Genomic DNA, 72,089 nt, shown 5'->3' with positions numbered 1-72,089 from the left:
AGATTATTAGGTTTAGCTGAGGCCATAAAAGTTGGGTCCTTATGATGTGATGGTGCCCTTAGAAGAAGAGACCAAAGAGCCTGTTCTCTTCTCACTATGTCAGAACACAGCAAAAAGATGTCTTGTCTTCTGTAAGGCAAGAATAGATCCATTTTTTTAATGTTTATTTATTTATTTTGAGAGAGAGAGAGAGAGAGACAGACAGACAGAGAGAGAGAGAGCATGATAAGGGGAGAGGCAGAGATAGAGGGAAGAGAGAATCTCCAGCAGGCTCCACGGACAGCCCAGAGCCTGACGTGGGGCTCCATTTCATGACCCTGAGATCATGACCTGAGCCGAAATCAAGAGTCAGATGCCTAGCTGACTGAGCCACCCAGGCGCCCTCACCTCCTCACTGCTCACCCACTTTTTTTTAATGTGGAAAAGAGAGCTCTCACCAGGAACCTGACCATACTGGTATCTTGATCTTGGACTTCCCAGCCTTCAGAACTGTGAGAAATAAATGTCTTAAGCCACCCAGTCTATGGAGTTATGTTATAGCATTTTGAACAGACTAAGACAGTATATTCCTTATGTTTTCAATACCATTTATTCCTTATGTACACCATCCAATTTTTCCTACAGTGTTACCTCCATTAGGATGCCCAGAATTTTGTCATCATGATTTACATCTTGACAACTTTCTGTCCATGAAAAGTTTTCATAATTTTCAAAATTCAATTATGATTTTTGATGGTAGAGATGAAAAATTAAAAGTCATTCTGTGCCATTTTGGGTGAAGTCTCTGATTGAGTAAACACAGTTTTCAACATCTCATGGCAAGTTCAAAATCCAACAGGACTGCACAGAAATGTGTTAGAATTTTTCTCTGAAATTGTTGGGTTTTCCAGTTTGTTTTTAAACTTTGTTTCCTTTGAAATAATGTCCAAGCTTTTTTTTTTTTTTAAAGGTACTTAACATATGGCTAGTTGACATAGTTATTTCAAGTCAGCTACCTATACTTCTATTGAAAATTTTTATATGATGATCTTTAGAATTAGTCACTTTCTTTGCTTTTAAAATTATAAAGTATTCTGAATCCTGTTTCTATGTTATTCCATGTACTTGTAGAGTTGACATTCTTTCCAGATGAAATAGGTTTCAGTAACTAAAAAGCAAAACCAAAAGAACATTTCAGATCTGAAGGAAAAACATTTTGAATCATCATGGAGACATGTAGCTATCTTGGCACTACCAGACTCTGAGACGGCAACACCTCAAATAAATTTATACTTTTAATGTCCTCATTTAGAAAAGTTGTCCCGCTATGATACAGAATGAGCTAACATCAGAAATTCCTATAACTTTTAATAAAGGTAAAAAATACCTATTAGGAAACTTCAGCCATATTTAAACAGTAATTTGAAACTATTTAAACTACTCTGTACACAGATCAAAATTATCTTACAGTTCTGGCTGAATAATATCAATGACAGGGAAGAAGGAAAAATTCCACCAGCTTGAATTCCTTGCCATTCATATAACCTGTTTGAACCTAAATATTGAAGAAATGTCTGAATCTTTAAAAAGTATTAAAATTTTACTCTTTTGTTTTAGTAAAAATCATATCAAAAATATCCACAATTTAGTTTTCAAAAATTAATTTTCCACTGTTATTTTAATAAACTTTAGGGTTAAAATTATTCAAAATGATTATATTCTAAAAATGCCCACCTCAAATATCTGGAACCTTTTATATAAAACCTAGATGATGTTCTTTGTATATGAATGGAATCTGAGTAATTCCTTTCTACAAGGGATGTCCTGGCCCAAGGGTGCTGCTATGCTCCATCCTAGGAAATGGTCTTCAGTGCTGCTCTTCCCTTCCTACAACTGGCCTCAGTCCCCAGATGACTCTAACTTGATTCACAGTGTTCTGGGCCCAGTTTCACGAGAGGCTCTAGAGTTTGGTTTTGGACACATTGAATTTGAGCTGACTACAGTCTATCCAACTGAAAATGTCCAGAAGACTGTGCCAGACTAGGTCCTCTGACAAACAGTCACCAAGATAGAATTTGAAATATTAAGAGATTAGGAAAATACCTGTGAGAAATAAATAGGGGGGCATCAGGAGTCCACAAAGAGTCTGTAGATGCAGGCATGACACATGCAAAAGAGAGGGGGAAAGGAGGAGGGTTGGATAGGAATTGCTTCAGACTACCGTGAAATTCAGAGCAAGTTTTGGCCAGGCCAGTGGGAGTAGAGCAGAGACTATCCCTCAGGGTACTGTATTCCCAGTTCCAGTGTGCCTTCTATGTTTGGTTATTGACAGGGAACAGCCAGCAAGACAAAGCCTCAGTGTGGGTGTGAATGCTGATCCTGAAGGTAGAGGTTGTCTTGAAATCAAATATAATCGGGAGAATGGAAGCCTGGGAGTTGGCAGGAATCTTAGGGAAGGTCTTGAAAGTGGGATTTGAGCAAATCTTACTGAATTGCAGGAGGCTTGACTCCAGCTGACTTCTGACTTATGGCAAAGTTAGAGATTTAATTTTTTGAGATACCCCTTATAGAGATAATGAATAGTAGAGGAACTCTTGGAGGGAAAATACCAGAGGAAAAAAAGTCTGTACTTTAGTAATTATTCCAGATAGAAGAAAGAAATGGTAGATTTAGTAATGATAGTGAAAGACTTTAATGATAGATACGAACCAATACCATCTGTAGCGATAGTCTACTGGTTTCCCACCCACATCCAAATTTCTGTTTCTTACTTACAACCCCTAATTTTTATTGCATGGATAAAATATTGTATTTCCTATTCTCCCTGTGTAGCAAGGCTTGACTCAGTTCTTGGCAAGGAGATATGTGTAGAAGAAGTTGGATGGAAGTTGTTGACAGAATGAGAAGGTGCTTTAAAAGCATACAGGCAGCTGGGATGAGTCCTTTTTGTTTACCCTTTCCTCTTTTCTGTCTTCATGAAGTTGGAAATGCTGTGATGGCTGAAGCTTCAGCAGTCATTTTGGACCATTAAATGCCCTTGAGGGTGGGCAATAATTGCTAGGATGTTGGAACAAAAAATAGTAAGAGTCCTGGGTTTCTTATCTCCAGACTTCTTTTATGTGAAAGAAAAATAAATGATTTTTTTCTTACTTAAGCCACAGCTAATTTTGGTTTTCTCTTTATGGCAATATAACTGCCATGTAATAATGGCACTCGCTATTTATTGAGCCCTATTATATCTCAGGAATGGTGCTAAGAACTTTATATTATTAGCCCAATTAATCGTCACAGTAATCCTGTGACATAGGTGCTTTTATTTTCAATGATTTAACAGATGAGGAAAATGAAACAGAGAAGGGTCATGTAAATTGCCCAAGATCACCTAGCTAGTGTGTAGTTTCAAACTTATTTGTTTGATTTTAAAGCTTGTGTATTATCTACTCCAACATGCTGTCAGTTGGGGATACAACTTAATTGAGGTTCTGAGAGTCTTATTTGAAGCTACTGTGTTTCTCTAAACTTAACACTTTATCATCGACCAACTGCACTTCTTGGCCTGTCTTCTTTCATACGTGGTTTTGACAAATCCCCATCCCACCTAAGACCTTATTCCACTGCAGCTATGCTATAGCCCAGCATGATGTTTAAATCCTGCCAGAATCCGCTTTGTACAGTTCTCTATGATAGCAATCCCGAGGCAGGGCGAGAGCTGTGCTCTCAGAGGGTGTTTCTTTGTTCAAAATCGAAAGGAGGTAGCAGCTGGCCTAAAATTATGACTGGCAACTGGTCTCAGACTTATTATGGTTGCCCTGATGCTTTCTCAGATTCACTGAAATGTTTTTCCTCTGAGAACAAAGCTTCCAGAAACTCAAAACACCTGTATTAACTGGTGACCTAAAAGGAGCACTTACCTGCTAACTTCCTGGCTGATTTTCAAGTAGGTTGGCAGAGCCTTCCTGCTGTTACTAGGCTTCTATAAAGAATTAATTATTCTGGATAGCTAGGCCTATTTCAACAGAAACTGCCTCATTTTAAAAGTCTGTCTTTTGAAATTTTCTAATAACCATTAAGAGCCTATTAGCAAAATTGTCAGGAAAATAAGAAAGACTAGTAAAGGCATTATCCCTATCATCCCTACTGAAGACACAGCAGCATATATTAGTTTATATGGATGTTTTTGTTTTATAATTATTCTAGATGACGGAGATGAAAGAGCTTAAAACCTTTTTATTTATGTGTGCGATTGAGAGTGGAGTATGAGAGAGTAGGGGTGACTGGAAAGGATCATTTAAATATTTTATTCAAAATTACATGAATAGATACCATTTACTGAATGCCTGTTAGGTGTCAGATGCCACAGGAGGTACTTTACTTCTCTCATTTAATGCAATCTTTTCACCAGTCCCTATGAGGTAGAGCACAGTTTGTAAATATAATGATGTTCAGAGATATTGATTGAATTGCCCAAGGTCACACAGTGGGAATTTACATAGAGATCTGTCTGTCTCCAAAGTACATGTTTTTTCCATTTTATTGTTCTATGACAAAAAGCATTCAGTGTTACGGGATATTTTAAACAGAGATTCACTTTCTAGAACTTCAGCAATACTGAAAACTTCAGTGCCACTGGTAAACAGCTTCGGATCACTGATTATGGTCTAGTTTGAAGTTTTTAGATCCTACCTTCTTTTCTTTCCTGCAGCTACCCTTTGACCATGGTATGTATACTAGAAGAAAGAATGAAGTTAATTAATTCTGTTCAGTATTAACTGCCTTGGCAAAAGTTTTGATGAAGAAGGAAATGGAAATTACTGATGAGAATGAACTTTGTTTATTATTTTTCAGTTTCATTTAATGGTACATTACCATTCTTCATTCCCATGATCTCTTGAATTGACTTTAGGTTTTTAAAAAAATCTCAAAATTGCTCTCTCATTTAGCAAGTGAATACAGTATTGCTATTACAAATAAGAAAACTAAATTATATTTGCTTATAATAGTTTATAATTACCCTAATAGTCACATAAAGAAATTATGTAAATCCTTAAAGCAACCAGTTTCATTTGTTACTTTGAGGAAGGTCAACACCCACAAAATAGTTCTGTGAGAGCTTAGTGTGGTAGGGTCTCAGTTGAGTGGCGTATTGGTGCACTTGATAGACTACCTGGCCATGTATACAGTTGATGCTTAAAATCTTTAGCAGTAGCTGTAAGATTTTATGACCATTAGTAGTAACCAACATCATTCAGTGTACCATAAAGTTTCTGCTTAAAGGAAATTTATCATTTGCTAAGTTTTACATGAAGGCAGTGCAACATAGACTATTTTAGTAGCCAATGAAATACATAATAAATACTCTTTATCAGCTATCCTCTATGGAAATTTTGAATCCCAAATGAATATTATTATTTAATTTTCATTTTGTATGTCTTTCTAGCTAATGAAGTTTCAAGAAAGTAATCATGAAGTTATTGAGTTTTTCTCTCTTTACATTACAATAAGTCAAATATTTTTCAGATTCCTTTATGGGTTGGATATTGACTACAAGTTATCACTGACTTAGGAAATTATGCAATAAATTGATTGTTCAATGTGTGTAGAACACTTGCTTCTTTGTAAACATAAAAAGAGAGAACATATATAAATATTTACAAAGTGTTTGACAAATTTAAATAATCTTACTATTAACTTGGTGCTGATAATATTTATGGGTGAATATAGGAAAAGGAGAGTTTATCTACAGACCTAGACTCTGGCTTGTCTGTTTTCATCCTGTCCAATAGCTTTCCTAGAGAGGAGGGATAACCAGGAATCATGTACTTCCATTACAAAAGGCAAATTTGTTTGAGGGTGTAATTTTGCCTGGATTTGGTTTGTTTTAGGATTGCTTGCTTGGGTGTCTTGGTTATACAAGTTTAGGGAACATTTCCAGTCCTTGTTCTAGGAGTAGGTTGCGGCGAATTCTTCAGGGAACCCATCAAGATGCTTTTCCTTATAATCCCAGGTTTGAGAAGGATGGTCCTGGGGCAGAAGGAGGATTAATTTGCATTAGGAACTTTCCTCATTCCTTTTTCCCAGGATTTAGAACGGGAGACTACCAGGGTAGCTTCAGTCAAGTTCCAGTGACAAGGACAGGAAACAAAATGAAGCAATACAATGGCCTTGAGCAGATAGAGTCCTAGTCAGGCAGGCCTAACACAAAGGACTAAATGTCTGTGAAAGATGACTGTTTTTCATCGTGTGTGTGTGTGTGTGTGTGTGTGTGTCCAAAACCAGTTACTCTAGCATGGTAGTTCTCAAACTTTGACAGGCATGAGAATCTCCTGGAAGGATGGTAAATACAGATATTTGGGGCCCACATCCAGAGTTTCAATAACCCTAGGGTGATGTGTGAGAGTTTTTATTTTCAACCAGTTCCTGGGTGATACTGCTGCTATTGGTTCAAAGACTGCGCTTTGAAATTCATTGCCCCCACCACACAGGCAAGCTTTATGTAAGGGGTTCCTGTGAACCCAGAGGGCTGTGACTATGTGGGGAATTATGGGGCTTTGGCAAGAATCCAGCCCAGAAAGGGCAATGCTGGAACAGTGCATAGCTTCCTTTGTCCTTGTCCTGATATCTTTTGTAGGTGTTTTATGAGGCAGTGAAAAGCAATGGTGGTGAACTTGTACCTTTTAATCTCTCGCTACCTAAAATATGGAAGCAGGACTGACTAGCCATACTATTCTGAATCTTTATTCTTGGAATTTTTGAATATTCTCATTGCCCAACTTATAATATATGTTTTAGATAATGCACCTGCTTTTGTTTCTATTATCTTAGTTTATAAAGGTGAACTTATGGAATATATCTGTATATTTTCATTAGTACTAAAATCTTTTTACTTTATTATTCACCTATACAAAACAATATTTCCATACTATTTCTAAACCATAGTGATTGTAAAACTTATTGACTAGGAAATGAGGATGTTCTGAGAAGTTGAAGGTTTTTCACCTAACCCCTGCTCCATCCTGAAATGGACTTTATCTGCATTTTGCATCTGGGAGATGACAAGAAGTTTAATGTTTCAAGTTTCCAAAAAGTAATGTTAAGTAAGCAGTCAATAGAGAAGGGGCAATGAGGCAAAGCAGAGTGCCCCCAGATGCTAACTTGCTATTTGTTTTTTTCTTTTCATTTTTCTGCCTTTTTAATTAAAGAAAAAAGTCTTGTGGGCATGGAGTGTGAGTGTACATGCCAGGGCTGGGAAGGCTGGTAGCAGGAGCAGATCAGGCATTGTACCCACTCATTTATCCTTTATGTATGTCACAGCTGGTACCATATGTTTAGAGCCAATCAATTTATGCATATGGAAATTCTTTCCTTGGTTTATACATTTAGCTAAATAAAAATGTAAGGTAATGTTTATTTAATTGAATAAAAATTGCTACATTCAGACTTCAACTTTTTTTCCCTTCCTCTTTATTTGCTGAACCAGTTTACTCTTCCCATTATTTTCTCTCTTATATTGGCTTTGTTTTATAGTAAGATATTCGCTCATGTAACAGGATGGTACCTTTCTTATATATATTTTTGTCCACCTATACCTATCTACTATCTACACCTGAATTAGAGAAAGTAAACACAGAAAACTCTAGAAAACTGATTTCTTCTCTTTAACTTTCACATGGCTTTAATTTTATCCACTTATTCTTAGTTTCTGTGGGCTTTATCTCATGACAGGACAACTTGGAAACATTTTTGGCATAGTTTTATTCACTGGTAAAACATAGTATGATCAATAGTGTAGACAATATAAAAAAGTGTTGGTTCAGCATTTAGTAAATTGACTCCGTTTTAGTAACTACAAGCAAAAGTTTTACACAACTACATAATTTTATTTTATTTATAATTTTTATAATGTTTATTTACGTTTGGGGGGGAGGGGAAGAGAGAAAGAGGGGGACAGAGAATCCAAAGCAGGCTCCAGACTCTGAGCTGTTTGCACAGAGCCTGACACGGGTCTCGAACTCACAAACCGCAAGATCATAACCTGAGCCATGTTTCACCTACTGAGCCATCCAGGCACCCTCAAAACTACATAATTTTAACAACTTGTTGGAATGGAAATCTTTGAAAATGATGATCTTATCAAAGTCCTTATGAGATTACAGAAACTTTACAAAAGGGGATGACATATTAAAGTATCAACAAAGATTTTGTCCTAACATGTTTCTAAAAACATTTTTAGGCTTCAGATCTGCCCATATTCATATTCTGAAGGGAACAGAATCAGGCAAGGATCTATTCTAATGACTCTTTATTTGGGTTAAACTACCACAAAGGAAGAATACTTTTGTGGATCTGTGAAATGTTAATTTTTCCAATTAATGCATTTTATGAAAGACCAGAGAGTTTAAAAAGAGGAAAACAATTGATTTGAGTTTCTGAGTTAGGTTAGTTCACACTAGCTGTGGTCTTTGGAAATTTAGAAAAAATTAATTAGTTTATAATTCTTATGAGACAACATTGAGATACTACTACTCAGATTTTTCACTAATTTCTCTGTAACTCAAGTTTACACTGACAAGAAGTCCTGGGTAGCTATACAGCCCTGTAGGGCCATCCCTTCCATATTTCATATCCCTTCCTGATATTGTGGGATTGCTTGTCTGTGCCTGGTAGGAAGTATTTCAAGCTGGACCTCCAGATGGAAAACTCCAACAGGGTTTAATTATACAGGTAAACTGATTTGCTTGGTCATGCACCTGGAAAATCTAAGATGAAGAATAACTTAAAAGTGAATTAAATGTAGGACAGGTGCATTATCATTTCCCACCACTTTACAAACATGAGATAGAGAACAGTCTCTTAGCTCCTTTACATCACTGAATGAGGTCAGAAAATCATTTGAATTGAAGCCCTAAAAAGGCCTTTCTGCAGGAAAAGGTGATTACACACAATGGGTAAATTCTGCTCCTATTTATGCTAATTTATTTTATAATCTTAGACTTCTTATGGGAAAATACAGTTCAAAGAACAAAGGAAATATAGAGGAAGAGGTAATTGCAGCTAAAGAAGAAGGGATAAGGCAACTTTTGTTCAGGCCATGACATCAACGCTGGGTCTTGAAGAATAAGTTCTTCAGTAGAGAAAATGTTTCAGGCAGAGGGCACAGCTTGCACAAAGGCAGAAATCAACATGGTAATGTAGTGACTGGTATGTATGTATGTGCACACATGTGTACCTAGGGAATAAGAGGTGGAGCTGGAAAGGTAGGCAGGGAATGGAATAAGAAAGGACTTTTATATGTGCAGGGCAACATGGACACTGATCTAGTCCTATGATTACAGACAGTGCTCCAAGAGCAATTTCTGGTGGTGCCAGTAAAGAGGGCTTTGGGACTCATCTTCATTTCAGCCAGGGTCAATTTACATGTTGTATAAATTTGAGTTCTACCTGGTCTCTATATTACACAAAGTATTCTACAGCTTTCATATTCACCCTAGATAGTTATATCTTTCTTGCCATTTTTGGCATATAGCCTTTAAAACTATAGGCAGTTATATTACCTAGTCTATGAATTGCACGGAGCATAATATTTCTTTATTTTGCTTACTTTACTCTCTTCTTTTCTCATGAAGATAATTTGTGATTTAATAATGAAAATTATGTCATGTGGAGGCACTAGATCTTTTGACCTATTTTCCCTTTTAGGATTACATGACTTAGAACTTTGCATTTTTCTCCGAACTTTCAAAGTCTTGTCTTACTATATTTTAGACTTCTATAAAGCCATCTAACTCAACTTTTTTTTGTTGTTGTTGTTGGGTATTGTAAGGCTCCTGAATCCTAAGATTCCTATTACTTTGCTTCCTTAACGAATTCTTTTTTGGTCTTAAGTCCCAAACTGTTTCTTTGACCTTTTTTTTATGTCCAAATTATGAAGACCCATCATATGCTTTGTTTGAACTAAATGACAGAGAAGACCTAATTGAGGTCCTCATTATGACCGTGTCCATTTTGTGACCTGTTTTAGTAGCACATTCTAGAACTGACTCAGGAATGTTGCAATATCATAATACCTTTCATTTCTTTCCTCCCACAAATTTCTACCAAATTTTTTTTTTCCAGTGCTGAATGAAGAAGAGGGTTTATAACCCTACAAAGTCTGGTGACAAAATATTTAGTGATTAAAGGGTTGCCTTGTCCAATGCCTTCCATGCTACAATAGTGCTTTTATTATTTCAGTACTTTTTTTCTTGTTAACTACGGTTATAGAGATGAGATATTGACTTTCTTATTTTGAGGGATAAGAGAATGTTATTGTATTAGAGGTGGAATTGAAACATGGTTACTTTAGCTGCGGAATTTATAGTGTATATTTCCCCTGGATTATAGGCGGTCAAAAGGTGATCTGTTAAAACTTTTTAAAATTATAGATAGTTTGACTGGAAGTAAATTAATGTGTTTTTCTGGTAAGTGGTATATAGAACCCAGAATTTGAGTACCTGAAGCTTGGAAAAGGAAGGAAAAATACAGGCAAAAAGAAGACTAAAAGTCTATGTTGTGCATACCAGAAATCAAATGTAAATTTAGAACAAACTTACATAATAAAAAATCTCTTTTAAAAAATAGTTATAAAACAAATGATGTTTTCTCAAATCCCTTATTTTGTGATATTTCAGTCTAATAAATCTACATTGAAACTTCTAAAAAGATTCAGTTTGCATGGACAAGATCATAAACACTCTTCAGGCTAGCATAGGAAAGAGTTTCCATCTACTTCCCAGGTTTTGTTTATATCTCTTAAATCATATTCCAGGGACCTTTGAACACTAGAATTTCTCTAGTTGAACCTTTCTATGTTTTTTTATACTTTTCCAGCACCTTCTTCGTTCACTGAGGAGAATGGATGGAAACTTTCCATAAGAGGTGAGCCCTGTAATGTTTGTCATCAGGTGAAAGCATGGCAAAGCTTTCTGATGAGAATAAAGAAAAATACATGAAGAAAAACACAACTGCTGCTTGTACTTTTCCTGCAGATGGCACTGGTGTTACTTAGATAAAAAGACATTTTTGTGCTCAGCAGCTTTTAGTTCATTGTGCACACTGGAAAGGCTCATATGTACTAGGAAATAAGTAGATGTCTTGCAGTAAGTAGTCACTTATCTGTGCATGATTGAACCCCAGCATGGTTCAACCAGTCTTTTTGGAGGTCTGCTTTTCAATTAATGCATTCACATGGACAATAAAATCTGATGAGGTACTCTTTTTGACCAGGGGAGAGGCCTACTACAAAAAGCACACTACAGACTGAAGGCCCATCCTCCCAGTTGCATCTACATGAAAAATCCAGCCCTGTCTGAAAATGCATAAATGTCACAGGAGTATAGAGGGAGGTAATATGATTGTTTTTAAGTAAAAACTCCTAGGAGATTTATTCTGATAGTGTTAAAAAGGACTTCAACGAAGACTTATTGAATACTTATTTGAGGCAATGCATAGTGCCAGATTATTATGGACAGTTCAAGGACTAAAAACAAAACCCAAACATAATAAACATCTTCTCAGATGTCTCAAGCTAATTGCAAAAATAGATATATGCATAAATATGTGAGATATAAGTGTCTAAGTCCATTAAGGCTATTATAATAAAATACCACTGATGGGTAGCTTACAAACAACAGAAATTTATTTCTCATAGTTTGGAGGCTGAAAGTTTGAGGTCATGTTGTCATTATGGTGGGGTGAAGGCTTTCTTCTAGGTCACAGACTTCTCATTGTATCCTCACATGGTGGAAAGGTCTCAGGGTCTCTCTCAGGAGCATCTTTTATAAGGCACAAATTTTAGTCTTGAGGGCTCCACTCTCATGACTTAAGCATGCCCCAAAGACCCCACTTCTAATACCTTCATCTTTAAGGGTTAGGATTTCAACATGTAAACTTTGGAGGGACACAAACTTTCAGGCCATAGCATACAAATTAGTTTCATAAATGATAAACAGATTACCAATAGGAATAGGGAAGGAAGGAGTAAAGAAGGAATGTTGAAGTGGGCTTGAGAGGGAGAGTGAAAGGAGGGCCAGTCTTCAGCTGAATATGAAGTGGGAGGAGACAAAATAGAATTTCCAATAAGAGAATTGTAAAAACACAGTGGTCAGCAAAGCAGTGTATAGAGAATGGTTGTTCTCTTCAGATTTAATGATTTATTCAGGGACTGATATATTTTGTGTTTTCTGTTAGGTGCTCTAAAACCTGACTGTATTTCACTTTTGTCTCAGTTCAGGCGTCTGTAACAAATATACCATAGACTGGGTAAGAATAAGTATTTATATATCATAGTTCTGGAGGCTAGGAAGTCCAAGATCAAAGTACTGACAGATCCAGTGTCTGGTGAGAACCTACCTGCTGGTTTGCAGATGGCCATCTTCTCATTGTATCCTTATATAGTGGAGATCAGAGAGAGAAGAAGCAAGTTCTTTTATATCTCTTCTTATGAGGACACTACTTCTATTGATGAGGGCTTCACCTCATGACCTAATTATCTCTCCAAAGGCCTACCTCTAAATACTATCACATTGGGGATTAGGCTTCACTGAATTCTTGGGGAACACATTCAGTCCATAGAGACATTTCAATTCTGTGCTCTTGGGTTATTTAAACTCTTTGTGCCTTTGTTTCCTCATCACTAAAATGAGGTAAGAGTATTTACCTCAAAGGGTTTCTGAGGAGATTAAATGAGCAAACATACGTATAGTACCTGGCCATAGTAATAAATATTACTGTAATCATAAAATAATTAGATGTTATTATGCACATTTGTGTTTTATGCTAATCAGTATATAAGGAGAGTTCTAATTCTATCAGAAGACTAAGAATTAGGTATCCCTACAATTTTACTTATAAGAAAATTTAGGCTTAGAAAAATTAACTACTTGCTAAAGATAATACAGGCTATGTTATTTATTTATTTATTTATTTATCTTTTTTTAAGTCTTCCTTTAAAAAAAGTTTATTTATTTATTTTTGACAGAGAGAATTAGTTAGAGAAAGAGCACATGAGCAGGGGAGGAGCAGAGAGAGAGAGAGGGAGAGAGAGAATCCCAAGTAGGCTCCAGGCTATCTGTGTAGAGCCTGATGCAGGCTCTCAATCCCATGAATGATAAGATCATGACCTGAGCTGAAATCAAGAGCCAAATTATTGACTGAGCCACCCAGGCACCTCTAGGCTACATTTTTTATATTGAAGTATAACTGGCAGTTTAAAATTTTATGTTTAAGGTGTACAATTTGATGATTTAATATACATATGCATTGTGAAGTAGTCACCATAATCAAACAAATGAATATATCCATTGATACAACCTGCATTTGCACCAAGGCTAAACCCACCCATTTTTCTTCTTCACCATTGACTTCTTAATAATTAAGTTTATTGTAATCAGTCTCTGTTGTGAGTGGGTGGCAAGAAGCTACAGTAGGATGTAAAAAAGGTAGGGGCCTAAAGTGGAAGGCTTCTAATGCTTGGCCAAGCATTTAAAATACTAAATGTCTAACATCCATTCCTTCATCAATTGGTGTTCTGGTCTAAGGTAATGATATGAGGCTGGTCTTATCCAGGGAGATAGTCAAGAGATGTGAACACAGGAGAACATTTAACTTTTAGATAAATACTGAGGAAAAAGATTAATCTGAGTAGTTAGGGGAGAACCAGGAGATATTTCGAGTGTCATGGATTCAGTTGGTAGGAAAGTTTCATGAAAGAACAAAGTGTTGACTGCTTGTAAGCAGTTAAACAAGCAAAAGACTCAAAATTATTGGACTTCCTGGTTAGATGAACATCTGTAACAGCTAGCAGAATAGATTCAGTCCAGTGTGGGGGTTTCTAATTTAAGGGTGAAGTAAAGGGAGATTGAGAACAATAAGTGGGGACAAGTATAGATTAGCCTGGCTAGAACAAAGCTTGGAAATACTACTTTGTATCAGAGAGGTATTTGTAACTTAAGGAAGAGACTTTAGTACCCAAGGGGAAGCATTATAACTGAGGATTTTCTTTTAGTATAAAGAGAGAACAGTAGTAGTTCAGGGGACTAAAGTAGCAAAAGAGATTAAAAAGGGACAGCTGAAGAAGAAGAGCAAATAATGGGATATTTTTGGATAAGCCTAGACATAATGGTCACGAGAGTATCAGAGGAGTGATCAGTAATGTCAGGTGCAGAAGAGGAATCAACTAAGGTTTCATTGGGGGAGTGAGAACAGAGGCTGTGTGGAGAAACTTCTGTTGAAGAGCTTGAGGTGCTTGGTTATGAAAAAAAGAGATGGGAGGAAGCCCCAGAGGTGGTGGCTTTTTTGTTTGTTTTTATTTTTTATTGTTAAAGATAGGCCTGTATTTATGTTTTTGAGGAAGATGCCAATAAAGCTGAAGCCAGAGAAAGATATTAAATGACAAAGTAAAGCCAGAGAGATGATAGTAGAGAATCAGGGAAGGATTTAGTCATTTAGTGCAATGAAGATTGGAAAAGAGAAGAGTTACATGGATATAAGTTTGTGAATGAAGGTGGAATATTGAAGGAGCTTCTTTTTGCCTCACAGAGGAAGTAGAGTGGACAGGGGCTACTACACACATTCGAATTCTCATATATGACACGTAAAACCTTTGACTAATTCCCTAGTTTTCATCTTCTGCTCCTCTGGATGCAACACAACACCGTCTAGAACTCTTACCATGCTATTCATATGCTGTACTTTTGCATGTGATGCTCCCTCTATAAGAAAGTTCTTTCTTAAGATACCTCTGCTGTTGAAGCAGAGTTTAATGTCTCTCCTGTGTCTTGAACTATAGAGCTCTCCCAAACAGACTTTATTAGATTGACAGCACCTTAGAAACAGGGACCATTTTTCATTTACCTTAAGTTACTAGTTCCTGGCACATAGTAGTTGCTTGATAAATATTTATTGAATTTATTTATTTTCCAAAACAACGCTTTTGTGTGCCTTAATTTAAAAGTTCTTTTAGCAATTAGAGATTATTCCAATTTTTGTTCTTTCTCTTTCTTTCTTTCTTTCTTTCTTTCTTTCTTTCTTTCTTTCTTTCTTTCTTTCTGAGAGAGAGAAGGGGAGGGGCATAAGGAGAAAGAGGGAGAGAGTCCCAAGCAGGCTCCATGTCTAGTGAGGAGCCTGATACAAGGCTCAATCCCACTACTGTGATATCATGACCTGAGCCGAAATCAAGAGTTGGATGTTCAGCTGACTGAGCCACCCAGGTAACCCTGTACTTTCAATTTATAAAGCTAAATTAGAGACAGATTTGATTTTAAAATTGGTGGAAATGCTAACTTATTGGCTAAATCACTCTTAAGTACACACTGTCTTTGATTCATGTGTAGCTGGCTATCTTTGTGTGGATCAGGGAACACTAACCAGTGCTAAATCTCTCAAGGGCAGAGTGTTTGTTTTAATTTCTGAATCTACAACATACAGTTGCCACAACCATGCTTAATAGATGCCCAACAAACAACTAGTAGATTTTATTAAATAAGTAGACTTACGTACTATTTATGGGTACAGTGTCATTTTGGGGAAGTTATTTTACATCCCTGTGTCTTAGCTATTTGTCTCTCTGTGAAGTGGTCCCATCTATTAACTTCTTTTCAACAATTATAGTTCAGAATTGATCAGATTACATTTGATTAGTAATTTTTTACTTATAGAAGAAAAGCACTATTTAAATAGTTATTCAATCAGGGGAAAAGTTCTTAATCATGTGCTGGCCTTTCTAGTGGGAGACTATACATAGATAATATCTGCAACAATCATCTTTTTATGCAGTCCTTTAATAAATAATATAATGTTACTTTTGTTTTTATTTAAATTAACACGAATATATTGCCTCTGTTCCTTAAATGATCAGTTCTCTTATTTATATTTCTTTATATTTTCATCTCCCTTCTTCCATGGTTTGCTATACTTCTCATCTCAGTTCAGGATTTTACTTCCTGATCTATGTATTTCCGTCTTCAGCTCATAGAGTTTCTCACCACCTGGAGTGCAAACACTGTCAACATGTATTGATGGCTTTCATATTATATGTTGACAGTGCTACTACTCAGGAGTGGGGATGTGGTCAAAAAGGCAGATATGACTGTTCATCTTTTCCAGAGAATATTGCTGTGATAAGAAACATTCACAGGAGGCTTTTCTGTTTTTATTCTCAAGGTAACTTTGGTATGTACACCTTACTTTTTATTTCTCAAACCTATAATATTGCTAAATTTAGGCTGTAGGCTTTGCTTGACATCATATCCTAGTGTTTTGCTTCTGTGAGTTTTACTTAGCAGGCATGCAAAGAAATAGTGGTGTTGACATTCTCTATCTTATTTAGAATATTTTATCCAGGGCCCAATGTACTGTGTAATTTAATTTGAAATAATAAATTGAATACAAATGGAAATGGTGTGCTGTCTTCCAAAACACATTTCCTAGAGCCCTTTTCTTGAGATTGCTGTGGCTATCAAAGGACACCATTACAGAAACATAACCTTATGTACCGTTCCATGTTTGAATGTGCATTGGGAGGGCAAAACCCAAGATAAAAGGCAGTCACATTGTATTTTAAGTTTCTTTTTTTTTTTTTTAAATTTTTATTTATTTATTTTTTTTATTTATATATGAAATTTATTGTCAAATTGGTTTCCATACAACACCCAGTGCTCATCCCAAAAGGTGCCCTCCTCAATACCCATCACCCACCCTCTCCTCCCTCCCACCCCCCATCAACCCTTAGTTTGTTCTCAGTTCTCAACAGTCTCTTATGCTTTGGCTCTCTTTCAACGTTTATTTATTTTTGGGACAGAGAGAGACAGAGCATGAACGGGGGAGGGGCAGAGAGAGAGGGAGACACAGAATCAGAAACAGGCTCCAGGCTCTGAGCCATCAGCCCAGAGCCTGACGCGGGGCTCGAACTCACGGGCCGTGAGATCGTGACCTGGCTGAAGTCGGACGCCTAACCGACTGCGCCACCCAGGTGCCCCATATTTTAAGTTTCAACAATAAAAAAAAAATCATGTGTCTAAAATGTGATTTTCTATAAAGATTTATCCCATGATGTTTCCCATAAATTGATTTCTTAATTAATATATAAAATATAATTAGTTTTGTTCAGACTATAGATATCATTAGCAAAGAAAAATGGATTAAATTGGGTAAAAATGAATAAAGTAGGAAAAAGTGGCATAGGATTAGAGGGGAATAAAGGCGAATCCATTTACAACCTTTGGTTGGAATGGTTATAAGACAAGACACAAAATGTAGAATATCTAGTAGAAGTAATAAGTGTAATCATATCAAAGTTTTAAAACTTTTATTTAAGTTAGACACTATAAAGTCAAGACAAGCAGTACTGAAAACATGTTTACAACCTCTTTATTTATTTGCTTTCTTATTCATTCTTCCAATAAACATTTATTGACTACACAGTATGTTCCAGGTACTATTTTGGGCCCTAGGTACTGTTTTTGCCCTCTAGCAGTGAACCAAACAGATAAAAACAGGGAAATGAGCAGAGGAGATGAGTAGGGAATTCAAAGGTAAAGTATAAAGGGTCTATGAACATTGCACCTCATAAATTTTAATTCGTTTTACAAATTAAAACAATGAGATAGCAAATGTTCCTCAGAAAATTGGGAACAGGTAGGTAAGAAAGATTGAAAATCCAGTGGTAGTGATGGTGTGGGGTACTGGGTAGTTTCAAGCACTTTGGTGCTCAGATAAGTCAGGAGTCCTTTCAGGAAACAATCTGGTAAAATCTTCCACCCCGCAATTCCCCTCCTAGTTGTATATCTGTTACAGATTGAATGTTTGTGTGTCTACAAAATTCATATGTTGAAGCTTTTACACCCAGTGTGATGATATTTGGAAATGGGGACTTATGGAAATAATTAGGGTTAGATGAAGTCATGTAATTGGGTCCTTTTAAGGAGAGACATGAGGGAGCTTACTCTCTCTCTTTGCTATGTGAGGTCACAGCAAGAAGGCTGCTCTCTGCAGCCATGAAGAAACCTCACCAAAACCTCACCATGATGGCACTTTGATCTCAGACGTCCAGCCTCCAGAACTGTGGCAAAATAAATTTCTTTTATTTAAGCCAGACTATGGTATTTGGTATTTTGTCTATGGTATTTTGTTATGGCAGTCTGAGCTAATACAATATCCTAGAAAAAAAATGATGTATAGTCATGTTCATTGAGTTTTGTAGCATTTTTCTTCAATGACAAAAAAGGAAAGATAGACAACTAAAAAACAATGAGAAAAAAGGCAATAAATATATACCTATCAAATTACTTTAAATGTAAATGGATTGAATACTCTAATCAAAAGACATAGGGTGGCTGAATGGATCAAAAACAAGACTCATCTCTATACTGCCTACAAGAGACTCATGCAGACTGAAAGTAAAGGAATGAGAAAAGGTATTTCATGCAACTGGAAACAAAAAAAAATATTGGTGTAGCAAAATTCATATGACACAAAATAGACATTAAAGTTTTTTAAATTTTTTAAATTTATTTTTGAGAAAGAGACAGAGCATGAGTGGGGGAGGGGCAGAGAGAGAGGGAAACAGAATCCAAAACAGGCTCCAGGCTCTGAGTTGCTTAACTGACTGAGCCACCCTGGTGCTCTTAGACAAAATAGACTTTAAAACAAAACGACTGTGTAGGCACCTGGGTGGCTCAGTCAGCTAAGTGTCAGACTTCGGCTCAGGTCATGATCTCATGGTTCATGAGTTCAAGCCATGCATTGGGTTCTCCACTGACAGTGCGGAGCCTGCTTGGAATTCTCTTTCTTTCTCTCTCTGCCTGTCCCCCACTTTCTCTCTCTCTCTCTCTCTCTCTCCCTGTCAAAATAAATAAATAGACTTAAAAAAATAAAACAAACACTGTAACAAAAGACAAAGAAAGGTATTACATAATGATAAAAGGTATTACATAATGATTACAAAATGATTATTTCAAGAAACAGATACAACACTCATTAATGCACCCAACACGGGAGAATATAAAGCAAATATTGACAGACATGAAGGGAGAAATTAACAGTAATGTAAAAAATGGAGGATGGGTAAAGGAAGATGAATAGATGGAGCACAAAGAATTTTTATGACAGTGAAAATACTCTATATGATGCTAAAATGGTGGATACATGCCTTTGTATATTTGTCCAAACCCATAAAATATACAACATGAGATTAAATCTAATGTAAACTATGGACTTTGGGCGCCAATAATGTGTCAATGTAGATTCATCAATTGTAACACCTGTACCTCTCTGGTGCAGAATGTTGATAATGAGAGACACTATGCATATGTGGGGGCAGTATGTGGGATATCTCTGTATCTTCTGCTCAATATTGCTATGAAGTTAAAACTGCTCCAAAAATTAAGTCTTTAGAAAAAAATCAGGAGACAATAAAACAAAACAAACAAAACAAAATGGACATAACCCAAATATCCATAGTGGGTGGATTCTTAAAGCATGACAAATTCACACTTGACCTGTTACAGCAGATCTCTACTACCAATATGAAAATATCTTTAAGAAAATAGGTAAGAAAAAAAGTTAATATTATTGGGGTATAATCCTATTTGTGTAAAATGAATATAAATACACAAATGAAAGCCATATATATATGAAAGCCATATATACATATATATGTATTTTTATATGTACATATGTCAATATGTATAAAGAATTATGCTAACAGTGATTGATTGTCCATCTGGAAAGAAAAGGTAAATTGGATAGAAATCCAAGGAACCTTTACCATCACTTAAGTTACTTGAAATTCCATGCAAGGATGAATTATTTTAATAATTTTATTAAAGTTATTTTAATACATTACATTATTTAATAAAATAATTTTAATAAAGTTATTTTAAATATATACAATTGCATAAAATTTTTTAAAAAGTCAATGAGAAATTAAGAAAATTGGCAACTGAGAGGATTATGGGAACTGAGTTCTCCAAAGTGTAAGAACATAGTGTTTAGTCAGGTTTGTCTGATGTACAGGTTGTATATTGAAGAAGTGAGAAAAAAAAAACACTAAACAACTGAACTGAAAGTGTCTGTGTATGGTTTTAAACTTGGACTACGTTGTGTGGATTACATTTTAAGCAGAAGTATGAGATTATTGAACCTATATTTTATGAAGTTTTACCTGTTGTACAAGATGGATTGGAGAAACTAGAGATAAGAGGCTTAAGGTGTGTGTGTGTGTGTGTGTGTGTGTGTGTGTGTGTGTGGACAATTACTGTATTGCATCTCAAAACAAAGTTAGAAATACACTACTAATGGTCAGAGAATAGAAATAAGTGGACACACTTATACATTAATGTGTTTACATAATTTCTCCATTTTAGCTACTGCTAACTTTTTTATATACTTAAGGAAACTTGAACATACCAAGTTAGCAAAATTTTTTTATCTGGTTTTCAAGAACATTTGTTCTGATTTTTAAAAATTTCTTTGACTTTAGTTTCTTATGAAACCATGAACCTTATATCAGGCCAAAAAGATAGATGATACCTATGTTAGCATCGATCTCAAGATATCTTTTTGACTTTTTTAACTAGAAAAAAAGATAGATATTGAAAAAGCTATCAGTCACCACTGTCTTTCCTCTACTGGTGATAGAGATGGAGTCAATCAACCTGAGCATTTGCCCAGGTCAGCAGACTAGAAGGGACTTTTGACATGTGAACAAATTTCATGATATAGCTCTCTCTCCAGATTGCATCCTAATTTTAACTGTGGACTCTCATTGTTTTTAAGAAGGAAAGTTTTTTTATCTCAGGAAAACAGTCTACCTTTTTCTATACTGTTTTTCATCACCAAGGCTTTTTAAAGTTATGTATCTCATAATTTAACCCAAAACCACATTTCCCAGTGGCATTCTCACCTCCTACAGCATGATTTTATAATTAATTAATTAATTAATTAATATTTATTTGAGTATAGGTGACTCACGATGTTACATTATTTTTAGGTGTGTAACATAGTTATTCACTGTCTCTATGTTATGCTATTGCTATGCTCATCACAAGGATAGCTACCATCTGCCACCATACACCACTATTACGGTATCATTGACTATATTCCCTGTGTTGTACCTTTTATTCTCATGACTTGTTAATTCCATAATTGGAAGCCTGTATCTCCCACTCCCCTTCACCCATTTTGCCCACCCGCCAACTCCCTCCCCTCTGGTAGCCATCAGTGTGTTCTCTGTACTTATAGGTCTGATTCTGCTTTTTGTTTGTTATTTAATTTGTTTTGTTTTCTTAGATTCTGCATATAAGTGAAATTATGTGGTATTTGTCTTTCTCTGTTTCACTTGTCTCACTTAGCATTATACCCTGTAGGTCCATCCGTGTTGTTGCAAATGGCAAGATCTCATTCTTTTTTTATGGCCAAATAATATTCCATTGTGTATATATACCACATCTTCTTTATCCATTCATCTATTAATGGATATGACGGTTGCTTCCATCTCGTGGCCATTGTAAATAAAGCTGCAATAAATATATAGGTGCATATATCTTTTCAAATTAATGTTTTCAGTTTCTTTGGATAAATACCCAGTAGTTGAATTATTGGATCATATGGTATTTCTATTTTGAATTTTTTGAGGAACCTACATACTGTTATCCATGGTACCAGCTTACATTCCCACCAACAGTGGACAAGAGTTCCTTTTTCTTCACATCCATGCTAACGCTTTTTGTTTCTTTTCTTTTTAATTTTAGCCATGCTAACTGTTGTGAGATGATACCTCATTATAGTTTTGATTTGCAATTTCTCTGATGATTAGTGATGTTGAGAATCTTTTAATATGTCTGTTGGCCACCTATATGTCTTATTTGGAGAAATGTTTGTTCATGTCTTCTGCCCATTTTTAATTGGATTATTGGATTAATTGGATTATTGGATTTAATTGGATTATTGGATTAATGTATCAAAGATTTCTGCATGAGTTCAAAATAAAAGTAGACTCTGAATTCATTTGAAGAGAGGTCAAGGAAGGCATCATAAAGAGATGACATTCAGATAATCAAGGTAGAAGTGCAGCAAAAAAGGAGAAAAGGCTATTCCAAGCAGTGTTCATTAATAGCTCATTTTTGCTTTGGTTTCCCTTGCCTCCAGAGGCGTGTTGAGTAAAAGTTGCTGTGACCAAGATCAAAGAGGTTTTTGCCTGCTAATTCCTCTAGGATTTTGGTGGCTTCCTGTCTTACGTTTAGGTCTTTCTTCCATTTTGAGTTTATTTTTGTGTATGGTGTAAGAAAGTGGTCCAGTTCATTCTTCTGCATGTCACTGTCCAGTTTTCCCAGCACCACTTCCTGAAGAGACTGTCTTTATTCCATTGGATATTCTTTCCTGCTTTGTCAAAGATTAGTTGGCCATACATTTGTGGGTCTATTTCTGGGTTCTCTACTCTGTTCCATTGATCTGAGTGTTGTTTTTGTGCCAGTACTATACTGTCTTGATGATTACAGCTTTGTAGTATAGCTTGAATTTGGGATTATGATGCTTCCCACTTTGGTTTTCTTTTTCAAGATTTCTTTGGCTATTTGGGGTCTTTTCTGGTTCCATACACATTTTAGGATTGTTTGTTCTAGCTCTGTGAAGAATGCTGGTGTTATTTTGATAGGGATTCCATTGAATATGTAGATTACTTTGGGTAGTATTGACATTTTAACAATATTTGTTCTTCCTGTCCAGGAACATGGAATATTTCTCCATTTTTTTGTGTCTTCTTCAATTTCTTTCATAAGCTTCCTATAGTTTTCAGTGTATAGATTTTTCACCTCTTTGGTTGGATTTATTCCTAGGTATTTTATGGGTTTTGGTGCAATTGTAAAAGGGATCAATTCCTTGATTTCTCTTTCTGTTGCTTCATTGTTGGTACATAGGAATGCAACCGATTTTCTGCATTGATTTTATATCCTGCAACTTTGCTGAATTCATGGAACAGTTCTAGCAGTTTTTTGGTGGAATCTTTAGGGTTTTCCATATACAGTATCATGTCATTTGTCAAGAGTGAAAGTTTGACCTCCTCCAGGCCGATTTGGATGCCTTTTATTTCTTTGTGTTGTCTGATTGCTGACGCCAAGACTTCCAATACTATGTTGAATACCAGCGGCTAGAGTGGACATCCCTGTCTTGTTCCTGACTTTAGGGGGAAAACTCTTGGTTTTTCCCCATTGAGGATGATATTAGTATTGGGTCTTTCATACATGGCTTTTATGATCTCAAGGTATGATCCTTCTATCCCTACTTTCTTAAGGGTTTTTATCAATAAAGGATGCTGTATTTTGTCAAATGCTTTCTTTATTTGCATCTATTGAGAGGATCATGTGGTTCTTGTCTTTTCTTTTATTGATGTGATGAATCACATTGATTGTTTTGCGGATATTGAACCAGCCCTGCATCACAGGTATAAATCCCACTTGGTTGTGGTGAGTATTTTTTAAAATGTATTGTTGGATCTAGTTGGCTAGTATCTTGTTGAGGATTTTAGTATCCATGTTCATCAGGGAAATTGGTTTGTACTTCTTTTCAGTGAGGTCTCTGTCAGGTTGTGGGATCAAGGTAATGCTGGCTTCCTAGAAAGAGTTTGTAAGTTTTCCTTCCATTTCTATTTTTTTGGAGCAGCTTCAAGAGAATAGGTGTTAACCCTTCCTTAAATGTTTGGTAGAATTCCCCTGGAAAGCCATCTGGCCCTGGACTCTTGTTTTTTTTGGGATTTTTGATTACTAATTTGATTTCCCTACTGGTTGTGGGTCTGTTCAAATTTTCTATTTCTTCCTGTTTCAGTTTTGGTAGTGTACCTGTTTCTAGGAATTTGTCCATTTCTTCCAGATTGCACATTTTATTGTCATATAATTGCTCATAATATTCTCTTATTATTGTTTTTATTTCTGCTGTGTCTGTTGTGATCTCTCCTCTTTCATTCTTGGTTTTATTTATTTGGGTCCTTTCCTTTTCCTTTTGATCAAACTGGCTAGTGGTTTATCAATTTTGTTGATTCTTTCAAAGAACCGGCTTCTGGTTTCATTGATCTGTTCCACTGTTTTTGTTTTTTGTTTTGATAATCTTAATTTCAGCTTCCTTATTATTTGCTTTCTTCTTCTGGTTTTGGGTCTTGTTTTCTGTTATTTTCTAGCTCTTTAAGGTGTAATGTTAGGTTGTGTATCTGAGATCTTTCTTCCTTTTTTAGGAAGGCCTGGTTTGCTATATATTTTCCTTTTATGACTGCCTTTGTTGCATCCCAGAGGTTTGGGGCTGTGGTGTTACCATTTTCATTGGCTTCCATGAACTTTTAAATTTCCTCTTTAACTTCTTGGTTATACCATTCATTCTTTAGTAGGATGTTCTTTAGTCTCTAAGTATTTGTTACCTTTCCAAATTTTTTCTTGTGGTTGATTTCGACTTTCATAGCGTTGTGATCTGAAAATATGAACGGTATGATCTAGATCTTTTTGTACTTGTTGAGGGCTGATTTGTGTCCCAGTATGTGGTCTACTGTGGAGAATGTTCCATGTGCACTGGAGAACAATGTATAATTCTGCTGGTTTAGCATGAAATGTTCTGAACATATCTGTTAAGTCCATCTGGTCCAGTGTGTCATTCAAAGCCATTGTTTCCTTGTTGCTTTTTGATTAGATGATCTGTCCATTGCTGTGAGTGAGATGTTGAAGTCCCCTACTATTATGGTCTTACTCTCAGTGAGTTTATGTTTGTGATTAATTGATTTATGTATTTGGGTGCCCTCACATTTGGCACATAAATGTTTACAATTGTTAGGTCTTCTTGGTGGATAAACCCCTTAATTATGATATAATGCCCTTCTTCGTCTCTTGATACAGTCTGTATTTTAAAGTATAGATTGTCTGATACACGTATGGCTACTCTGCTTTCTTTTATTGACCATAGCATGATAGATGGTTCTCCATCCCCTTGCTTTGAATAGGAAGGTGTTTTTAGGTTTAAAGTGGGTCTCTTGTAAACAGCATCTAGATGGTCTTGTTTTCTTATCCATTCTGGTACCCTATGTCTTTTGATTGGAGCATTTAGTCCATTGACCTTTAGAGTGAGGACTGAAAGATATGAATTCATTGCCATTATGTTGTCTGTAGAGCTGGAGTTTCTGGTGGTGTTCTCTGGTCCTTTCTAGTCTTTATTGCTTTTGTGTGTGTGTGTTTTTTCCATCTTTTGTCCCATCAGAGAGTCTCCCTTAAAATTTTTTGCAGGGCTGGTTTAGTGGTCACAAACTGCTTTAATTTTTGTTTGGGAAACATTTTATGTCTCCTTCTATTTTGAATGACAGCCTTGCTGGATAAAGAATTCTTGGCTGCATATTTTTCCAAATCAGCACATTGAATATATCCTGCCACTCCTTTCTGGCCTGCCAAGTTTCTGTGGATAAGTCTGCTGCAAACCTGGTCTGTCTTCCCTTGTAGGACTTTTTTCCCTTGCTGCTTTCATGATTCTTTCTTTGCCTGAGTATTTTGTGAATTTGACTATGATATACCTTGTTGATCATCGGTTTTTGTTGACTGTAATGGGAGTCTTCTGTGCTTCCTGGATTTTGATATCTATGTCTTTCACCAGGTTAGGAATGTTTTATGCTATGATTTGCTCAAATAACCCTTCTACCCATATTTCTCTCTTCATCTTCTTGGACCCCCATGATTCTGATGTTGTTCCCTTTTTAATGAGTCACTGATTTCTCTAATTCTTAAATTGTGCTCTTTTGCCTTAGTCTCCCTCTTTTTTTTTGTGCCTCATTATTCTCCATAAGTTTGTCCTCTGTATTGATGATTTTCTACTCTGCCTCATCCATCTTGGCTGCCATGGCATCCATTTGAGATTGCAGTTCAGTTATAGCATTTTTTATTTCATCCTGACTAGCTTTTACTTCTTTTATCTCTGCAGAAAGGGATTCTCATCTATTTTCGACTCCAGCTAGTATTCTTATTATCATGATTCTGAATTCTGGTGCAAACATCTTGCTTGTATCTCTGTTGATTACGTCCCTGGATGTCATTTCTTCCTGTCCATCTTTTGGGGTGAATTCCTTCATTTTGTCATTTTAAAGGAAGAAAAGGAATTAATAAGTTAAAAAAATATTAAAATTACAAAATTAAAAACAACACACAAAAAAGCAAATAAATGTTGCTGGATCCTAGGTGTGTTCTGTTCTGGTTGTTGAAAGCAACTTGATAGAGTAGAAGGAAAAGGGAAAGATAAGAAAAGAAAAAAGAAAAAAAAAGGAAAATGTTTGAAAATTTGAAAAAATGAACACAATGAAGTAGAATATAATGAAATGATGGAAGTAAAAATGGAATTTGAAAATTTTACAGAAAAGTAAAATATATTAGAAAAAATTAAAGAAAAATATTTTTAATAGAAATGGTAAATAAAAATCTTTTCTCTTTCTGTATTCAAGAATAAGAAAATAAAAGAAAAAAAATTGAATAGATGGACCAGCAAACAGAGTGAAGTATGATTGAAATTACATCAGTTTCCCCTAGATTTTGAACTATGAAGAACTTTATAGTCTGTAAACTAAGCAGGCAGAGAGAGTTGTGTTGTTCCTGAAGAGTGAGGTTTGTCCAGTTGGGTGGGACTTAGTGTAATGCCTCCTTTCTCCACCAGATGGTGCTGCTTAGCTTACTGGGGTGGATTGTTGTGATGCCTGTATGTGTTTATGGGCATGAGCAGGAGTGGTGAAAATGGCATCAGCCCACTACCCATTCTCTAATATTGGAACTCTGTGCTCTCGCTACCGGTAATTATGTACCTGTCCTTTGTCTCTGCCTTCCATCCACTGCCTGCTTTTGAACTGTCAGGTTGCCAGGTGGCACCTCCCTCCTGAGTTTTATCTTAAATGCAGTTGTGTTTCCCAGCCCCTCACTTCTGAGGAACTGCAGCTTACCCGTTCAGACCTTCTGGAGGAGGGTTTCAGTGAGCAATGCCTGGGTGCTGGCCCACCCCCAGGAATGTTTGGCAGACTGCACTTCTGCTGATGCCTAGAGACTACAGCTGGGTTTTAGCCCGTCCCAGAAAAAGTTCACACAATCATGTAGCAGCAGTGTTTCAGGGATTATGGAAGATCACAACACACATCTGGCACCAGGCTTCCCCCTGAAAGTCCTTGTTCCAGCAGTAGCAAATGTGATTGTTCTCTGGGGTCCATGGGACCTTTGCCTGTGGGGAGGCCACACAGCCTGTGCCAAATGTCCTCCCAACAGGGGAACCATCTCTCCCTGTGTGGCCCGAGGACCCTGAGGACCTCATTCTCTGCTCCTGGAGATTTGCCCTTCCCACGAGAGCTGCAGATTTTCAGACTTTGCATTCCCCCTGTTTATAGAGTCTTAATGGAATTTAAACCCTCTCCTTTCTTCTTTCTCCCTTTTTTTTTAGTCTCTTGTGTACTCTTCCTTTTCTCTCCAGCTACTTTTGGGAAGGGGTGGGGGTGCTTTCTGCACTCTCCCCCCATCTCTGTCCTCTCTCAGCAAACAAAAACAGCTTCCTGCCCTCTGTGGCCTTCTCCCCTAGTTCACCTCTCTGCACCATGCACCTGCTGAGCTCTGTGGTTCAGGTTGTGCAGATTGTTGTGTTAATCCTCGAATCAGTTTTCTAGGTGTGCAGGATGGTTTGGTGTTGGTCTGGCTGTATTTCAGGGAGGAGAGATGTAATAAAAACTTCCATGCTGTTCCTCCATCTTGGCTTCTCCCCCAAGAAACATTTTAAGTAATAGCAAAGGAATGGCCTATTATATAGAAAGAAAAAAGCACAGTTTTTCCAGAATTTCGTTTGCTGACATTAGTGATGTATAGTCATTAGTATTAGCTAAAGATTTGATTCAAATCATATAATTGGGAAGGAACAAAATATAATTAAATTGTTCAATGGTAAGTGGATGTAGTCACCTATATAGAATTAAACTAAATTTATCATTTAATTTAGGAAAGGACCCTGAAAGGGCCAAAAAGGTAAAGCTAGCTGACTGCATGTTTTTCAGTACATTCTCAACTCTTAGAAATTTAAATGAATTAAGAACAGACACCAACTCCAATACATTTGTAAAACCACTGCTTCTGTGATAATTTAGGGTTAATGTCAACAACACAGGATCCAAACAAACCTAGTGTGACACAATGACTGCCTTAGCCAGAGTTTTCAAACTTGGTGATAAATTCAAAATCTGTATAAATTTAAAACAAATCGGTATGAATTTGTTAACATCGGGCGGAAATAAATACATTGCTGCCTTGTATGTTCCAATTTTTTATCTTAAACAAAAGGTATGCTGTAATCTGTTGTTCCATAGGAAGTAAAGTATAAATTAAGAAGGTCCCTATTTAGACCTTATGATGTCCTTGAACTATGTGCATAGAAGCTCAATTGATGCTAAAATTACAATGACCTGTTATGTGGCAAATGTCTTTCTCTTCTTTTTTATTTTATTTTATTTTATTTTATTTTCTTCTTTCCCTTTCCCTCTTTCTTTCTTTCTTTCTTTCTTTCTTTCTTTCTTTCTTTCTTTCCTTCCTTCCTTCCTTCCTTCTTTATTTCTTTTGAGTGAAACCATTGGTAAGATTGATGCATTAATCTTCTCATCCTTTATTACAAAGTACATCTGTGTTATAAAGGAAATCTCAAATTGGAAAATATTTTTTTTTCAAAATGGAAAAGTGAGGAAATAGTACTTTTTTCTCTGAATTTCATATTTAAAGATGATTGTAGATTGAGTGGCCTCATTCAAGCTGATTCTCTACTTTGAAGTCTGCTTCTTCCACTTACTAACTGTATGACCTGAACAAGTTAACAGCTCTGTGGTTCAGTTTACTCAACTAGAAAATGGGTATGAAACTCTCCTCCCTCTAGACCTGATATGAAGATTAAATATGATAATGAATAGGGGATGGGTAGGTGCTCAGCTCATGGAGGCTCCCCACTGCCCTGCTTATAGAAGGTCATATATAAATTGTTTTGGTTTTAACATCTGGTTACTATCAAAGTATGCTTTCTGCTGAGAAATATATTTGTTTGTCCACAATACATTAAAGATGATTATAGGTATGAATCTTATACTTTGAATATTAAAATGCTGTTTTATATTCATATTGGTTATTCATTAGAAAGCCAGAATTCTGATGTTTCTGCCTTCCTTGAAGCAGTTGTAGTTTATCAAGAGATTTTTAAAGAGGTAACAGCAGGGCAGGGTGGCCTGCTCATGAAGAGATTCTTATCTGACACATGACTTATGAAAATACCTTCTTTACTCCCACATCAAGTTTTAGATTCTTGCTGTGCATAGATAACTTGGTCTAATTGCCAATCTACAGGATAAAGCACAATCTTGCTGTTGCCCTTTTGACAAAGATGGTTTTGAAATCAAACCAAAGAGATTTCAAAATGCCCAGGATAACAATGCCAAGAACTAGGATTAGGGTATTTTTTTTCTTGAAATTTATTTATTTTTTTCCTTTGCAGCTGAGTTGGGGATCTGTAGTTTACAGGTTGCCATGGAAACAAGTCATTTGTGTGAGTTCCCATGGCAAGAGTGCCATCCTGTGAATGGTGAAAGTCAAGGTGGCACCAGGCTCATCTATGCTGGGAATAGTTCAGCTCTAAAACAACCAAAATCTTAGTAAGCATGGTTATAGCAAAGAGGGCACTGTTTCAATGAGCTAAAAAACAATTGCCTAATACATTTTCTACCAACTGGAATGTGCCTGCTTAGACAGAATAAGTTCTCTAGTGCAGGTGTGTCATGGTGCATATTTACATTTTGACCAGGACAAATTGATTCCTTTTCTCAAATAATGAATGCAATATTAATGAGAATACTGACTTGATATATTAGCATTAATTGGTTTTTACTCAGTCAAAAGTCACCTGTGCAATTTTTAAAGCACTCAGGAAATAAATCTCTTTGTAATATGCTGGTTTAGAAACCACTTTTTTTTTTTTTAGTTTAGTTATTTAGTTTAGTTGAACTGTCCACAGAAAACCTTACACTAACGGGAGGTTAATGTGTTAAAAACTATTTTCATCATTCTGTGGGTTGTTTTTTATACTTTACAAAGAATAGCTATTTATGTTTTAGGGTTTTTTAAAAATGTTTATTGATTTTTGAGGCAGAGAGAGAGAGAGCGAGAGAGAGACAGAGACAGAGCATGAGTGGGGGAGGGGCAGAGAGAGAGAGACACACAGAATGCGAAGCAGGCTCCAGGCTCTGAACTGTCATCACAGAGCCCAATGCGGGGCTCGAACCACAAACCATGAGATAATGACCTGAGCTGAAGTCGGATGCTTAACGAACTGAGGCACCCAGGCGCCCCTATTTATGTTTTAGTTTTTAATGTATTTCTCTGATCCTCAATCTGCTCACCCATTTCTTACCTCTTTCACTTGTTAAAATAGATAGCAGACAGTAGAATGGAGGTTATAAATATAGAAATCACCAAAAGGTATGCTTTCTGAGGTGAGGATGTACAATTTCAGAGCTCAAGACATCAGAGAAGTCATATTTATGTTTTATCAATATTTTTATCATGTTTTGATATACTTTGCACTTAGCTTCCTCTGACATGACTAATAAAATAGATTTATTTTAATGACCAAGAGGTTCTCATTAAAGAAACACAAAAATAAATTTCTTGTTGTTTTGGCTATTTCAAAAAAAATTTTTTTTAACTTACTATTGATATGTATGGTTGGGAATTCCCATTCCAATTCTGTTATCATAATTCAGGTCTCAACTGATCACCTTTCCCAGGATTTACAAATCCAGATAGTTATTTTCTACTATACTCTGACTACTTTGGATAACTATACTTATATGCCTTATCTTTTATTTTCATAAGTACAGCTTCTTTTAATTCACCACCTACCACTGTAGATGTAGTATGTGTGTATGTCTATCAACATCTTATTATCTTTCAAACATTACATATGGACAACACTATTTCTTCCTTGTTTCTAGCTGCCTTGATCACAGAATTTCACTTGAAGTTTACAGAATTTGCCATAAGTAGTTATCATAAACAAGTGCTAAAATACAAAAGGTAGAATCACTAACCCTCAAAGATAACATCCCAAATCCCCCATAATAACATGAAAAAAACCCTCCATTCTCCAATTCCCCCCACCACTTGGTATGTGTAAAAAAAGTGTCATGATAAACAATTTTTAGGCTTTGTCAGATTTAGTTTGCCAAATGTATATACATGAAACCAGAGAGTGACTGGATAGAATCCCAGCAAAGCAAGATAGAAAAAACCCAAAACAAAAATGGAGAATGGAAAGAGGGGTAAAGGTGAGAACTCAAGGGGAAATGCTAAAATGAAACCAGAGGGAGGTATTGCAGAGGGAGAGAGAAACATTATAGAGTAAGAAAAGAAGTAAAAGAAAATTGAACAGATTGCAGACAGAATCATTCTAGAACTGAACATATCTGAAGTGTCAGGCAATACATCTCTAAAAATGTATTTTGGAGTGCAGTAATTTCTTTTTAATAGTAGGCTATTCTCAAGTGTTATGAAAGACACATGGGATTCAGTGTCAATTGTACTCTTGGTATTCACTCTTTCTGTATGGACTCAATGGAAACCACACAGCTAAAAAAAAGAGGTAGAAGGCAGTTTTCATAAAAGGGGAAAAAAGAAACAAGTTATTGGCATTACTGGAAAAAGCATTTTAGGAATACTATTTTAATTGCTCATGCATCTGTGCTGTGAAATATAGGCAGCTTTGATGACATTGTTGCCAAACATTGATTTGAAATCAAATGTCTTGCATATTTCTATTATAATTTTTAAAAAGCAAAAGAATTATATATCATGACCTAGTGATATTTATTCCAGATATGCTAGGATGGTTCAACATTTGAAAATTAATCAGCATAAGTCATCATATAAATTGACACAGTGAAAAAAATTTGACAACATCCAATAGCCATTCATGATAAAAAAAAAAACACTCAGCAAACTAAAAATTAAGGGTAAAATTTTCAATTTTGTTAAAAAAATCTATACAAGATCTGCATAAAACATACTTATTAGTGAGAGACTGGATGCCTTCAAGATCAGGAATAAGGCAAGGATGTCTTCTCTCACCACTCCTATTCAACATCTTATTGGAAGTCTTACCTAGTGCAATATGATAAGAAAAAGAAATTAAAGTGATACATATTGGAAAAGAATAAATATAACCATCTTTATTCAAGGATGATATGATTGTCTATGGGAGAAAATCCCAAACAAAAAAAGCTCCTGGAACTAATAAGTAAGTACTGGAAGATAGCGATATGCAAGTTTACTATTATTACTTTGGAAAAAAATACCCTTACCTCATAGAACAATTATGAGTAAGAAAAATAAAACATTTTATTTTACTTTCATTTATTCTTTTCCTGATGCTTTCCCTTTTTTAGAAAATGTAGATCTGAGTTTCTGACTTAAACATTTTTATTTTCTCTAAAGAACTTTTAACATTATTTTGGACAGATATGCTGGTTGTGAATTCCATAAATTTTTATTTCTTTCTTACATTTGAGTTGAGTTCAAATTGTTCTTTTACCTGCCTTTTAGTAGACCTTGTAATTTTTGTTGAAATCTGGACATAATATATTGGATAATAAGAACTGAAGTAAATAGGCCATTTGTGTGAGGTTTTATCTTAATGTAACAGCAGTTGGACTGTGTTCAATATGTTTTGTAGCTGTTGGTGTCAGAGGTTTTAAATTCCTCCAGCATCCTTGATCTTAGTCTTTTAGTGGGCTTATGTCCTTGAGGTTACCTTCTCAGGTGTTTTTTTTTTTTTTTTTTTTTTTAACATTCATTTTCTCTCCCACTTAGGTGAGACAGAAAGCCTAGAGAGGGCTGGAGATGGGTATTGCCTTTGTGCCTATGTGAGATAAGACTCTAGTAATGTTTCACTGGGAAGTAGGTCTTTGTTATGGTGTATTTTGAAATAGATATTCTCCCCCTTCTCCTATCAAAGACATTAGGTAATTTTTCTTGGCTTCTCACTGTGAGAACCTGGTGGTATTCCTAGAGATAAAATGCATAAAAATATGGTGGCAGGATACAAGGTTATTATATACAAGTCAATTTTAATAGCACCACAAATGTACTTAGGTGTGTATCTAACAAAATATGTATGGGATGTATTTATAGAAAACTATAAAACTGATGAAAGAAAATTTAAATGGAGAGAATCTTAAGTTCATGGATTACAAGACTTAATATTGTCAAGATATCAATTCTTTTCAACTTAAACTACAGATTCAAAGTTAGTATACATACATATATACATTTTTGTGCTTCTTCAGCTGGAAGAGCCTAGAAACAATGACAACTAATAGCAATGAACACACCTAGCCTCCAGATCCTGGTTTCTAATACCTTTGTACAATATAAGAAACCAAGGCTTCTTGGACAAATGGCTGATTATAGAACTGGGGCAGGATATATATAAGATGAACACAGAGGATCTTATAATGTGGAAAAGAAGAAATGCTACTTATCCCCAAACAAGAAACAACCTCACAGTGATGGAGTGTGTCAAAAGTAGAAAGGAGTCAACTGTAAGAGCTCCCAGTTACCAAAGCTGGAACAATTTGAGCAACACAATAACATAGATTATATTCCAAAGTATAAAATAAATATCAATGAGTTTATACTGGTGTAAATAGAATAACTAAATAAATGGTGAAGAATAGTACAATCTCTCATGCAAGAGAACTCCAAATAACTTATGTAGATACTTCACCCCTTGGGAGATGGAGCAGAAATTCTCATTCATTAAGCATGCACTTTAAATAGTGACTTCTTTCCAAGGAATATAGAAAGGGTGAAAAATATTAACTTCCTAGTGGAATAACCTAACAACTATTACCACACTAAGGTGATCAAGGTTAACATCAACAATGATAAGTCACGTTGATTGTATGTACATTTGATATGATTTGATGACAGTGGCACTTTCCTTTGTTTTCTTCTTCACAAAACCCATAACCCCATTTTAATCATGGGAAAAAATATCAGACAAATCCCAGGTGAGAGATATTCTGTACAATTTCTAACCAGCATTCCTGAAAATTGTCAAGGTTATCAAAAACAAGGAAAATCTGAAAGACTGTTCCAGCCAAGAGCATCCTATGGAGATGTGACAACTGAATGTAATGTAGGGATCCTGAATGGGATCCAGAACAGAGAAAGGTCATTAGGTAAAAACTAAGGAAATCATGAACTATTGGAGCTTCCTCCCAAAGTTCCAACTTTTCCAGGGGCTGCCTGAATGACTGACTTTTGCTTTGCATGTTTTGGAGTGCTGATAGGATGTAACACACTTTAGATACCTGAGGGCCACTAAGAACTAAGATAGTGATTTGCACTAGTAGGAAAGTTTGAGTCCCTTAAGAATACTTAAGAATAAACTTAACTAAGGAGGTGAAAAATGCACGCTGAAAAAACTACCAACATTGGTGAAAGAAATCAGAGAAGACACAAATAAATATTTGTGTTCATGGATTGGAAGACTTATTATTGTTAAAATGTCCATACCACTCAAAGTGATCTACATATTTAGTGAAATCCATGTTAAAGTCCCAACTTCTTGTGGACATATAGAAAACAATCCTAAAATTCATATGGAACCACAAAGGACCCCAAATAGCCAAAACAATCATGAGAAAGAACAAAGATGGAGGCATCACATTTCCTGATTTCGAGATATATTACAAAGTTACAGACATATAGACCAATAGAGTAGAATCTAGAACCCAGAAACTAACTCATGCATATATTGTCAACTGATCTTTGATAAGTATTCTTGTGCCAAGAATACACAATGGAGAAAAGATAGTCTCTTCAATAGAAAGTATTGGGAAAACTAGCTACCCACATGTAAAATACTAAAATTCATTATTTATCTTATACCATACATAAAAATTAACTCAAAATGGATTAAAACCTTAAATGTAAGATATATCTGAAGGAAAACTTGACATTCACATGCCAAAGGATGAAGAGTGGACCACTATCTTATACCACACACCAAAATCAACTCAAAATGTATTAAAGACTTGAATGTAAGATCCAGAACTGTAAATCTCTTTTAAGAAAACATAAGAGAAAAGCTCACAGCATTGTTCTTGGCAGTGACTTTTTGGATTTGACCCCAAAAGCAAAGGCAACAAAAGCAAAAATAAACAAGTGGAATTACATCAAACTAAAAAACTTCTGCAAAACAAAAAACAAAACAAACAAAAAACACCAACCTCCCCCTCAAAACCAACCAACCAACCAACCAAACCACCAACAAAACACCAACTATCAACAAAATAAAAAGCCTACAGAATGGGAGAAAATGCTTGGAGTTAATATCCAAAATATATAAAGAATTCATACAGTTCAATAGCAAAAATAACAACAACAAAACAAAACAAAACAAAACAAAAAAACTCCAAATAATCTGATTACAAAATGGGCAGAGGAACTCAATATTTTGTTTCCAAAGGAGACATACAAATGGCCAACCGGTACACGAAAAGATGCACTATATCACTGATCCTCAGGAAAATGCAAATCAAAACCACAATGAGACATCACCTCACACTGTTAGATGGCTGTCATAAAAAAGACAAGAGGCAACAAATGTTGGTGAGGATGTGGAGAAAGGGGCACTCTTTGCATTCTTGATGGCAATATAAATTAGTGCAGCTACTATGGAAAATAGTTTGAAGGTTCATCAAAAATTGAAAATAGAACTATCATATGATCCAACAATTCCACTGCTAGATATATATCTGAAGGAACTGAAATCAGTATCTTGAACAGATAATCTGTATTCCTTTGTTCATTGCAGCATTATTTGCAAGAGCCAACACATGGAAATAATCTAAGTGTCCATTGGCAGATGAATGGATAAAGAAAATATAGTGTACACACACACACACACACACACACACACACACACACACACTGAAATATTATTGAACCATAAGAAAGGAGATCCTGCCATTTGTGGCAACATAGATGACCTTGAGAGCATTTGGCAAGTGAAGTAAGTTAGAGAAAGACAAATACTCTTATATGTGAAATCTGAAAAAAACCTTGTACTTGCACAGAGAACAGATTGGTAGTTGACAGAGGCATGGGGATTAGGTGGGGGAAAAGAGTGAAGGTAGTCAAAAGGTACAGACTTCCAATTATAAGGTAAGTAAGTTCTGGGATGTAATGTACAGAATAGTGACTATAGCTAACAATACTGTATTGTATGTTTAAAGGTGGCTAAGAAAGTAGAACTTAAAAATTCATATCACATAAAAAATTATAGCTATGTGAGATGATTGATGTTAACTAAACTTAGTATGATGATCATTTTGAGATTAATACATATACATACAAAGAATTATATGCTTTTTACTATAGTTAGCCAAAGTATAATTTTATGTAACAGAGAGATTCTGATATTGATTTCTACATCATTAGAGAACTGATAAAATTTTATTTAGGTGTGATCAAGACAATTAGTTTTGCTGTCCCAGGCCTGAATTCTCTTGGTGTGGACTTTAATTTCTGGTAATTCTTGTCTGATTGTACACTGAGCTTCTTGGAAAAGATGATCCCATCTTGAGATAATAGTAGCAAACAATTATATAGCATTCATCATGGGACCAGCATATTCCAAGTATTTTAAGGTGTTAGTTAACTGACTTAATGCTCACAACATCCCTGTTGGATGGCTGTTGACATTTCCATTCAACAAGGGAGGGAAATTATTTTCACATTCTATAAGGGGCAGAGTAGGGACTATGAACTTAATTGCTAACTATAGGGTTCTCCATAAAGATGTGACTCTGGGTTATTAGAGTCCATATTACTAAATTACTATATTTTTAGTTTGTATATGAAAATGCTCAATTCGCAGATTTTAAATAAATAATTATGTTGAAAAGAAAGCTTTGTTTCCTACAAAATATTCAAAAGAATGCTGCCTGTCTGCTTCACATACCATTTCAAAGGACTCTACCAACTTCTGCTTGTCACTGTCATTTTGTTGTCTGACCTCAGCTTTCAGTTTTCCTCAACATTCTGGCCTCTGTGTGTCCTGCCCCAGGTGCTATGATGAAAAGGAAATTCTAACCTGTTTCCTGTGACTGGCGGAATATCTTCTTGATTGAGATCCAAGGGCAAACTGATTCTCACATCACCCCCAACCCATACCAATAGGCACCAGTGCTGCTTATTTGTGTCCCTGATACAGTTTGAACTTAAAACTTTTGACATACCTAATGAAAAGCATTTGAACACAGATTTCTAAGATACCAAATGTTAATAAGAACCATCAAATAACCCAATAATGGTTTCTTTGCTTGATCAAAGATCTCCACAGGAAGGAGATTGGCAATTCAGTAGGTGACACTTTTCCCACTGAGCCAGAACTAAAGCAAAACCCCAGGAATTCAACCCATCCTGGGAACACTGAGAAATGGGACAAAGGAAGTATTTATTTATGGTATTAAAAATATATTTTTTGAAGTGCTCAGGTGTGCTGGTTAAAATCCAGTTTCGATAATTACATTCTTTTCACAGAAATTCCACCTACAATTATAACTGCCAACTCCAATTTTACCAACAGTTTGAATTCTAAGTAGTCTCTTTTTGACACACATTGTTTTCGAGTTCCATTTTGCAATGACTGGCCGATTGTCCCCACCCTCCTGCCTATAGCTAACTGGGATGAAGTAGCACAGGAAAGTATTTTGGGGTATAATTAAGTGATTTTAATGAATGGCACTATATTAAAGCAATGTAGTATTTATTAAAATACAATCTGATTATGTAAATTATCACAGATTTTGGAATTCTTCTGATGATGAATAACTTTTGGCTTTTTCATTTGTGATAACCTGCAAACCTAGAACTTGGTGTACTATATTTTCATCCCTAAAAAGTAGTTATGTTTTATGATTCTTCTTTTAAATACACAAATCTATCACCTGCCTGATGCAAACATATTCATGCTGTTGTTATTCATTCCATGTAGAATTACATAATGTACTTCAAAGATAAAACACTTTACATGGAAAAGACAGAGTACTTCACTAGACATATATCAAATCCCTTCCTTGAACTGAGAAATATATGAAAGTTTATTTTTGTTTTCAAAGCGCTTATGATTTTTAAATTGAAGGAACCAAAAATACCAGGCATTTTTCTTAAACTTAATATTCAGAAGAAATAAGTTTTATCTTAAGGTAAAAGTTTTGAGAAATAATCTCATTACTTTCTGTTTCCTCTGTTCTTCCATCCTTTGGCATCCCATGCTTATCCCCAAATTTCAGAGAAACACATTCTTAGTTTCTTGTTCTTTCTTCCCACCAGTCTCTCTTGCATTAGTGTTTCATGTTTTCCTTTCCTTATCTTGCAGACTCCTCTAAAGTTGAGTGTATGTAATGAATTTCGACTTTCCATTAATGCCTATATAATGCATAATAATAACTATTCAGATAAACCAAACAATCTTTCTGAAACACTGAGAACTTTAAAAGGGACAAAGTGTTAGTCATTCAATGAATAATTTTTGTGCACTAATTTTAAGACAGATATTTAGAAATGTTAAATACAATGATTGTTACTTTATTTATTATTTATTTGTAATTTTTTTTTACTTTACTTGTTAGTTTACCAAGCCAAAAGCCTCTGTCAAAGCTCAAGCCTTCACAGCACACCTAGAGTAAAGCCTGGCTTTGTATCTGCTCCTTCTATTTTCTGTCCTGAGTTTTAGTCATCTAACACCAACTTCTTGAAATGTATCATTGTAGTCAATAACATCAACAGTGCATGAGCCTCCCCAGTAGTCTGGTATCTCTTTCAAAGCATATGTCAACCCTATTGCCAGCCTCCAGTGCCAACTTGTATTCTAACTGTAGTAAGAAAGTAAAATTAAATCCTTGTCAGTACTCCTTTTCACATAGTGAGGGAGTAGAAACAAGCATATATTATGAAAAAACATTACTCATCTGTATGATGTAATTCACAGAGTATTATTAGATTTTCCTATCTCAAGGTAAAGGCAACAGACAAGAACATTGAAACAGTTGTAGGGACCAAGGGCAGGCTGCCCCAAGATGGCCACTTTCCCATGAAGATTATTCTGAACTAAAGGAAAGTCAGACCCTATGACCCTCAAGAGAAACTTTTGCCCCTCCATTAACAACATAAAAGAATCTAAATTGGGGTCTTTCCCAGAATGAGGACTGATTGTTAGCAGAGATACATTTTATCTGAGTAACCCATCTATATGCAAGGCAAACATTTAATTGCCAAATATCTGCTATTTTTATTGTCCTGTGAAGTACATTCCTCTCCTCAGAAGTCCCAGATTCCTTTCCCCCCTTCTTTTTAGTTCAGGGTGACCTATATACCTCATTTTGCCCGACTGTCTTTGGAATTTACATATCTCTGTGGATTTCTTACACATAAGCTATTAAATTTAATTTTCTCTTGTTAATATGTCTCATGTCAATCTGATTCTTAGTCCAGCTAGAATGACCCTTGAAAGGGACAGAAATTCTTGCCCCTGGACACTGTGAAACTTGAATAAACAAAATTCGTATTTAAAAAATAGTCAGGAGGCTGTAACTAAAGTTGTCTTAAATCAACAGGACAATTACATACCTGTTTGATAAGATGTGCCCTCGAACATCTGAAAGAACTGTTTAATACTTATGACTGATAAGGACTCCCTTCTTGATCAAACTTTAATGAGGTCCTTTGAGCCCTCTTCTTGATTATGCCCTATCCTTGGCTGGCTGAGCCCAGTTTTAATAAAGAATACTATTGAGCCCACTTTTAGCAAAAATCCTGCTAAGCCAGTTTAGCAAGCATCCCCCACCCTTGATATCCAGTCATGATCCTCTTTCCCACTGTTGATATCTAATCAAATTCCTCTTAGTAATTCTCTGTTTAATGACTCCCTCACCATGCCTGTTGGTTGTAAATCCCAGCTGCCCTGTTATATTCAGAGTTGAGTTCAATGTTTCTCTCCTATTGCAATAGTCTCGAATAAAATCTTCCTGACCTGTTTAACTGCACTCAGTGCAATTTTTCTTTGACAGAATCAAAGGGTGAACTGATCCAAATATCTTCAATCCTAGTCTAGCACAACATGAGGCACCCACCTCCTTTATAGATTGGTTTTGAATGGTAAACTTCCAAAAATGCATATATATATTGTAAGAGGAGCATATATATATATTAACATCTATTGGTCTTCAATAGGATATTTAAGGGGTGGGACACATGGCAGGTAAATTTTAATCAGGAAGGAGGATTCTGGTAAACTATTATAGGATGAAGAATTTATCTGACAAGAGTAGGTGTCTATGTAAGACCACAGTAGGGGATCCCAGGCAATTTGACTTTTGGAAGAGAGCTCACACGTGAGTTACAGGTGCCAAAAGGAAAGAAAGAAGGAAGGCCATAATATGGGAAATATTTGGACACTGGAAATGGCAAAGATATAATTGAAGTGGATTTTGCTGTTCCTCAGGTTTGTATACTCTCACTACAGAATAAGCTCGAGCCAACACCTTAGATGGCATTAGAAAGAATAAAGTCACAAATAGAGGTTCCCCTCATAATGTACTGAGTTTTATAAATGAAAGAAAACTTCAGTTCTTTCAATCCTGACCCAGGGATCTTAGCTTAAATTGTTGCTTGACTCCCTTAGGAAATATAGAAGCAGGATAAAACCATGCTATATTGTCAAATACTGAAATTTTTAACAAAAAATAGGTAAATAAGTGAAGGTTTATTTTTTTGTAATTTATAAAACATTTAAACAGGCTCATTCTTTGCATATTATTATTTGCCAGTAGGCTATGCCACTTAGGTTGATTTTCAAGGATCAGTGTGTTTATTTGCATTGAGCCACATATATTCCTTCCCCTCATTACTTTTAAGGACAAGAGTGTGCATTGCAAGCAGGTAACTGGTTTTCTGAGGGCAACCTTTGACATAGAAGAAAAATAAAACTAATTGACTTGTGAAGGCATTGAACCGAAGACCTTGACCAAGGTCTGATCTGTAACAAAATAAAAGCATTGAGAAAGACAGCTATTTCAATTATGCTCATTATAGACCATGGCTTCGAACACAGTCTGTAGAACACACACCATTCTCTAAAGATTATATATCTCTCCAAATTCACACTATGAACACTGAAAATGCTAGTCCTCAAAGCCTTAGAAATATGTTTCTTTTCCTATCTAGGGAATGATTATTCTCATTCTATTAAGAACTTGATGATTTCATTAATTTTACTATAGTAGATGATTTCTGGAAGGGATGTGACCAGTGTTGTGTTGTGTTGACCAGTGAATTTTTTCCCACATATTTACAAACACACATTACTATGATACTTGGTTTAAATAAAAATAATGATTTCAACAGATCATTTTGTCTGTTTAGATGTGGATAACACTAACCTACTCAGAATACTAGGGATAAAAAAACCTGACAAGAATGGTGCTAAATCCTTGTATAGGGATGCAAGTATGTAAAAATAATAGTGAGAAAAAGGTGAGCATTACCCCCATATTCTAGCAGAATATTTGCTCTGGCAGAAACAGAACTGATCTTTATGTATTGGATTTTATCTTAGATTATACAAGTGTGTACATCAAAATCAAAAGTTGCTTTCATGGCTCCTCCCATTAAATTTAGGGTGTATTGTCCAAGTGCATTAAACTGGCCAGATCTTGCCAATTCCATCAAAGAATCTGATGAGATTCCAACCATTTGAAAGTAATTAAAACTGTAACAGTAAACACCAAAGCTCTTCTACTCCTACAGCCAAATGCTACTTTTCTGAATGTAAAGTGGGTATAAAGGACAATTTTGTTGCATAGGGAAGTATGAATAGAGTCAGGAAGTCACTGCTTAGGCTTCTGCCCAGCAAGCAGTTTAGAGGTCACCCAATCAGAAATCACTCAGGAAGTCTTTTCATCTCTGCAGGCATATGCTTAATCATAAAAACTAAGACTGACACTGAAAAAGGCTAAAAGTTCACTGTGTTCAGAACAAATGCCTTTGCATGAACACATTTTTCATGTGAACCTTCCCACTTTATGGCAAGAATGTTTTTGCCCATATGTAATATAGTTAACAACTATTGGGCACACACCTAATGCAGCCTGATTCTCTAATGGACAAATTCTCCTTCATTGCTTCCACAACTTCGACAGCTCAACTTAAACAGGAATTGTCTTGGAGGATTGCCATCTTGCTCAAGTTGCCAGAGCCATGAAACTGCTTTAACAGATTTGCAAGAAGCCTATTGATCTGCTCAGATTCATCTTCTGGAACATGCACAGCTTCTGTCTTCTCTGCCATCTTTCCTCCAATATGTCTTTGTTTCATTTTCCCGGGGGTTTCCCTTTTCCAAAAATATTCACTGTAAAAATGACCTTCAATAAATCCATTTTAGCACTTTTCCATCAGTACAAAAAAAATCCATTCTTCATAGCTCTAAAAACCAAGGTTGAATCTTCATTAAAAGAGCCAAGCACTTTAAAGCATGGCCACCTTACCTTTGTTCTCTTGTTTATATGTTGTCTTTGTGGTTTAAAAACATTTATCCCTTTCATTTATTTTACTTCCTTAAAATTAAAATGTCCATTGAAAAAAATAATACAAAATAATTTTGGCTCTTAACCACCACCTTCTAGTTTCTTCATTATGCCATCTCTTTCCTGAGTGAATATATTAGTATACCCTATTTGGCCAAGATCACACCAAATTTAGTACTTAGAAATGCCACCTAAAACATCACAATAATAATGTTGATGGGTTTTTTAGAAGTTTGATACAGGATAAGACTTTTGCTTTTCCCATATTAAGATAAATTCAAGATGAAGCTTCTGAAGTTTTCCTAACTTTTGATATTATGGCATTGTTTTAAAATATTGCTACAGCCACAAAATAAAGAATGCTTTTAAAATGATATTTTATAATAATTTGATAATATTCTGGATGAATATAGTCCAATGACTTGCAACTACAGAAAAGATACAGATGAGCCATCTCAAATACACACACACACACACGTACATATGCATACAGGCATACAGATATCATATACATTTATTTTGTATGCATTCATAATAGGTAAAAATCTAGAAAACGGTAAATAAAAAATGCATATAATAACACATATGCATTCTATTTATACTGCTCAATCAAAAAGCATGTTTGGGGTGCCTGAGTGTCTCAGTTGGTTAAGCGTCTGACTTGGACTCAGATCATGATCTCACAGTTCGTGTGTTCAAACCCTGCATTGGGTTCTGTGCTGACAGCCTAGAGCCTGGAGTCTGCTTAGAATTCTGTGTCTCCCTCTCTCTCTGTCCTTCCCCCGCCCATGTTCTGTCTCTCTCTTTCTTAAATAAATAAGCATTTAAAAAAATTGCAAAAGCACATTTTTCTCCTTAACTATTGCTTATATGCTTCAAGAGAAAAAAAATGAAATTTAACCTAAATGTCAAAATTCTCTAGAAAAAGGATCCTGTGCACTGCTGGTGGAAATATAAATTGGTGTAGCCACTTTAGAAAATAGTATGGAGGTTTCTCAAAAATTAAAAATAGAACTACATGGTCCAGCAATTCCACTGCTGATTATTTATCCAAAGGAAATGAAAACACTATCTTGAACAGTTTCCCTATGTTCCCTGAAGTAGCCAGGAAATGGAAACAACCTAAATGTGCATTAATGGGTAAATGGATAAAGAAAATGTGGTATATATATGTATGTATATATATATATATATGTATATATATATACACACACACACATATATATACACATACATATATATGTATGTGTATATATATATGTATATGCACAATGGAGTATTATTCAGTCATAAAAAAGAAGCAGATCTTGGGGCTCCTGGGTGGCTCAGTCGGTTAAGCATCCAACTTTGTCTCGGGTCATGATCTTGTGGTTTGTGAGTTTGAGCCCTTCATCGGGCTCTGTGCTGGCAGCTCAGAGCCTGGAGCCTGCTTCGGATTCTGTGTCTCCCTCTCTCTCTGCCCCTCCCCCACTTGTGCTCTCTCTCTGTCTCTCAAAAAGTGAATAAATGTAAAAAAAAAAAATTAAAAAAAAGAAAGAAGCAGATCCTGCCATTTGTGGCAACATGGATGGACCTTAAGGGCATTATGCTAAGTGAAATAAGTCAAACAGAGAAAAAAATACTGAATGACCTCACTTATATGTAGAATCTAAAAAAACAAAACAAAACAAAACAAAAACTCAACTGGGACACCTAGGTGGCTCAGACAATTAAGTGTCCAACTAAGTGTCCAACTCTTGATTTTGGCTCAAGTCTTGATCTCACAGTTCGTGGGATCAAGCTCCACGTTGGGCTCTGTCACTGCAGAGTCTGCTTGGGATTCTCTCTTTCCCTCTCTCTCTGCCTCTTCCCTACTTGCACTATCTCTCCCAAAATAAGTAAAGAAACTTAAAAAAAAAATCTGAACTTGCAGAAACAGAGAACAGATTGGGAATTGATGGAGGTGTAGTGGGGGAAATGTGTGAAGGTGGTCCAAAGGCACAAACTTCCAATCATAAGATGAATAAGTTCCAAAGAAAGGTAATGTACATCATGGTGACTATAGCTGACAATACTGTATTGTATATCTGGAAGTGGCTAAGAGAGTAGATCTTAAAAGTCCTCATTGCAAGAAAAATAATGTGTTAAAATTTGTGAAAAAAAGAATACTTTGATTAATCCATATTCTGGGGTTAACAATTATTAGGCTGTTGATTGCACAGACTTTTCCTAGCCATCCTTCTTAATTGGAGAATCTGAGACACTAACAATTACACACTGTTGATAGAAACAAAACAAAAACAAACAAAAAAATAAGAAAACCTCTACAATATGCCTAAAGTGCCATCCTTTCCTTAAAAATTCCACAATAACCTATCACCACCCATCCCAGATAATTGAATGTATTTTCTACTTTGAACTGTCAAAGCAGTGTGAATCTCAACCGTTTCATCTGTCATCCATCCATTTATTCACCCATAGGTCTTACTCATTGAATCCCATAAGTATTTTCTAATGCATTGCTGGAACTGTTAGGCATTTAGGAAAACATGTACAGTCCTTGCTGTAAAGGAGTTTGTGGTCTATCACTGGGGATGGACAGTAATTCCACAAAAATCGAAAACATTTGTAATTACAGATTTGGATATTATTTGTTTTTTTCCTCTGCTAAGATATGAGGACATTAAGAGCAAGTACTGTGCTTTCTTCATCTCTTTATCCTCTTATAATATCTAAAATATTCTTTGCACCAAATAGCTATTCAGTTAAATATTAAAAATTTACAAGGTGAGGCACCTGGGTGGCTCAGTCAGTTAAGCATCCGACTTCGACTCAGGGCATGATCTCACAGCTCATGAGTTTGAGCCCTGCGTTGGGCTCTGTGCTGACAGCTCAGAGCCTGGAGCCTGCTTCAGATTCTGTCTTCCTCTCTTTCTGCCCCTCCCCCACTCATATTCTGACTCTCTCTCAAAATAAGTAAACATAATATAAAAATTAAAAGAAAAATTTACAAGGCTCTGTATCTAATTCCAATATAATTGTTTTTAATTTTTAAAATTAATTTATTACAGAGAGAGAGAGAGAGCACAAGCGAGTGGGGGAGGGGCAGAGAGAGCGGGAGAGACAGAATCCTAACATTGTCAGCACGGAGCCTGACACAGGTTTTGAACTCACGAACTTTGAGAGCATGACCTGAGTCAAAATCAAGAGGTGGACGCTTAACCAACTAAGCCACCCAGGCGCCCCTCCCACATAGTTTTAATGACAATTTGTTTTGTTCTTGTTCTTCCAGGACAATTGTTCTTTTTGAGATTTCTAGTTGTTAGGAGAAATTATTAGGTACAAACTGACTTGGCATTTCTGTTGATGACTATGGAAGTTGAAAAAACACACACAAAATAAACCTCACTATAGTTAAAGTTTCAAACAGTTATGTTTTCTGTGGAGATTTGTAAAAAAAATAATTGTGTCATTGAAGGATACAAGTATATATAGGAAGATTTCCCTTAAATATATAACTTGATGATGAAATTTCCACAAAGCAAATATCTGGAATGAGCAATCCCTGTACAAATAAAAAATCCTATGATAATTTTGATCCTAGTTGGCAAAACTCATTCTATACAATGACTATCACATTGCCTTGTACAGATAATATTTTATAAGAATGCTAAATATTTTAATGCAATCTACCTGGATTTCTTATAGGTAAATGAGTTATACTAATTTTCATGCTTACACTATTAAGTAAAGTGAAAATGTGCTTCTCATAGCAAGTGCTTTCCTACAAATACATACCAGCTGAACACTAAATCTGTCTTGGAATCTTTTGCCCTCTTGGCATTCTGTTGCTCCTGTTTTGTCAACTCTGGTAAATGAGTTCGCCTCAGTCTTTGTTTCTGTTCTCAGAGCTTCTGACTATTGCTAGACCCACTATAATTTTATATGGGGTGTTCCCTGTGCTGAGAAATTCTTTGTTTCCTCTCCTGTTGACTTGCTATTTTGTTCCTGGAAGTGGTAGTTTTGGTTTGAAATCTGTGTCAGTTCACAACTCTAACCTTTAGTAATTTATTTGGTTTATATTTATTGAAAAGTGTGAATTCTAATTTTTAAATTTTATTTTTACTTAATTTTTCTTCTCAGTGTTAATGTTCCACTTGGCCTTTTTATTCCCTAATTACTCAGCAATGTTCTTTACTCAGTTCTAGTTCTTTTCAACTTTCTTCAGCATTCTACACTGTTATGCCACTACAGGATCTGGATATATTAGAGTACAAAAGGGAGTGCTTCTCTTTTCTTTCCCTTGGTTTTCACCACATCTCACATAGCCTGGTTTTTCTGCTAAGAATTGTTCTGGTATTTTCGTAGCTGAGTTTTCTTTTGCCTTGCGAACTAAAATATTTATAAGACTTGTAATTTGCCTAACACATGTTGGTGCTTAACAAGTATTTTTGGCTTATTAAACACACTAAGTTTCACTCTGTTTTCTCTTTCTTCATATTCTGTTTCATTACTTCATTTATTTTTTTCCTCTCTTTCTTCTCTATCTTTATAACAATTCTCTTTCTTTTGGCAGCTTGCCCAAGACCCATAAATAGGCTTAAGTCCCCTTCCTTGAATGTATAGATACAGAAAAAATGTGTGTAGTTCAGTTTTCCAGTTGCAAAAAAATGGAAACCAATTCTGCTTAATTTAAATATAAAAAAATATTTGCATGTGAGTATTCAGAAGTTCAACAGATCAAGAGGAATCATGGGAAGCTAGGATCTGGTTGAAAGAGATTCATTTACATACCCAAAAAAAAGGAGTATAAAACCTAAAACAAGTAATGTAAAATAACTTTTCTTCATACATGCAAATACAATCTTATTTCCTGCTCAGTACTCCACACTCCATAAACATGAAACTTCAGAAACTGGCTTATAATCATCCTCCCTTTAGTCCTGTTGTGATTCTATCTTGGTATTATGCAACTTATAGACTAAATTGTAAAGTTAGGTAGCCCAAATGACTTTTTTTTTTTTTTTTTTTGCATTTCCACAAGTTTATTTGGTTTTCTTGGCTTTAATTTTATACCAGGGTTAAGTCAATATATTTTTTCTATTTATCTGAAGAAATAGTAAAAAGTGTTTTTTTAATATGAAATTATTGTCAAATTGGTTTCCATACAACACCCAGTTCTCTTACCTACAGGTACCCTCCTCATTGCCCATCACCCACCCTCTCTCCCTCCCTCTCCCCATTAACCCTCAGTTTATTCTCAGTTTTTAAGAGTCTCTTATGGTTTGGCTCTCTCCCTCTCTAACTTTTTTTTTCCTTCCCTCTCCCATGTCTTCTGTTAAGTTTCTCAGGATCCACATAAGAGTGAAAACATATGGTATCTGTCTTTCTCTGTATGACTTATTTCACTTAGTATAACACTCTCCAGTTCCATCCATGTTGCTACAAAAGGCCATATTTCATTCTTTTTCATTGCCACATAGTATTCCATTGTGTATATAAACCACAATTTCTTTATCCATTCATCAGTTAATGGACATTTAGTCTCTTTACATAATTTGGCTATTGTTGAAAGTGCTATTATAAACATTGGGGTACATGTACCCCTATGCATCAGCACTCCCATATCCCTTGGGTAAATTCCTAGCAGTGCTATTGCTGGGTCATAGGGTAGATCTATTTTTAATTTTTTGAGGAAACTTCACACTGTTTTCCAGAGTGCCTGTACCAGTTTGCATTCCCACCAGCAGTGCAAGAGGGTTCCCGTTTCTCCACATCCTCTCCAGCATCTATAGTCTCCTGATTTGTTCATTTTAGCCACTCTGACTGGCATGAGGTGGTATCTCAGTGTGGTTTTGATTTATATTTCTCTGGTGAGGAGTGACGTTTAGCATCCTTTCATGTGTCTGTTGGCCATCCAGATGTCTTCTTTAGAGAAGTGTCTATTAAGGTGTGGAGTTTGGTGAGTTCTTTATAGATTTTGGATACTAGCCCTTTATCTGATATGTCATTTGCAAATATCTTTTCCCATTCCGTTGGTTGCCATTTAGTTTTGTTGGTTGTTTCCTTTGCAGTGCAGAAGCTTTTTATCTTGGTGAGGTTCCAATAGTTCATTTTTGCTTTTAATTTCCTTGCCTTGGGATGTGTCAAGTAAGAAATTGCTGTGGCTGAGGTCAAAGAGGTTTTTTTCCTGCTTTCTCCTCTAGGGTTTTGATGGTTTCCTGTCTCACATTCAGGTCCTTTATCCATTGTGAGTTTGTTTTTGTGAATGGTGTAAGAAAGTGGTCTAGTTTCATCCTTCTGCATTTTGCTGTCCAGTTCTCCCAGCACCATTTGTTAAAGAGACTTTCTATTTTCCATTGGATGTTCTTTCCTGCTTTGTCAAAGATTAGTTGGCCATACTTTTGTGGGTCCAATTCTCGGCTCTCTAATCTATTCCATTGGTCTATGTGTCTGTTTTTGTGCCAATACCATGCTGTCTTGATGATGACAGCTTTGTAGTAGAGGCTAAAGTCTGGGATTGTGATGCCTCCTGCTTTGGTCTTCTTCAAAATAACTTTGGCTATTCAGGGTCTTTTGTGGTTCCATACAAATTTTAGGATTGCTTGTTCTAGCTTCAAGAAGAATGCTGGTGCAATTTTAATTGGGATTGCATTGAATGTGTACATTGCTTTGGGTAGTATTGACATTTTATCAATATTTATTCTTCCAATCCATGAGCATGGAATGTTTTTCCATTTCTTTCTATCTTCTTCAATTTCCTTCATAAGCTTTCTGTAGTTTTCAGCATACAGATCTTTTACATCTTTGGTTAGGTTTAGTCCTAGGTATTTTATGCTTCTTGGTGCAATTATGAATGGGATCAGTTTCTTTATTTGTCTTTCTGTTGCTTCATTATTAGTGTATAAGAATGCAACTGATTTCTGTACATTAATTTTGTATCCTGGAACTTTGCTGAATTCATGTGTCAGTCCTAGTAGACTTTTGGTGGCGTCTATCAGGTTTTCCATGTATAATATCATGTCATCTGCAAAAAGTGAAAATCTGACTTCACCTTTGCCAATTTTGATGCCTTTGATTTCCTTTTTTTGTCTGATTGCTGATGCTAGAGCTTCCAATACTATGTTAAACAACAGTGGTGAAAGCGGACATCCCTGTTGTGTTCCTGATCTCTGGGGGGATAACTCTCAGTTTTTCCCCATTGAGAATGATATTACCTGTGGGTTTGTCATAAATGGCTTTTATGATGTTTAAGTGTGTTCCTTCTATCCCAACTTTCTCGAAGATTTTTATTAAGAAAAGATGCTCAATTTTGTGAAATGCTTTTTCTGCATCTATTTACAGGATCATATGGTTCTTATCTTTTCTTTTATTAATGTGATGTGTCACATTGATTGATTTGAGAATGTTGAACCAGCCCTGCATCCTAGGAATGAATCCCACTTGATCATGGTGAATAATTCTTTTTATATGCTGTTGAATTCGATTTGCTGGTATCTTATTGAGAATTTTGGCATCCATATTCATCAGGGATATTGGCCTGTAGTTCTCTTTTTTTACTGGGTCTCTGTCTGGTTTAGAAATCAAAGTAATACTGGCTTCATAGAATGAGTCTGGAAGTTTTCCTTCCCTTTCTATTTTTTGGAATAGCTTGAGAAGGATTGGTATTATCTCTCTTTAAACGTCTGGTAGAACTGCCCTGGGAAGCCATCTGGTCCTGGACTCTTATTTGTTGGGAGATTTTTGATGACTGATTCAATTTCTTCACTGGCTATGGTTCTGTTCAAGCTTTCTATTTCCTCCTGATTGAGTTTTGGAAGCATGTGGGTGTTTAGGAATTTGTCCATTTCTTCCAGGTTGTCCAGTTTGTTGGCATATAAAATTTCATAGTATCTCCTGATAATTGCTTGTATCTCTGAGGGATTGGTGGTAATAATTCCATTTTCATTCATGATTTTATCTATTTGGTCCTCTCCCTTTTCTTTTTGAGAAGCCTGGCTAGAGGTTTATCAATTTTGTTTATTTTTTCAAAAAACCAACTCTTGGTTTGGTTGATCTGCTCTACAGTTTTTTTTAGATTCTATATTGTTTATTTCTGCTCTGATCTTTACCATTTCTCTTCTTCTGCTGGATTTAGGCTGTCTTTGCTGTTCTGCTTCTATTTCCTTTAGGTGTGCTGTTAGATTTTGTATTTGGGATTTTTCTGGTTTCTTGAGATAGGCCTGGATTGCAATGTATTTTCCTCTCAGGACTGCCTTCGCTGCATCCCAAAGCATTTGGATTGTTGTATTTTCATTTTCGTTTGTTTCCATATATTTTTTAATTTCTTCTCTAATTTCTTGGTTGACCCATTCATTCTTTAGTAGGGTGTTCTTTAACCTCCATGCTTTTGGAGGTTTTCCAGACTTTTTCCTGTGGTTGATTTCAAGATTCATAGCATTGTGGTCTGAAAGTATGCATGGTATGATTTCAATTCTTGTATACTTATGAAGGGCTGTTTTGTGACCCAATATGTGATCTATCTTGGAGAATGTTCCATGTGCACTCGAGAAGAAAGTATATTCTGTTGCTTTGGGATGCAGAGTTCTAAATATATCTGTCAAGTCCATCTGATCCAATGTCTCATTCAGGGCCCTTGTTTCTTTATTGACCGTGTGTCTAGATGATCTATCCATTTCTGTAAGTGGAGTGTTAAAGTCCCCTGCAATTACCACATTCTTATCAATAAGGTTGCTTATGTTTATGAGTAATTGTTTTATATATTTGGGGGCTCCTGTATTCAGCGCATAGACATTTATAATTGTTAGCTCTTCCTGATGGATAGACCCTGTGATTATTATATAATGCCCTTCTTCATCTCTTGTTACAGCCTTTAATTTAAAGTCTAGTTTTTTCTGATATAAGTATGGCTACTCCAGCTTTCTTTTGGCTTCCAGTGGCATGATAAATAGTTCTCCATCCCCTCACTCTCAATCTGAAGGTGTCCTCAGGTCTAAAATGAGTCTCTTGTAGACAGCAAATAGATGGGTCTTGTTTTTTTATCCATTCTGATACCCTATGTCTTTTGGTTGGCACATTTAGTCCATTTACATTCAGTGTTATTATAGAAAGATATGGGTTTAGAGTCATTGTGATGTCCATAGGTTTCATGCTTGTAGCGATGTCTCTGGTACTTTGTCTCACAGGATCCCCCTTAGGATCTCTTGTAGGGCTGGTTTAGTGGTGACGAATTCCTTCAGTTTTTGTTTGTTTGGGAAGACCTTTATCTCTCCTTCTATTCTAAATGACAGACTTGCTGGATAAAGGATTCTCGGCTGCATATTTTTTCTGTTCATCACATTGAAGATCTCCTGCCATGCCTTTCTGGCCTGCCAAGTTTCAGTAGAGAGATCGGTCATGAGTCTTATAGGTCTCCCTTTGTATGTTAGAGCACGTTTATCTCTAGCTGCTTTCAGAATTTTCTTTTTATCCTTGTATTTTGCCAGTTTCACTATGATATGTCGTGCAGAAGATCGATTCAAGTTATGTCTGAAGGGAGTTCTCTGTGCCTCTTGGATTTCAATGCCTTTTTCCTTCCCCAGATTAGGGAAGTTCTCAGCTATTATTTCTTCAAGTACACCTTCAGCACCTTTCCCTCTCTCTTCCTCCTCTGGGATACCAATTATGCATAGATTATTTCTCTCTAGTGCATCACTTAGTTCTCTAATTTTCCCCTCATACGCCTTGATTTTTTTTATCTCTCTTTTTCTCAGCTTCTTCTTTTTGCATAACTTTATCTTCTAGTTCACCTATTCTCTCCTCTGCCTCTTCAATCCGAGCCGTAGTCTCCATTTTATTTTGCAGCTCATTGATAGCATATTTTAGCTCCTCCTGGCTGTTCCTTAGTCCCTTGATCTCTGTAGCAAGAGAGTCTCTTCTGTCCTTTATATTGTTTTCAAGCCCAGGGATTAATTTTATGACTATTATTCTAAATTCATTTTCTGTTATATTGTTTAAATCATTTTTGATCAGTTCGTTAGCTGTTGTTATTTCCTGGACGTTTTTCTGAGGGGAATTCTTCTGTTTGGTCATTTTGGATAGTCCCTGGAGTGGTGAGGGACTGCGGGGCACTTCCCCTGTGCTGTCTTGAATAACTTGAGTTGGTGGGCGGGCCACAGTCAGACCTGCTGTCTGCCCCCAGCCCACCGCTGGGGCCACAGTCACACTGGTGTGTGCCTTCTCTTCCCCTCTCCTTGTGGGGGGGGGGGAGATTCACTGTGGAGTGGCGTGCCCCATCTGGGCTACTTGCACACTGCCAGGCTTGTGGTGCTGGGGATCTGGCGAATTAGCTGGTGTGGATCGGCAAGGTGCACAGGGGCGGGAGAGGCAGGCTCAGCTTGCTTTTCCTTCAGAGATCTGCTTCGGGAGGGGCCCTGCGGCCGGGAGGGAATCACGCCCGCTGGAGGGATGGATCCGCAGAAGCACAGCGTTGGGTGTTTGCGAGGTGCAAGCAAGTTCCCTGACAGGTACTGGTTCCCTTTGGGATTTTGGTTGGGGGATGGGCGAGGGAAATGGCACTGGCGAGCGCCTTTGTTCCCCACCAAGCTGAGCTCTGTCGTCCGGGGCTCAACAACTCTCCCTCCCATTGTCCTCCAGCCCTCCCATTCTCCGAGCAGAGCTGTTAGCTTATAACCTTCCAGTTGTCAAATCCCACTTGCTGTCTGAACACACTCCATCTGGCCCCTCTGCTTTTGCAAGCCAGACTTGGGGGCTCTGCTTGGTCGGCGGGCCGCCCCTCTGCCCCGGCTCCCTCACGCCCGTCCGTGTAGCATGCACTGCCTCTCCGCCCTTCCTACCCTCTTCCGTGGGCCTCTCATGTCCGCTTGGCTCCGGAGACTCCGTTCTGCTAGTCTTCTGGTGGTTTTCTGGGTTATTTAGGCAGGTGTAGGTGGAATCTAAGTGTTCAGCAGGATGCGCGGTGAGCCCAGCGTCCTACGCTGCCATCTTCCCAGGATCCTCTATGCTTTTTTCAAGCCCAGAGATTAATTTTATGACTTATCCTAAATTCTTGTTCCGTTATATTGCTTAAATCATTTTTGATCAATTTGTTAGCTGTGACTACTTCCTGGAGTTTCTTTTGAGGAGAGTTCTTCCATTTTGTCATCTTGGGTAGTCCCTGGGGTGGCTCCAAACTGCAGAGCACTTCTGTGCTGTCTGGAGTAACTTGTGTTGGTGGGCTGGCCTCAGTCAGACCCAATGTCTGTCCCCTGCCCACTGCTGGGGCCACAGTCATACTCGTGTGTACCTTATCTTCCTCTCTCCCAGTGCCAGGACTCACTGTGGAGTGGGTTGGCTGCTGTCTGGGCTACTTGCACACTGCCAGGCTTGTGGTGCTGTTTCGACAGCATCTGACATAGTAGCCAGTTTGGATCCACAACGTACACAGGGGCAGGAGGAGCAGGCTTAGTTTGCTTTGCAGGCGGTGGTCCCCTGTGGGAGGGGCCCTGCAGCACCATGAGGGAGGCCAACCCCTTGGAGGGATGGATCCACAGAAACACAGGGTTGGGTGATTGCCCGGTGCAAGCAAGTTCGGTGACGGGAACTGGTTCCCTTTGGAATTTCGGCTGGGGGATGGGAGAGGGAGATGGCACTTGCCAGTGCCTTGTTCCCCTGCCAAGCTGAGCTCTGTCTTCCGGTGCTCAACACCTCTCCCTCCTGGTGTCTTCTCGCCCTCCCCACTCTCTGAGAGCATAGCTCTTGACTTTTAACGTTCCAGATATTAAGTCCTGCTGGCTGTCAGAACTCATAACTCACTGAGTCCGGCCCCTCTACTTTTGCAAGCTAGACTTCGGGGGCTCTGCCTTGCCAGATGGGCTGCCCCTCCACTGCCCCAGCTCCCTCCTGCCAGTCTGTGTAGCATGCACCGCCTCTCTGCCCTTCCTGCCTTCGTCCGTGGGCCTCTTTTCTATGCTTGGCTCTGGAGATTCCGTTCTGCTAGTTTTGTGGCAGTTTTCTGGGTTATTTAGGCAGATGTGGGTCTAATCTAAGCGATCTGCAAGACGAGGTGAGCCCAGTATCCTTCTATGCCACCATCTTCAAAAAGTGTTTTTCCCAAATGACTTTATATCAAGTGGCAAGAGAGAGGGAAAAGGAAGTTATACATATAAAAATATTTGTATACTTTAAGTTTATTAATTTTCAATTATTATTTAATAAGTTAGCAACACTTCATGGCTTATTATTTATATTCATTAATTTTGTATAAAATGCATATGTGTATGCACAGATACATAAATATGTGACCCATTATTGAAGGAAACAAATACGCTAAATTTTCAGCCTTTACTCCTTAATAGTCATGAAATTACATATGTTTTTGTGATTTCTCCCACCACTACTCTGGATGTTCTTTGTGACTCCCCCAGAAATGTTCTATGGCTTCTGGCTTATATCTTGGTAGGAAAAAGTTTCAGGGGCTTCCACTTGGTTCTGTTATATTAGCCTTTAGAAGAAGCATGGATTCACAACAGCATCATCAGGGGTGAATCCAGGATCTGGCACTTACTAGCTCTGTAACCTTGGGCAAATACTTATTTGTGCCTTAGTTTTTTAATCTATAAAATGGGGGTAATAATAGCACAAGTTTGCTGTGAGGATTAAATAAATGGATGCGGGGTTGTCTGGGTGGCTCAGTCAGTTAAGCGGCTGACTTCAGCTCAGGTGGTGATCTCACAGCTTGTAAGTTTGAACCCTGTGTTGGGCTCTGTGCTGACAGCTCAGAGCCTGAAACCTGCTTCAGATTCTGTCTCCCTCTCTCTCTGCCCCTCGCCTGCTTCTCTCTCTCTCTCTCAAAAATAAACATTAAAAAAATTAAATAAATAAGTGAAAGCATATAAAGTATTTTTTAAGTGTTTATTTATTTATTTTTGACAGAGAAAGCATGCAGGGGGGCAGAGGGAGAGAAAGAGAATCTCAAGTGGGCTCTGTGCTGTCAGTGCAGACCCTGACATGGGCCTCCATCTCATGACCTGTGAGATCATGACCTGAGCCCAAATCAAGAGTTGGATGCTTACCCGACTGAGCCCCACAGGAGCCCCACATGTAAAGAATTTATAAGTTCCTCCTCTTGCACTGTTGATGAGAATGCAACTTTATACAACCACTGTGGAAAATAGTATGGAGGTTCCTCAAAAAGTTGAAAATAGAACTACTTTACAATCCAGCAATTGCACTACTAGGTATTTACCCAAAGGATCAAAAATATTGATTCAAAGGGATGCCTGCACCCCAAAGTTTATAACAGCATTATGAACAACAGCTAAATTATGGAAACAGCTCAAGTGCCCATCAACTGATGAACGGATAAGGAATATATGGTGTATACTTACAATGGAATGTTACTTAGCCATGAAAAAGAATGAAATCTTTCCATTTGCAATGACATGGATGGAGCTAGGGAGTAGTATGTTAAGTGAAATAAGTCAGTCAGAAAAATACAAATACCATATGATTTAACTCATATGTAAGTTTAAGAAACAAAACAAAGAAACAAAGGGGGATAAAAAAGAAAGACAAACTAAGAAGGAGATTCTTTTTTTAAAAAGTTTTAGTAAGCTCCACATCTAGCATGGAGCCCAATGCTGGGATTGAACTCATGACCGTGAGATCAAGACCTGAGGTGAGATCAAGAGTCAGATGTTCAACTGACTGAGCCACCCAGGGCCCCAAGAGTTTATTCTCTTTGGTTAAGAGAATAAACTTATGGTTAACAGGGAAGGGGGGGGTTGGTTAAATACGTGGTAGAGATTAATGAGTGCACTTGTTGTGATGAACCCCAGGTGTATGGAAGTGTTGAATCACACCATATTGTACACCAGAAACTAATATTATACTGTATGTTAACTAGAATTTAAATAAAAACTTAAAAATTAAAAAAAAGAATTTATAACAGTTTCTGACACATTGCAAGTACTCAAGTGTTAGTGATTATTATCAGTAGTAGTAATAGTAATTCTCCAAGATTTACTAATGGGGATTAACAATATAGCGGGTTCAGGGTGTCACTGGCCAATAACGAGGCAGTCTTAACTAAGACTTCTTTTTATCTCTTTATTTGTGTAAGCTCCCATTTTGACAAGTGCACCACAGTGGCAATATGAATTCCTAAGAATTTGTGTTGATTTAGAGTAAATGTTAAATACCTGAATGTTTTGGATATGTCCCTTTCCTAAGTACACAGTAACTCTAGTACATGGGTGCAAGCTCCATCAGGAAAAGCCAGACGAAAGATAACAATATACTTGGATGTTTTTAAAATGGTCCTCCTCAAGTTATAACTTTCCCTGCTTTCAAGGGACTGTAGATGTGTAAATTGCCTCAGCTCTGAGAATTGGATGAGGAGTCATGGCTCTCGGTAGTGTTATGAATTAGGTAGTATCTCAAATTGCTGCCTATTTTGTTCCTAAGAACTTCATGACCCCAAAAGTCCCTGTGGTTGGAATGTTCTGGTTGCCACACTGGCCACACTTCTTATCATAGTAGCAAGCTCACTTGCCTTTCTCTGGTTAAGTATTATTACTAGGTTTCTAGCATCACAAAATCCATTTTATCACCTTGAAATTCTTTTCTGCATTTTCATCCTGGACTATTATTCTCACTAAATGTTTTTCATTTGCTGTTTTATAGTGGCCATCATATTCTTGTATTTTCTTGAGAATGCCAAATTATTCTTCAAGTTTTCTTTTGGTTTCCTAAATATTTCAGAAATCTGCTATTCCTCTGAGTCTTCATGCTTCATGACAAACTTTATTGTTTTTCACTTTTGTTTTGTCCTTTCTGAAAAAGGAAGAGTTTTTCCAGACATGGTGTTTATCAAATTAGCTTTTCTGACCCCTTGAGTGGTGGTCAAATCCCCTTTTACACCTTCAGCCAGTCATCAAGTTGATACAAATGGTATATAGCCCAACTCCTACTGCACAGTAGTAATCTCTTGTGGCGTATGATGCTGACAACTGCTGAAATGGACACTCTCAACATGAAAATGAAATCCTCAGAATCTACTTCTTCCAAGCCCCTTTTGATATTCATTCTTATCTACTAAATTATTCAGAGGAAATATGCCTCCTAGAATGCCAAACTGTACTTCTAGTCATTTCTCCATCCTTCTTAACTGGTTTTCTGGGACCTCTCTCTTCTTTTAGAAATATTGCCTCAAGTTGTGGGCACAATTCTTGATAACTTGAAAGGCTTCAGCAATTGGTTGTTGGTCAGTTTCCTAGTTAGCAGGGACCCTGAGTTTCTGGTCTAGGGGCAGAAGGTGAAGCATAGCTTGTGGACTGGCATGGCATTAGATTTAAAAATTTGATCCTATGAAGCTTGTAGCGGGTAATGAGAAATCCTCATAGATTTTGACAGGAAGCTGACCATCAATCCTAATTTCTATGGATGGTATGAATTTCCATTCTTTTGGTTTTCATAGGTGTTTCAGTGAGAATTTAGGAAAGGCTACAGCAGTCATGTTTGCGCCTTTATACCAGAAGCCTTCATTCATTGAAGCATTTGGATAGAATTTCCCAAAGTGTATTTTGAATACACCATTGCAAAAAAATTACATTAAAAAAAGTATTTCACAGGGCAAGCCAGGACATTTGAGTTATACTGAAATAAAGAAAGTTATGGGGCACCTACGTGGCTCAGTCAGTTAAGAGTCTGACTTTGGCTTAGGTCATGATCTCGTGGTTCATGAGTTTGAGCTCCACATTGGGGTCTGTGCTGATAGCTCAGAGCCTGAAGCCTGCTTCAGATTCTGTCTCCTCCTCTCGCTGCCCCTCCCCCACTCATGCCCTGTCCCTCAAGAAATAAATAAATGTTAAAAAAGAAAAAGAAAGTTAAACAAGTTTGTTTAAAGTAAAGCTTCCCAAAGCTTTTGCTATGTTAATGTACATAGAGAATCCCTTCGCTAGGGTTAGAGTATGTATTCTTTGTTGCCCAAACTTATTTGAACACAAGTCTCCCCCATTCCATAAGCCATTTTCTGAGACTAGTGTGTTATAGAACATGTTTTGGGAAAAATAAGTTTATAGGTGGTTTTTATTTTCTGGAAGTTGCCTATATCTTACTGGAGCTGTTCACTTTGTTGTTAATTATTCTTGAGAGGAATATGGGACCAGAGGGCATGAATTCTCAGCCAGAACTACTCTCTTCTCAGGCTTATTATTCCAAAGAGTTTGCTAGAAAGTGGGGTAAGTATCTGAACAGTTCATGTCCAGCAAAAAAAAATATATCTTTCCATTTGCAAGTAAATTTACTCCTCAGGTGTTTGATTGCAATGGAAATTCATACACACATACTTCACTTCATATCACCTTGTTTGTGACCTCTATTCGATTTTCCCTGCTGATTTAATCCAGTTTCCAAGGCAGGATAAAATTTTGGCTTTTGAAGGAAAGGGAGTAAAATATATATAGATCAATATTACTGTGTTTTGTTTTGTGATTCCTGACTGTTTTCTCAGAATCCTAGCAGTTTGTAATTGGCAATGACTAGACTGGGTAGGTCTGTTTTAGGAGATCTAAATTGGATCTCAGCTCCACTGCCTTTGGAAGCTGTACTTCCTGAGTACCAAGAAGGACTCACTGTCTAGAATAGTATTTCTCACTTAAACTGTACTGTGAGCTGTTAACCTCATTAATGGAGTTGCAAATTTTAGGGAATACATAGTTAATAACACTTACTGTGTAAAGGTTGTTATTCTTTGGTCAAGAAGAATAATATGCTGACTTTTAAAACACTGTGAGAAACAACAAAATGGTCCTAATTCCCCCCTCCCTACCACCTCCTGCCTGTATCCATCACCAAGGCCTAAAAGTCACCATTTGACAACCCCTGATCTGAACACAAAACAGTACAATGGCAAGAATAGGGAGAGAGGAGGTGGGTAGCAACAGCTACAAAGTATATGGGGGAAGAGGGAGGAAGTGGTCTAACGTGGTAAAAGTTTACTTCACCAGCAACTACGAACTGCCAGTGTTGAATGTCCAGAGCCTCTGTGAACCAGTTGGAACTTGCTGAATTTGAGTCTGTATCTTTGGGAAGTTTGCCAAGACTGTAGTAACCATGAGATTTAAAATATTTGCCACAAGGTAGACACCATTACTGTAGTGCTAAAAATGTTTTCAGAGTGCCAGCAGGTTATGTTTGAATTCTGTATCTTAGATCAAGCTAGTATCCCTAATATGTCAAAGATTGATGATTTCCAGAATCTTTAGCAAGATTATCAATAGCAAATATTTTATCTGGTTTTTACCCTGTAGTTACAAGCTTCTTGATGTGAAGGGTTGTTTTAGTCAAGGTTCTTGGTTGCAAGCAAAAATTCAAAACAACTTTATTTCAACTAAGAAATGTTTTGAAAAATACTGAAGTAGATCACAGAGTTGAGGGAAAAGCTGTAAGAACCAGGAAAGTTCTAGTGGGCTATAATTGGTTTGGTGCTAGAATTCTCTCTTTTATTTATCTTCTCTGATTGATGTGGGCTTGGTCCCATACTTAACTTTAACCAATCATGGTGTCTAGGGAAAATGGGGTTTTTTGATTGGCCAGCCTGGACCACATTTCATTTCTTTGGTCATGGGATCAGAGCATTATGATAAGCAGTTTGATCAAACCCATATGACAACCAGGGAGAGCAGATCTCAAAAAGAGTGGGCAGTGGGGTGTTTGTGTGTGTGTGTGTGTGTGTGTGTGTGTGTGTGCACACATATATGTGTGTATGTATGTGAGAACATTTGTATTTATTTGTGTGTGTGTATAAGAGAGACAGAAAGAGAGCAAAATTTACTAAAAAATAATGAAAAAGTGATGCTGAAAAGAAAAAATTATTATGGATATTGTATCTTATCCAGTCCTAACATGGTACTATACACATATGGCTCCTCCATAAGTATTAATTTGATTTCCTATACCTCTCATCTAGGGAGACCATTCTTGAAAAGACCTCATTTAAGCTTGTGTCAAATTCTGGCACTGATTCTAGAGGAATTCTGGAAAGATGCAAGTCGTCATAGGATGACTGGTTATTTAGTTGAGTGGATTTTAATCTCTGTCAATCTGAAAGAATGGCTTATGTTTAGGTGAAAGTCATCACTGTCTGACCCTGGCATTGAGTAGGATGGATACTTGAGGGTTGGGAGGAATCTAGTACCTAATGTCATTATGGTGCCTCCAAAGACAATCACTAATTTTTACCTAAATGCTTCTAGTAATAGGGGCTCCTTGTTTCATAGAAATGCATTTTCTCTAATAGCTATATTGTTTACATTATTTCCACATTATGGAACCATATTATCACCTCTTTGATTTATAGAGATTCTGTGTAATCAACCATTCTTTTATGATATCATTCTTTAATATTTGAATATTGGTCTCAACTCCTTTGCAATCATCTTTTAAGGTCGTTTACCTTCTTTTTTGCCAACCAATCATTTGTGAATGACACTTTAAAATTGCTGCACAGTATTTAGCAGTACACATTGAAACCCTGGTAAAATTTGCCTTATAAACCCTACTTCTAAGAGTTTATCCTAGTAAAACAATTATGTATATAAAACTGTAAGACTTAAGATACTTTGTGTGGAAAAAGAAAGTAACTTATAACAGTTGAAAGTTATAACGGCTTAAATTTCCAATAATAATGAGTTTGCTAAGTAAGGTTTGAAATGTTCGTATGACAGACTATTATAATGCCATTAAAATACTCCATAAATATATCTATTAACAGGGGATAATATTCATTATATAGGGTTGTTTCATTTATCTCTTGCTGCATAATAAATCTCCCCAAATCTTAGTGGCTTAAACCAAAAATGATTAATTTCTTCTGATACTGTGGGTTAGCAATCTGGGTGGTTCTTCTTGTCCTGTCTGAAATCACTTATACATCTCTAGTTATCCCATGGCTTAACTGGGCTAGAGAACTCAAGATGGCCTCCCTCATCTGAACGGTAGTCCATGCTGTTGATTGTGGTGCCTCAGTTCTTCGAGGCACCAGAATTTACGGTGTCATGTCTATGTCATCCTATGGGTCAAAGCAGATCACAAGACTACTCTAAATCCAAGAGATGAGGAAATAGACTCTACCTCTTAATGACTAGAGCTACAAATGATTTATCACCATGCACACGATCTATCACAAGTAACAAGTAAAAGATGCAGGTTATAAATAGCTTGACTTGATTTTCTGTTATTGATACACACACATAAATACACAGATAATATTCTTGAAGGATATATGCACAAATATTAAAAGTGAGTTTTTAATGGATGGTAGGGTTATGATTAGTTTTGTGGGATTTTTGTATGAGTGATATGATTATTATTATCTAATTTTCTACAACTAATCAATTGCATAATGAATTTAAGAGAGATGTCTTTTTAAATCTTTTTTTTTTTTTTTAACATTTATTTATTTTTGAGACAGAGAGAGACAGAGCATGAACAGGGGAGGGCCAGAGAGAGAGGGAGACACAGAATCTGAAACAGGCTCCAGGCTCTGAGCTGTCAGCACAAAGCCCAACGCGGGGCTCGAACTCAGGGACCGCGAGATCATGACCTGAGCCGAAGTCGGCCACTTAACAGACTGAGCCACCCAGGCGCCCCAAGAGAGATGTCTTAAAATACTAATCATGGTGTTTTCTGTGTGCATCCCTACTCCTCTGCTTTCTTACAGGTGTTTTTAGGGTCTACCTCAAAGGAGGATTTATTAGTTAAGATACGTTAGAATAAGTGGAAGTAATGAACTAAGCCCTAAATATCAGTGGTTTGATAAAACAAAGATTTTTTTTTTCTTGCCCACATTTATGTCTAATGAAGTTCTGTGATGCTGGTATAGGACTCTGCTCCACATAGTTGCTTCAGGGACTCATTTTGATACTTCCATCTCAAAATTTCATTGGTTGCATAATTTTCACAGGAGGGCAAGAGCAAGCTGGAAGGTTGGGAATTGGTTTTTAAATGCTTTGGCCGAGAAGTGACACACATCCTTCTGCTCACAACCCTTTGGTCAGAATGAGTCCTATGACCTGCTACATAACCTTCAGGGGGCTGTGACATGTGGAGGGACACATGGACATTTGGTGAGCAATAAATATCTCTGACATATATTCCCTCATGGTCATTAATATTTTCTTCTCCCTCAACTTTCCATACATCAAATATCTCTTCAAAGGGGGTGAAATTCCATCCAGTTATTACATTAAACTAAAAAAATTAGGATGATACACATTAATCTCTACATCAGCTCTGAATGTACTCCTATTAGTGTAGAGTCCTGTTGCATCCACACCACTCCTGAAACAGAATGCTATGGGCACCAGTGACAGTCACAGCAAAGTTTATTTCAATGAGAGGCAAGGCCAACCGATCAGGACACTCTTGATTACAGTGCGGCCTCGAACAGTCGGGGTATGGAGTTTTTATAGCCGACCACATCGTCTTATCACCTGGGAACAGAGCAAAGAAATAGTTCCCAGATGGGGGTGGAAACAGTTCAGACCTTCTGTTGTTAAGCCGGTTAAGCCACAACCAGTTGACCACCTTGACCCTGCCTCTGGTGCCACTTTTTCAAAGTTCTCAACATGCCCTTGCCCCATTCCAATCAAACACTAATCCAGTTGATTTTTTCAACTTGAAAAACTTTTGTTCCCTTGATTGATAGGACAAGGCTGTTATCTCCTAACCTACAGTGTCAAAACAAAGCTGTTACTTCTCAAGGCTACAGGTTGGCCCTACAATTTAACCCTTACAGTCCTATGAACTAAAAGACAAGTTTGCTTCCACAAACCCAGGCTGAAGTAGTATAACATGGCAGGAGAACTACAATCCGTACTTCCTTTTAGAAACAGGAATGATGGAAGGTATGTCAGCCACCTGTCTACAGCGATTCTGAAGAACCACCTGCAGACACTGGGGCCAGACTCAGCTCTCCCCACAGAGCTTCTTCATCCATTGTTCTCATGAGCCCTGACTGTGCCTTTCTGTGAGGTTCTTCTTTTTCTTTGTCCTCTTTGGCCACTTCTAAAGAAGGCATTGAATTTACCTTTTGGGAGAGTGTATGGATTTTGAAACTTAATTCCTTTCACTTGAAATTTGGAAGCCTGAGTCATTTTACAGCTCTGCCACAAGCATGTAGTTTCCTTGATAGGCAACTCTCTTGAAAATTTCATAGGCTTTTATTAGAATCCAGTCAGTTACACAGTCTAGTAACTGCACTGACAGTTATATTTGGGATTTAGTTCCCAGATCTGCTGTATTTCTTTGCTATTTTTTCCTCTCATACTCACCTCCAACTCCCTTTCTCTTTCTTTACTTAATGATGGATATCCTTGAATCCATCTAGAGCAATGGAGAGATAGAAGGCCACACCCTTAATCTAGTATTTTTCCTGAAGCATTTTAATTTAATCAATTTTAACTGATTGATAGATTTTATTAGGCATGATCTGCTCAATTTTAATCTCATTATGTATAGTTTAGGTTTTGAAAGCACAGTCTCTTTTCTCTTTCATTTCTTCTTATAATCAGTAAACTGTTTCCTGAGAATCTTATCTTTTTCTGATATTTACATGTCAGATTCAACTCAAAATAACCAATGCACATGCTAATTTTCTTTCTTTACAACCTCTTCCTTTAGCACTACCTGCTTACTACTCAATTGTCTGCTTTTCAAGTTACGTCCTATAACTAGTTACCAAATATTTTGCCATTGCTTAATAAAAATGGCTATATTTTTAGCTTTGATATCACTTTCCTTGCATTGTGCTGTGTGATTACTAAGCCAATGACATACCTTAGGATTTGTTATGGAAACACCCCATGCCTGGCATGAATTCTGCATTCACTCAATAGGCTAGACTATGCTACATTAATAAATTTACACTAAAATATCTGGTTTAACACAACACTAGTTTATTCATTGCTCATACTTGATGTCCAACAAAACAGAAGTTCCCTTACAATGCAAGTACTTACAGCCCCAGGCTGACCAATTTTCCTTTATCTTATAATGCTACTATTTCATCATATGACTTTATTTTTTTAAAATTTTTTTTTTTTCTTCTTTTTCTTTTTTCAACGTTTTTATTTATTTTTGGGACAGAGAGAGACAGAGCATGAACGGGGGAGGGGCAGAGAGAGAGGGAGACACAGAATCGGAAACAGGCTCCAGGCTCTGAGCCATCAGCCCAGAGCCTGATGCGGGGCTCGAACTCACGGACCGCGAGATCATGACCTGGCTGAAGTCGGACGCTTAACCGACTGCGCCACCCAGGCGCCCCTCATCATATGACTTTATAGTTGCTTCAGAAAGGGAAGAGGAAACCATCTACTGGCTCTTAAATGTAAGGGAGGTGGGAAATAATAAGAAGAAAATAAGCATTTGTTTAGTAATAAATATCTGTGTGGAATAAATTCAGCGGGACCCTTACCTAGTGTTAGTCCAACACAGGAAGATGAAGTTATTTAGGAATTAAAAATATTACTGACAAATACTGTATCATCATTGATTTTATGGTACCAATCATAATATCTTAAAGATCAGAATGTATTTTATGTCTCCTTTTCTAAGAGTCTATACCTGTAACAATATTAAAGAAAAAGTTTTCCGTATGCAGTATGATACTCGCTCTTCTTTTTTCTTATTCCCCCTGAGATGAAATAATTACGAGCAGAACTTCATACAGTATTTTATTTTTATCTTTAAAGATAGAGGTGGTGGAGATACGTAGAGGGAAGACTACATCCTCTTAAGTTATTTTCTCCTCAAGGTCAGGGGATTCATAACATTTACTTCTGGAAGTGACTAAATATTTTTTTTTAATGTTTGTTTGTTTGTTTATTGAGAGAGAGAGAGAGAGAGAGAGAGAGAGAGTGAGCAGCCAGAGGGAGAGAGAGACAGAATCCAAAACAGGCTCCTGGTCCTGAGCTGTCAGCACAGAGCCCCATGCGGAGTTCAAACTCACAAATGGTGAGATCATGACCTGAGCACAAGTTGGATACTTAACCTACTAAGCCACCCAGGCATCCTTGTTTTGAAAGTAATTTGACAGGTAATCTAGTTCAAATTCTTATTTTAAAAGGTGAGAAAGAAGAGACTTAGAGTGACTAAATGACTATCAAAAGTCACCCAACTAGTTGCTATCGGGAAATGCGAAGAGTCTAAAATTTTACCCTATTTGCAAGCTAATAAGCTTGCCTTCTGCCCCTTTATAAATGTTGTTAGAAGACGCAATACGTCTGCATCAGGGACAAAAGGCGTAATTACAACAAGAAGCAATAGCCAGAGTTTCATGTTCACTTGAATCTCTTCTCTTTGTCCCCCAGTTTCTGTGCAGGTCGCCCTAGATTCCTGGTCTTCCAGTGGACGTGTTAGGTAGAAGCTAGATATGAGCAGTGGAAGGAACACCCCAGAGATAAGAACGTGAGAAATAGGTTACACATTAGAAGTCCTGGGGCACTACATCCTGACCCTGGGGCTTCCAGGACCATGAGGCTAACAGAAAAAGAGCTGCAAGTGCACAGCAAGTGCTCTCCTCTTCCACCTTTGCCCCAGGGTAACCCCTAGATTTATGATAATGCATTTGCATTGCAGTGGTAGTCCCTTCTCCCATGAGAGAAAGATGCTGGAGGCTGACCTTAGAGAGTCAAACACTCCCCTTCCCAACCTTGTGTGAGGAGTCCCAAAAATGTTTGGAAGCAGCCTCCATTAGAGACCACCCTGTCCTTGATGCAGGACCCAGCTCAGGGAAAAGGAAAGGACCCCTGTAGCCTCAGGGCATTTGCCACCTCTGGGCCTGCCTGCCCTTCCACCTTGAGAGTGTAAGATCTTCAATAAAGCTGCTTTGTGCTTTCACTGTGGCGCTGATCTCTAATGCTTTATTGCGTCAGTGCCAAGAGCCCAGACACAACGGCTTTTCGTGCTGACAGATTGTGTTTCAGGAGAGGAATGCTGAGCTCTCCACTTGGGGAATTCGCTGCTTTTATAGTGAGCAGGAGCAAACTGCTGTTTGTCTGGAGAGAGGCATTACCTCATTTTTCAAAGCTCCTTGCTGCAAACATGACCCTGATAAATGGCCCTAACTGGGCCATTAAAGGACTTTCATTTTTGGCATACCTGGCAAGAATGTGGAGAGATGCTCAGTGCCCCGTGGTGGTGGATTGCTGCTTCCAACAGTTGGTAGCAAAGTTTACACTAGAATTTGCTCTCTCAATTCCTGGTTTACTAAACTGTCCATAGCACTGTGTCAGAAGACAAAAACCTTTTTATTTTTTTGAATTTATTTTGATTTATTTTTAAATATAATTTATTGTCAAATTGGTTTCCATACAATACCCAGTGCTCATCTCAACAAGTGCCCATCACCCACTTTCCCCTCTTCTCCCTACCCCCATTAACCCTCAGTTTGGTCTCAGTACCTAAGAGTCTCTTTTGGTTTTCCTCCCTCCCTCTCTGTAACCCCCCCCCCATCACTTCCCCCATGGTATTCTGTTAAGTTTCTCAAGATCCACATATGGGTGAAAACATATGGTATCTGTCTTTCTCTGACTGACTTATTTCACTTAGCATAATACCTCCAGTTCCATCCACATTGCTGTAAATGGTCAGATTTCATTCTTTCTCATTGCTAAGTAGTATTGCATTGTATATATAAGCCACATCTTTATCCATTTGTCCGTTGATGGACATTTAGTCTCTTTCCATAATTTGGCTATTGTTGAAAGTGCTGTCATAAACGTTGAGGTACATGTGCATCAGCACTCCTATATCCCTTGGGTAAATTCCTACCAGTGCTATTGCTGGGTCATAGGGTAGTTCTATTTTTAGTTTTTTGAGGAACCTCCATACTGTTTTCCAGACTGGCTACATCAGTTTGCATCCCCACCAACAGTGCAAGAGAGTTCCCATTTCTCCACATCCTCTCCAGCATCTATAGTCTCCTGATTTATTCATTTTAGCCACTCTGACTGGCACGAGGTGGTATCTCAGTGTGGTTTTGATTTATATTTCTCTGGTGAGGAATGACGTTGAGCATCCTTTCATATGTCTCTTAGCCATCTGGATGTCTTCTTTAGAGAACTGTCTATTCATGTTTTCTGCCCATTTCTTCCCTGGATTATTTGTTTTTTGGTTGTGGAGTTTGGTGAGTTCTTTATAGATTTTGGATACTAACCCTTTATCTGATAGGTCATTTGCAAATATCTTTTCCATTCTGTCAGTTGCCTTTTAGTTTTGCGGATTGTTTCCTTTGCAGTGCAGAAGCTTTTTATCTTGGCGAGGTCCCAGTAGTTCATTTCCTTCAATTCCCTTGCCTTTGGAGATGTGTTGAGTAAGAAATTTCTGTGGCTGAGGTCAAAGAGGTTTTTTCCTGCTTTCTCCTCTAGGGTTTTGATGGTTTCCTGTTTCATATTCAGGTCCTTTATCCATTTTGAGTTTATTTTTGTGAATGGTGTAAGAAAGTGGTCTAGTTTCATTCTTCTGCGTGTCGTTGTCCAGTTTTACCACACCACTTGCTGAAGAGACTGTTTTTATTCCATTGGATATTCTTTCCTGTTTTGTCAAAGATTAGTTGGCCATACCTATGTGGGTCCAATTCTGGGTTCTCTATTCTATTCCATTGGTCTATGTGTCTGTTTTGTTATCAGTACCATGCCGTCTTGAGATTACAGCTTTGTAGCAGAGGCTAAAGTCTGGGATTGTGATGCCTCCCACTTTGGTTTTTTTCTTCAATATTACTTTGGCTTTTCAGGGTCTTGTGTGGTTCCGTATAAATTTTAGGATTATTTGTTCTAGCTTTTTTTTTTTTTTAATTTTTTTTTTTTTTAACGTTTATTCATTTTTTTGGGACAGAGAGAGACAGAGCATGAACGGGGGAGGGGCAGAGAGAGAGGGAGACACAGAATCGGAAACAGGCTCCAGGCTCTGAGCCATCAGCCCAGAGCCCGACGCGGGGCTCGAACTCACGGACCGCGAGATCGTGACCTGGCTGAAGTCGGACGCTTAACCGACTGCGCCACCCAGGCGCCCCATTTGTTCTAGCTTTAAGTAGAATGCTGGTGCAATTTTGGTTGGGATTACATTGAATGTATAGATTGCTTTGGGTAGTATTGACATTTTAACAATATTTATTCTTCGAATCCATGAGCATGGAATGTTTTTCTTTGTGTCTTCTTCAATTTCCTTCATAAGCTTTCTATAGTTTTCAGCATACAGATCTTTTACCTCTTTGGTTAGGTTTATTCCTAGGTATTTTGTGGTTCTTGGTGCAACTGTGAATGGGATCAGTTTCTTTATTTCTCTTTCTGTTGCTTCATTATTGGTGTATAAAAATGTAACCAGTTTCTGTACATTGATTTTATACCCTGTGACTTTGCTAAATTCATGTATTCTAGCACTTTTGGTGGAGTATGTCAGGTTTTCCATGTAGAGTATCATGTTGTCTGCAAAAAATGAAAGTTTGACTTCATTGTTGCCAATTTTGATGCCTTTGATTTCCTTTTGTTGTCTGATTGCTGATGCTAGGACTTCCAATACTCTGTTAAACAGCAGTGGTGAAAGTGGACATCCCTGTTGTGTTCCTGATCTCAGGGGGAAAACTCTCGGTTTTTCCCCATTGAGGATGACATTAGCTGTGGGCTTGTCATAAATGGCTTTCATGATGTTTAAATATGTTCCTTCTATCCTGACTTTCTTGAGGGCTTTTATTAAGAAAGGATGCTGTATTTTGTCAAATGGTTTTTCTGCATCTACTTACAGGATCATATGGTTCTTATCTTTTCTTTTATTAGTGTGATGTGTCACATTGTTGATTTGCAAATATTGAAACAGTTCTGCAGCCAAGGAGTGAATCCCACTTATTCATGGTGAATAATTCTTTTTATATGCTGTTGAATTCAATTTGCTAGTATCTTGCTGAGAATTTTTGTATACATATTCATCAGAGATATTGGCCTGTAGTTCTCTTTTTTTACTGGGTCTCTCTCTGGGAATCTCTCTTGGGAATCAAAGTAATGTTGGCTTCATAGAATGAGTCTGGAAGTTTTCCTTCCATTTCTATTTTTTGGAACAGCTTGAGAAGGATAGGTAATAACTCTGCTTTAAATGTCTGGTAGAATTCCCCAGGGAAGCCATCTGGTTCAGAACTCTTATTTTTTGGGAGATTTTTGATAACTGATTCAATTTCTTCAGTAGTTATGGGTCTGTTCAAGTTTTCTATTTCTTTGTGTTTGAGTTTTGGAAGTGTGTGGGTGTTTAGGAATTTGTACATTTCTTCCCGGTTGTCCAGTTTGTTGGCATATAATTTTTCATAGTATTCTCTGATAATTACTTATATTTCTGAGGTATTGGTTGTAATAAATCTATTTTCATTTGTGATTTTATCTATTTGGGTCCTCTCTCTTTTCTTTTTGAGAAGCCTGGCTAGAGATTTATCAATTTTGTTTATTTTTTCAAAAAAACAACTCTTAGTTTCATTAATCTGTTCTGCTGTTTGTTTGTTTGTTTGTTTGTTTTTGGATTTCATATTGTTTATTTTTGCTCTGATCTTCATTATTTCTCTTCTTCTGCTGGGTTTGGAGTGTCTTTGCTGTTCTGCTTCTAATTCCTCTAGGTGTGCTATTAGATTTAATATTTGGGATTTTTCTTGAGTCTTGGATTGCAACGTATTTTCCTCTTAGGACTGCCTTTGCTACTTCCCAAAAGGTTTGGATTGTTGTATTTTCATTCCCATTAGTTTCCATATATTTTTTAATTTCTTCTCTAATTGCCTGGTTGACCCATTCATTCTTTAGTAGGATGTTCTTTAACCTCCATGCTTTTGGAGGTTTTCCAGACTTTTTCCTGTGGTTGATTTCAAGTTTCATAGCATTGTGATCTGACAGGGTGCATGGTAGGATCTCAATTCTTTTATACTTATGAAGGGCTGTTTTGTGACACAGTATGTGATCTATCGTGGAGAATGTTCCATGTGCACTTGAGAAGAAAGTATAATCTGCTGGTTTGAGTTGTAGAGTTCTAAATATATCTGTCAAGTCCATCTTGTCCAATGTATCATTCAGGGCCCTTGTTTCTTTATTGATTCTCTGTCTAGATGATCTGTCCATTGTTGTAAGTGGAGTATTAAAGTCCCCTGTAGTTACCACATTCTTATCAGTAAGATTGCTCATGTTTATGATTAATTGTTTTTATATTTGGGTGTTGCCAAATTCGGTGCATAGACATTTATAATTGTTAGGTCTTCCTGATGGATAGACCCTGTAATTATTATATAATTCCCTTCATCATCTCTTATTACAACCTTTAATTTAAGGTCTAGTTTGTCTGATATAAGTATGGCTACTCCAGCTTTCTTTTGACTTCCAGTAGCATGACAAATAGTTCTCCATCCCCTCACTTTCAAATTTTTTTTTAAACGTTTATTTATTTTTGAGACAGAGAGAGACAGAACATGAACAGGGGAGGGTCAGAGAGAGGGAGACACAGAATCTGAAACAGGCTCCAGGCTCTGAGCTGTTAGCACAGAGCCCGACGCGGGGCTCGAACTCACGGACCGCGAGATCATGACCTGAGCCAAAGTCGGCCGCTTAACCAACTGAGCCACCCAGGCGCCCCTCCATCCCCTCACTTTCAATCTGAAGGTGTCCTCAGGTCTAAAATGAATCTCTTATAGACAGAAAATAGATGGGTCCTGTTTTTTTATCCATTTTGATACCCTATGTCTTTTGGTTGGAGCATTTAGTCCATTTACACTCTGTTAGTATTGAAAGATATGAGTTTAGAGTCATTGTGATGTCTGTAGGTTTCATGCTTGTAGTGACATCTCTGGTACTTTGTGGTCCTTGCAACATTTCACTCACAGAATCCCCCTTAGGATCTCTTGTAGGGCTTGTTTAGTGGTGATGAATTCCCTCACTTTTTGTTTTTTTGGGAAAACTTTTGTCTCTCCTATTCTGAATGACAGTCTTACTGGATAAAGCATTCTTGGCTGCATATTTTCCCTGTTCAGCACATTGAAGATATCCTGCCACTCCTTTCTGGCCTGCCAAGTTTCAGTAGGTAGGTCTGCTACTACCCTTATGTGTCTACCTTTGCATGTTAAAGCCCATTTATCCCTAGCTGCTTTCAGAATTCTCTATTTATCCTTATATTTTGCCAGTTTCACTATGATATGTCATGCAGAAGATTGATTCAAGTTACATCTGAAGGGAGTTCTCTGTGCCTCTTGGATTTCAATGCCTGTTTCCTTCCCCAGATTGGGGAAGTTATCATCTATGATTTGTTCAAGTACACCTTCAGCCTCTTTCTCTCTCTCTTCTTCTTCTGGAATCCTATGATACAGATATTGTTCTGTTTGATTGAATCACTTAGTTCTCTAATTCTCCCCTCATATTCCTGGATTTTTTTAATCTTTTTT

Source organism: Puma concolor, chromosome B3 (assembly GCF_028749965.1).
Source record: "Puma concolor isolate L17-30 chromosome B3, mPumCon1.1.hap2, whole genome shotgun sequence".
NCBI classification, from domain to species: Eukaryota; Metazoa; Chordata; class Mammalia; order Carnivora; family Felidae; genus Puma; species Puma concolor.
The sequence above is the reverse complement of the archived record's forward strand: the minus strand, read 5'-3'. Positions refer to the sequence as shown.